The 61,745-nt window shown below is 43.1% G+C and overlaps 2 protein-coding genes across 2 annotated transcripts; both read left to right on the top strand.

Moving 5' to 3' along the window:
• Positions 1 to 6,342: 6,342 nt before the first annotated feature.
• Positions 6,343 to 11,591, top strand: TMEM171 (transmembrane protein 171; the record flags this gene model as incomplete). Its single annotated transcript, XM_082013537.1, has 3 exons — positions 6,343 to 6,973; positions 8,698 to 8,839; positions 11,375 to 11,591. 3 exons carry the CDS (start codon positions 6,343 to 6,345, stop codon positions 11,589 to 11,591), a joined length of 990 nt encoding a protein of 329 aa, XP_081869663.1.
• A 6,617-nt stretch (positions 11,592 to 18,208) lies between these two features.
• On the top strand, positions 18,209 to 19,915 carry TMEM174 (transmembrane protein 174; the record flags this gene model as incomplete). The annotated part of the gene is made up of 2 exons (XM_082013477.1): positions 18,209 to 18,840; positions 19,813 to 19,915. 2 exons carry the CDS (start codon positions 18,209 to 18,211, stop codon positions 19,913 to 19,915), a joined length of 735 nt encoding a protein of 244 aa, XP_081869603.1.
• Positions 19,916 to 61,745: the final 41,830 nt, after the last annotated feature.

The raw sequence follows: 61,745 nt of genomic DNA, 5'->3' as shown, positions 1-61,745 counted from the left end.
CCGTGCCGTGGCGCGCGGAGGCCGCCCCGCTGCGTGCCGCCATGGCGAGGCGCTTCCCCGGTCCGCCGGCGCCGGTACAAGCTCCCGCCGCCGGTTGGAGAGAGCGACCGGGCGGGCGCGAAGATGGCGGGCCGTCCCCGGCCGCTCCTCCTGGGTTAGGGGGGAAGTCGAAGAGTGCCGCTGTCAGGAGAGGGGAGCAGCGCCGGCGGGCAGGCTTGCTGTCGGGAGGCGGGCGCTGCTGGAGGGCGGCTCGTCCCCCGGCCGTCCCCGGTGAGGGGTCCGCGGCGGGCGGGTGGGCTTGTGTCGTGTCTGCCAGCGGCTGCCGCCGGCTCGGCCGCTGTCATTGCCGAGTTTTTCATTCTCAAGAGTGGACGCTAGGGCTGTGCCGCTGCGTGTCACTTATCCAGGGCATGATGTCCTGGGGTAAGATAAAGCCTCTTTGTCTCCTCCCTGGAGAGCCCACCGCTCCCCACAAAGCTCCCCTAGCTCCCCTGCAGTGACCTTTATGCCACCCCTGTGCAAGGATGTCTCTGATGGGGCCTCTACAAATCCTGCTGACATACAGTGCTCCAGTTGCTGCTGGTGGCGTGTGGCTGGGAGGGCACTGGAGAGGAGGCTCTTGCTGGGGTGATGGGCTGGCCCCATGAGGGCCAGGTGCTGCTCCTTCACAGGGAGGTGGTAGACAGGCTCCTCTGCCTAGCTCCAGCGCAATGCACAGGAGCTGTGCTTTTGGGGCATGGTCCATCCTGTTAAAGACCTTACAGTGGCTTAGAAGAGAGCATGCCTGATGGGCTGGTGCATGAGGGATATACCATGGGGTGCTGCTTTTCCCCAGATGGAGTAGAGCTTAATGGCATGTCCATGAGTTGGCTGTGGTTTAATGCCCCAGGCGAACCTCAAGAAACTGGGACAAGAAGGCTTTGGGCAGTTTTTGGAGTCCTGCATCTTCCTGATGGTCACAGTTGTATCCTCTCAAATGTCTGCAAGTCTCTTTGCCTGTGCCTTTTGAGGTACATCAGCCCCATGGGACAGACCTTCTTAGAACTTGCCAGAAATTGCTCTTATTTTGTGTTAGCTGTTTGAAGAAAGCCTGCTCTGGCTTTAACTGTGTCCGTCTACCTTCTCCTCCATCCTTCTGCAGGTACTCTGGAAAATAGGAGCTGCTTTGTCCCAGCTCTTGTGTGCCACCAGTGTGTCATGTAAAAAGCATCCCACATGCATGGGACCCTTCGGAGCCCATTGAATCTGCGTGCTCTCCTAGTTGCCTGCATGGCATCCAAGCAGTGGGTTACCAAACTGTGCTTTACAAGCTCCTCTGTGTGTCCAGAAACCTTTTTAGGGTCTTTACAGCCAACCGTGGCATCAGGACTCTTCCCTGCCAAAGTCAGTGGGTTACATTTGTGGACCAGCTTTTACTCTTAGCTGTTTTCTTTTTGTAGTCAACAGGGATAATAGTTGGCAGCTTGTTCACAGGGTGCAGTTCTGTCTGGCTCAGGTCAGAATGGCTGACTGCTGGTTTGTGGTGGGAAGGATCCCTGGTGCACATATGCCAGGAGACTGGCAGGAGTTATCCCATTTTCTGGAAATGCCTACCGCAGCTTCTTTCCAGCACTTCTCCAGACATTGACTCCTGCCCCACCTGCAATGGTTGTAAATAACAGCAAGCGTTACCCTTCTCATACTGTGAGCTGAAAAATAATTTTTGTCAACCCATATGGGCAAAGTTTCCTTCTGTGGCATCCACTCCCTGCTTAGGGGTCTTTTCACACAGCATCTAAATCTTGGAAATCTTTTATTTCTAATCTGATTTCTGATATAGGGTATTAGAGTTCTGTGCTCTGTGAGATGAGAGTGTTGTCAGGCACTAATTAGAGACTGCATACACAAGAGGTCAAATCGGATATATTTGGCATCTCAAAACTTGTTAGTGCTTGTAGTCTTAATGTTGCTTGAAGTGGAAAACTGGAAGTACATCCTGTCAGGCCTTTCCCTCTAGTTCTTCGTATAAGTGATTAAAAATACCATGGTGAGGAAAGAGTGTGGGGGTGAAAAGTGGGAAACTCCAACTGACTAGTTTAACCAGCTGTGCTCATAGACAGGTGCTTCTGCTGAATGTCAAGTTAAGAGTTCAATCCAGGGGGGAAACTGTGATATGAAAAAGAACAGAAAATGACATGGGTACAGAGGCAGACATGAATGGAGGAGGAAATTATATATAGGGAGTGAGAGGAAGTGGAAAGCCATTCCACTTCAATGTTTTGACCTGAACATTTGAACATAACTACGAGTAAATTAGATTTAACTTCCATGTCTTGACATGAAAGTTAAACTGAATGAAGTTGGGAGAACTTTTCCTTCCAGGTAGCTTTTCCTATCAGGGGTTATGGTTTCATTTGACACCTGTGAAGGAAAAAAAAAAGATTTTTTTAAAAATTCCTATAATGGCGGTGGCAACTTCCCAGTAACAGTTCAAAAATTGGAAGTATGGAAAACTCTGGAAAAGGATGGCTTGCAACTTCTAATGGGGTTTCCATTGTGGACTACAACTGACAGGGTATTGTAGTTTTTGAAATAACAGCACAGACTGGGCTTGATCCTTCTGCATTAAATGATTTGGGTGCTTTTGCAAGTGAAAGAGCAGGAACAGGGCCTATTCTGGGAAACATAAAACAGAGGGACAGCAGTGCTTTAATTCTTCCAATGCTTTTTTCTTTTAATCCTTAGTTCCTGGATTAATATGACTGCATGAGGCTATCAAATTTCATATGAATAAAAGGGACTAAATTTATATCCCTGGTGTTTGCAATACGAATACTGAAATATGAACTCTGAAGGTTCAAACTGAAAGCAACAAGTCCCAGTTTCATCATTAAAACCTGTATTTTAAAATCCTTGGAATTGTCCATAATGTGAAAGTTGTATTACAAATGTTACACAGAAAAACGACAAAAAAATCATGATGTTATTTCCTGTTCTGTATACCTGGCATGGGCCAGACATAGAAAAGGGTAAAGCACGATATCATTTAAGTTAAGCTCATAACCAGACTTCCTTTACAAGCTATTTTTCCAATTCCCTCTTCCTTCATACTTAACTGCCTCCACACTACTGGATTTTGTTCTAGCAGTTTCTGACCTGGTATTTCCATGCCTGCTTTCAGACTTGGGATCAATATGAAGGAAAAATTCCTTTATGTCAATATGCCTATGGAGATATCAACTAATGGAAGCATTTCAAGCACAGAGTCAATATAGGGCTCGTTCCTTTCTTAAAATACTTCTTGAAACACAAGAAATAAAGCATAATCTTGCATTGGGTTTTCTATTAAAATTCAGTGGTAGCATAAATGAAAATTAGTCCTCCCTTGGATTTTGCAGCATAAAATCTGTTGCTTTCATCTTCAAAGCCACAACAGACTGTTCTGAATGTTCTGTCTTTTGTGGCCTGAAACAATTAAGAAAATATGCACATGCTTCATTTCTAATGTGTGTTTTAACTTAATCTCGTAACAACAAGATTGGTGGAAGAGAAGCAGGCGCTGTGTTGGAGTAACGAGAACAAATCTCCAGATTTTTCTTTTTAAGAGCTAACCATTTGAATTTTTTTCTTTCACATTATTTCCTTTTGTCCTAATTTACTTGTACTTATGTCCATATTTTCTTCCCTAGAGGAAACTGTGAAGAAGGGATTCAGAGTTCTCTCTAATTATAGTGTATTGCTGTTACAATGGTTAATGTGCCTCAGCAGAAAAGTATCTCAAGACAGTTTTGTCTGAAACCAGGCTTTGCTGGTTTGGTTTTTCTTGTATTTCAGAGGCCCTTTACTCAGTTTTGTGCATTTGTTGGTAGGTCAGTAAACCTGAGCCACCTCTGATCAGTTATGAAAATGGGGTGAACTTCTAGGTGTGAAGGAGCATATGCAGTTACGAGAAACAATTTTATCAACTTAGGAGATCAGTGAAATCGAGGAAGAAGGAGTGACCAACCTAATCCATTTTCTCTGCTCAAATGTAGAGCCTTCAAACTGACTCCAGCTTATGCAGTATTGAAAGTGTGCTTGGTTAAAGGTCTTCAGTTTGAACTCTATCAGAATTTCCTTTTTTTTTTTCATGAGCTACTGTCCTATCTTTAGTGCTCTTTATAACCATTTTTTTTTAGAATGAAGCTGTGACTCTTCCACCAAGGGAGCCTCAGTTAGCAGTTTTTCAGACCAATCTTAGTAGAGGGATAGGCTGAATTCATAGCAGTGAAGAAACGCTTAGAGACATGGCTTATGAATTAACTGACCACAGTAATGGCATGCATTAAGGGAGGTCCCTCAGTTTTGCTATTTGAGATAGCCAGCTGGGAGACTTTGTTGCTTCCTTCTTGCTGTGAGGTGCAGCCTGTTTCCTTGCCTGTCGAGTCTCGTCCTTATCATGCCTTTTACCTGCATGCTGCTCTCTGCCTCCTTCTGTGCTGCTGGGAGTTTGGTTGGATGTTCAGCAGTAAAACATCTAATAACTTCATCATTCATGTATCTGCTCAGCTGATTCTTTAATTGCGTCCTACTCTTACAAGTGGCTAAGTGACTTGATAGATTGCGTTGCATTGCAGACAGATAAATTGCGTATTTGAGTGACTCGTGGGTTTTATGGTTGTGTTTTCTTTTCATCCCCGTGGGGCACTGCAGTTACTGGGGAGTGATGCGAAACTTGTTGTGGCTGACACATGTTCAACAGTTTGCTTCCAGAAATCACATAATACTTTGTTTTCCTTGTGGAGTAACTGTTGTTGAGGTGTATGTAAGGAGGAGTCAATCTAACTTGACTTTTAGCTTCCAGTCATATGAATTAGTAGCAGGGCAGTGGAAGCTGGTAGAGGAAAGGCAGAAGGTTAACTGACAAACAGCAGTAACTAAGCTGATTCCCTGCTTCCATCTGTGCAAACTCCTCCAGTCCCTATATATTCTTCCTGATATGTACAAGTCTTAGGTGAAGTTGTGTGTTACGGGAAACAGCTAGTGAGGGGAAGAGGGCAGTGTTTAAAACACTGCAATATGAGCATGCTTAAGTACCTCCTTAAGGTATAGCTTAAGGAAAGGATATAACTTTCTGATGATCCATCCAGACATTATTTTCCATAGTCTCAAATTTAACTTGGTTTCAGGTTGTCTTTTGATGGATGGTAGCCACTTGGACCAAGATCACTGTCGTTGCTAGTTACTGTGGTATGGAGTACAGGTGTCCATCTGAGCCCTGCTGGCCAGAGTGTTAAAGCAACACAAACTTCCTTGTGGGTAATGGGAGAAATATTTTTTTTTCTAGAGCTCACTGAATGGCACTCTGTCCTAACTTGCAGTCAGGCTTTCCCTGCCCAAGTTTGTCCACATCCAGCAGGTTTGTCATCCATACTACCATGTGGACTGTTATTGGCCTCAGTGCTGGTTTCTGTTTTCTTGTGGTTTACTTCTAAATCTAAACTCCTGTGGGCTCAGAAGCCTTCTGGGAGCCAACTATTTATTTTTAAAGTTTGGAGCCCAGACAGAGGATTCGGGAGTAGCGGAAGCTGAATGGAAGTGTGGGAGCGGTATGCTTACCAACTCTAACTATGGAGTCGGTGAGACTTGAAGTACTGTGTCTTTAGTATGGCTTTGTTCTTTTTTTGTCTTTTCAGAACAGAACCAAAAATCTTCTGTGTAGTTGCTCTTGTATCTGTATAGGACAGGAAGCTGATTTAAGGAGACAAATGGAAAGGTCTTTATTGCCTGTGTAAGGAGAAGCAATATTCATATACTCTGAAAAGGTATGTATTAGAAGATATACTTGGTAAAGAGTCCAATAGTTGGCAGTACTCATTTGCATTAAGGTTCTTTCTCTCAAGAGCCATGACTTCCTGCCATTCACTACAAAAATTTCCCTTAGCTTTCTGTTCTTAAGGGGAGACTAGCCTATCCTTGTTCCCAAGATTCAACCTTTGAATATGATGTTCTAGCTAATCATAAGACTGTGTATCTAAAGAAACAACTCATTTAGCTGTGCAAGAGCAATTACAGTTGTTTTCAGGCTAACTGTAAAGCAAGTTCTGTCTTTTCATTGGCATTCAGCGGCAGCAAACTTAGGCCCTTTAATCCATAATGGGGAGATACTACAAAGAAAATACACCAAGAGTATGCAATATAGGCTGAGTAGCAAATGCAGAAGTTATTATAATATAGCTAGTCCCACTGTTTGGGTTTTTTCTTCTTTTGATTTGTGTATTTTCATGTTCACAGGTCTGCTGTAGTTTTCTGCCACTTAATGCTAACAAGGAAAAAAAAAACACCAAAAAACCCAACTCATCTGCTTGGGGAGATTCTGTTGTAATGTATCCAGTGGCTGTCCCTGTACCAGGAGGTGAAGGAAGTAATGGACAACATGAGAAATTTATTTTTTTCCTTTTTGTTTTTGGAGCTGTGTTGCTCTGTGCTGGATTCCTGCTTTCAGTCTTTATTCTCCAGTCATGCCCATCTGGAACCTTCAGTGACTGTAACGAAGTCCTTAAGGCTGCTGGGCCCGTGCTGGCTGTAACTGGACTGGTTTGTGTTTTACTGGCACGATCAAGGGCCAGGCTGTATATAAGACAAAGACAATTGCAAAATGAGCAGGTGTACAGCCTTGTTTTTTGTCATGGGAGCTGTCAGTTTGCCCAGTTTCTCATATTTGGATTCTTGTTTTTAACTAGTGGAATGCTAATTAGCATCCTGGGCATTTGGGTTCCTGGCTGCAGCAATGGCTGGCACAGCATACAGCTCAATCACACTGGCAGTTCTGATGTGGACCTCCAGGGCTGTGGATTCCTGTCACTTCAAATCATGGGACCTCTGATTGTGCTCACTGGGTTGTGTTTCTTTGTGATAGCTCATGTTAAAAAGAAACAAAACTTAAATCTCAACCAAGAATCTTGTGAAAGTGAAGAACATCCTCAGAGCCCTGAATCTTTTCAGGTTACAGTAGGTGGGTAAATAATGTGTGAACTTTACATTTGAGAATTAGTAGGGTGGTTTTTTTCCACTAACTATTTACCTCTGAATATTACTCATTTGAGCTCTAAGCATGTCCATTCTGGCATGTCACACCAGCCAAAACAAATGTTGCTTTGTCTTGTATGTTTTCTGTATGGTCAGTTCAGTTACCTTTCCCTCAGACAACCTCTCCTTTAGCATAAAAAGAAAGGTATAACTGGGCAAAAGAAGCCACATAATCCAACACACATGAGTCCAATCCCACTTCCTTTCCCAAAGGGTATAGCTGACACTGCAAATCATAGGTCTAATGACTTCTGTGACTATATTTAAGACTTATTTTAGTCTTGACCTCAGACCCCTTAAACAGGAGAATCTGATTCATAGGCAGTGTATTGTTTTTTTAATCATGGCCACATCTTCCATCAGTCAGAGGTGTAACTGCAAGATACTTGTTACTAGTGCAGTATTTGAGTAAATGTGGTACGTTAGCAGGGAGTGCTCTGCTGCGTATAGCACTGCTTTTAATACCCCTTGAATACGTTCTATGCATAGATGATTCTGATAACTCTCTAGCTTTCAGAAAGGATTAATAAGTCAATCATAGTATTGCTTGACTGTCATCTGACTGAGTGGACTTGAAATTTATTATGCAAAACTTTTTTCCTTCTGCCTGTCAAACCAATCTACAGATCTGTAATCTGGTGATCCTCAGAAAATGTGAGGGTTTAACATCTGTCTTCCAGCCACCAGAATAAATCAAAGGATTGTAGAAAGGAATTCAGATTGTCTTTAAAGGCAAGAAAACAAAATTTATGGATTCCTTTTGTAATCCCATCAGGAGAAGTAAAACTGAAAGGCTGCAGGCTGAGATCTGGTTGGCATAGTGATGTTCTGGAACAGTGATGACTCGGCTAGAAAACACCCATCACCTCACTCAACATTTTTGGTGCTCCCTGACCTGTCCCTGCATACAAATTACAAAGGCAAAAAGGTGCCAGGCAGCTGTCAGTGTTCATATAAATCATGCAAGCTCAGTGACTGATACAAACTGTCTCTTTAAAACAAAATTTGAAACTCCTCAATTACTAAGTTGAAATTGGCAGAGATGCTGCACAGTACACTTGATAGTGAATTATGTATCAATAGCATTGTGGTACTAATGTTAATACTGTGCTTTCAGCTACAGGTAATTTAGTAGGGAAGCTGTCAAGGCACACAAAATCAGTCATCAGAACCATTAATGACTTGAATACTTTTGTTGTAACACTGCAGTAGATGTGGAGGAACCTAAACTGCTCTATTGTAGGTATATGAGGAAAACTGAATACTTGCTACCCTTAAAGTGAGCCAGCAGTAGCTGTGTGCTTTGCACTTCAGTTTCTGAAGACAGCCAACAGTGAAGAGGTTTGTGTCTCTTAGCTAGATAGAACACTCCCCCTCCCCAGCTCTATTTTCTAAATTAAATCTTCCATTTATGAATATGCTGCAGCTTTATTTTGGGATAATTTTGGTTTTGAATGTACCTCCAATGTACTTTAACGGCCCAGAATATAACAGTTCTGTATGTGGGATCATTGCACTTTATCTTAAAAGTTACAGAAGTGCGTATGGTGTGTGTATCACTCCAAAGACAGGTAATATCCCAGGATACAGTTAGAATAAACAGTGGTGTTCATTTTTTCACAGGTAGTAACTAGTGGTTTTTTTTCCTAGGTGATGCTGTAATGGTATTCCCACCTCCACCACCTCCTTATTTTGCTGACCCTGTGTCACCAGCTGTGACACATTGTCTTATGTCAAGTGGTTTGCCTACAAGTGAAAATCCTCCACCATACCACTCCATCTTCAGTGATGGGTAAGACTGTTTTCTTCTGTCTTTGGAGATCTGAGATGTTTCTCATGGTATCCAAGACCATGTTCTTAAATAATGACAGTGAATTAATTCTCAACTAGGCACTACAAAGTTGTCTAGTGCATCACTCAACTTACTTCAGATACCTTACTTGAAATGTCATTAAAATATCCTAGTATAAAAGCAGAATCACAAACCATGGAGTGTCCTCCATGAGGGTTGAATTTTTACCAGTTTATTATGACTTAAAAGAACTTAGAAAGTGAAAACAAAGCCTTAAATCAGTGGCCTTATATAAATACACTTAGATTAGATTTCTTCCACAGATTGTTCGAGAGAACATGCCCCTGACAGTAGTGCCCCAGTGGCATGATGTCCACACTTGCCAGATTTTAGGAGGTCCCTGTAGAACCAATGCATTAAGACCTTCATGACACCTATCCACAGGCCCTGTGGTTCATGTACATAGCACCTAGGGAAGGGAGACATTCAGTGTTTGGTTCCCACTGACTGAGGGCCAGCTTGAGGTTGATGACTTGTGCTGAGGGATGCAATGCCTAATAAACCCTAGCTACACACATAATTCATTCAGTCTGCAGTTTTTCCACTTAAATTGTTTCAGAGAGAGTACTTTTGCACAAAGCTGATGAGAATCTCTTGATTACTCAGTGTCCTAAACATCTGCCAATTCAGGATGATAAGCATAGATGTGGGGATGTGAGGATGTTGGGGTTGATCAAGCAAAAGTGCTTTCCAGAGAGCAATGGCTCTCATGACCAGGCACAAATAGTTGTGTGAAGAAACATTTTATTTTCTTCAATATAAAAGTCTTTGCCTGTTCTCAGATTGCAAGTGTGTAAAACGTGTGGATTATTGAATGGTGTGAAAGAATGCAAACAGCACATCCTGCACAGAAAAATTAAAAACAAAGCGGGGCGGGGGGGAATTGCAAAAAATTCTAGTTCCTTAGACTTCTTGTGGACTCTCCCTGCTGGTATATGTATGAGTTGACCTCTCTTTCCTTCACCCATCTACAAAATGCCCTGCAGCTGGATCAAGTGCTTCAACCCATGAATGTCCAGTTCTGGTGCTCCAAACTTTGTGATACCATCAACCTAATCATTGTTGATTGCCTGTCTGGACTTATATGTCTTGTGAACACATGTACACAAAGAGGCAGTTTGTAGCCCAGCTTGTTGGGGCTGTTTCTAGTGGAGTGGACAAAACACTTCAACCTTGAATGCAGGAACCCTGACCCCCTTTGGGTGCCCTAGCTGTTGCCCTTTCATGGAACGATCTTCCTCACAGAGACCATGTGAGTTGATACCACCTCTGGGTATTTCACTTGGTCATGCTGTCCCATGGCTCCACACTTGGTAGCAGCCACGGCATCTTGACTAGTGCAAATTGGTTCCCAAGCCCTTTCATGGAGGAGAAGCAGTGGCCTCGTTCCTCCTAACATAGTGCCATGGTTGAAGATCCCAAAGCTGGAAGGGAATACCTATTTCATATGTGCGTGGTTACTGCGCAAATATGATTTGCCTCTTCAGTCTATTCCCCCATCTTCTGTCAGCAAGTGCTGTGGTGAAGGCTGTGCTGGATAAGAAAGCTTGTAGGAAGCTGAGTCATGGTCTGATCACAGAAGTGATTGGGTTTTTCCTGCAGTCTGTTATATAGCGCTTCAGCATTTGTCTTGTAGTATGTTCTTTTCTCTCTCCTTTAAACACGTGCCCTCACACACCAGTAACAGCACTGAAGATGAGGTGACTATGCTCTGTGTTCCTGCTTTTCATGCAGTATTAGTGGGGGTACAGATGTATGCACAAAGGCAAGAGTCAGGTCTGGGAGCAAGTCAGGAGGAACAAGGAGTCCTTCCCTTTGCTTGAGAAGCAGCTGAAGCAATATGCTGAGGGGCAGCTCCAGGGAGAGATGAGCAGGGTACCAGAACCATGTGGGTGCAACCGGTGGGAATCCAGTTATGATGGTCGGAGGAGTGCAGTGAATACTTGGCTGCCCATCTTGACTGTCACTGGGATCTTAGCAGTCTGTTGCTCCAGCTCTGAGGAGGAGTGCTACTCCTTATGTCTGTCGTGGGTTGCTGGAAAGCTTAATAAAAGTTTCAAGTTGTCTTTCATCAAGATCTCAAATGGCTAAGGATTGTGATTTTTGTGATGCAGTTCTGTCTAGTAACTTTCATAAGGGAAGGGGACAAGAGTGTATGTGATAGACTACAAAAGGGAAGATGCATTAGGAGCTAAGGATCAGAAGAAGATTTAATATGGTTGTGAGATAACCCTGCCAGAAGCAGTTAATACCCATAAGCCAGGCTGTGACTGGTGGTGTGAAAGGTTAGAAGGCAGCTTGTTTGCCCTTCCCCTCTGAAGTAATAGAATTTTCATATGAGTCATAATGTAGCCCACAGTCCTTCAGGGATTTTTAGGGAGTGTGTGCTTACGTGTAATGTTTATGTAAGTCAAGTGGAATTTCACTCACTGTAGAGAAATGAGTTATGCTAATATGCAGTCTTCTGTTTTATAGAGCACAGCTTGCAGACGATGAAAGAACAGTTGCTGTTAGAGACTATGAAACTATATATACAATTTCTGGAAGCAGCTCACCTTCGGATATTTTACCGATGCTATACCTCCCCTCTGAATCACCTCCAAAATACGAAGAAAAAGCGTCAATGACAAATAATGAATATTCTCCATCTTCTTCATCTATTTCCTTAGCCACATCTGACACCAGCTCATAGAGGACTGTCAGCTAGACTTCATTTTAAAATCAAATTGTACACTCAGATTTACAATTTTTGCATTTATTTGCATTTTGTAATAAAAGCAACAATGTTGGCTGTGTCTAATTTTTCATGGAAAGCACAAGTGATTCATTTGGGTTTCAAGAAATACTAGATTATGCTGGGCTTCTGAGCAAGTAGTCTGAAGGTCTTCAGTTCTCGGCAAGAATGCTAAATCCTCATCTTGTTCTGTTACAGTTTCATCTCCTATTTTTAGTTGTTCTTTATATAATGGAGGCGCTAAGTAGAGACCAATTCTTTTGCTTATTCTAATTAAATCTGTTTGGAGCTTCAAAAAGGAAATAATTAGGAAGTGTTTTTATTTCTATTTTTATATTACTTTTGTGGAAAATACTTGTTTGCAAAATTACTGACTTTATATGTAGATGTATATGACATATATATACACACTCAGAGCATCACAAATAGGGATGTTTAAGATTGGGACCAAATATGTTATGGTGAACTTAAATGGTTACTTTTTGGTCTGCCTGGTAACAAACACTCCATAGCTTAATTTAGACCCTCTCTGGTCCTTATGTAATTATAATCCCTATGAAAATCAGTTTTAGCCAGCAGTTAAGAGCCCTAAGGCAACACTGAGGGTAGTTAATAGGCTAACAGTTTAACTGTGGTAATGCCTGATACCAGGGGGATTATACTGCTGTTCTGTATCATCATTCATGGTTTATGCAAGGAGTGCTTATTTTGTGAGAGTAAGCACCAGACAGCAGTGGTATCTTCCAGGTGCAGACGTTGCTTATGAGCAAATGCAACAGAGGGAGTTTCATGGAAATGCATGCAACAGGTGTTTTTAACTGACACAGCACTTGACAAACCCTTCAGAAATACAGCCCTCTTCGCTCCTCTGTCCCTGTGCAGCCCCTAAGTTCGCAGTAGCTGCCTGCCTTTAGCATGGGGTAGTGACAGGTTCTAGTTCTGTTTTGCGAACATTTGCGCCCATTCCCAAACTGAAGGATTTGCTTGCAGTAGATAAGGTTAATTGGCAAGAACTGAGTTGTTGCTGACCTTTGATGCTTTTCAACTTGCTCTGAACCTTGTTTGAGAAAAACAGACCTGATTCTGTGTCCAGAAACAGAAGGTGGCAGAGCTACTCTTTGGGCTTGGTTCAGCATGGTGAACTTATCAGCATTAAAACATCTTGCACGAGCGAGCTCTGTCTTGTTCAGCTGAGTCTGAACACCTGCATGCTCTGGGACCTCAGCTACACCTCAGCCTGTCTACTGCCATGTTCCCTGTGCAGCCGCACAAAAGCAAACCAGCCTGTGTGGGAGGTATATTTAGCCAGCAATAGAGCTGAGGGACTTATGCATGCAGAGTAATGAGCAAACACAGCACAGAGAGGGATTTGGTATGTGGGAGCTGATTAAACTGGCATGATTCAGCCATGGGAAATGTCTATGAAGAAAGGGTATCCTCAAAAGCCAGCAGGCATTTTGTCCTCTTCTTCTCTCAAGTGTTTTATACACAGTGAGTTTTTCAAGGATGCTATTCCTCGAATGCCTGCTGTAATCCAAGCTATCATTCAAAGCTTTTATTTCTAACCTGATTTTTAACTGTGGTTCCCACTGCCCTGCATGATTTGTGCATAAAGAGCCTTGCACATGTCGAGGGAGCGTGTCTCTCTCCCTGGATTTGTCATGCAAAGTATAATATTTAAAAAGTATAAAAACAGTAAAATATAGCAAGTACAGAAGCTGGGGAATTTTACCTGAATTATCCTATACAGACAAAGACCCACACTGGCTTTGTTGTGTTGTTTTAATTACAAATTAATACTCATTTGCTGAAAAGGTGAAACATCAAAAAGCGTATAAACAGATCTTGAAATATGTCACCATCTTTTTTTTTTAAATACAGTCATGTCTGATTGCTAACTGTAAAGGTATTAACCTTTTGTGCTGCCTGCAATTTGCTCGATCAGTTTTTCACAAGATGTACCCAAGAGACCAGGCAAATCAAGTAGAACACGCTGACTCTGAGCTGAGTCCTCTGGAAGTAAAACATGATCTTCTTGTTTTTCTTCAGGGATATTCTGTTTTGATCTTCTACTGCAGAGTCTCCAGTATGGATCACTTTATTTCTAAAAAAAAATCTTCATGGAAAGCATCCTTTAGAAAGCTGCTGACCTGACTTTTCAGAGTCAGCACCTGAATTTCCTGGGAAGGGTAGGCATTACTTACCTCCGAAAAGAAGGATTGAAAACAGAATTTCTCTCTGTATCATTTTGAGAAAGATGCTTAGGAAATAGTTCAATGTAGTTCATGTAGTTCAATGTCATCTTCTATTTTTGACTTGGAGAATCATTCCTTGAAAACTCCATGGATGTGCTAAGTGCATCTCCATAACCTGCTCAGCCCTGAGAGCGCTAACATAGCTAGGGCAGCAGTATTTGCTTACTGTGTTGTCAAAATCTGTTTCAGCAAGGTCAGAAAATGTGAGTAAGAGGCTAGCAGATCTGCTTCCACCACTGAAGGCTACCACTGGGTGAACAGCATTAGTGGCAGGAATTTTTGATGTGGGGAGTAGGGGTGAAATGTCTGTATTGGAAAGGAAGCAACACCTTGTAAAACTATAAAAGTAGCTTAAAATAATGCAGAATAGCATTTTTATTGAGGAAATGAGATACTTTACTGTCACACTAATGGTGCTATAACCTCCTTTCTGCCCTATGGTTAGCTTAAGTGCTCGACATACAAACACTAGGGAGCAAATCGCATTGGTTACTCATTCACACTTACTTAAACAGGCAAAGTGGGAGGTTAAGGTTTGCTTATCCTCTGTAAGTAAAGTTAAGGTCTCTCTTCCTTGCTGCCTGCGGTGACATTGCTCTGCTTCTAACTGCAACACTACAATCCTTTGGATATGAGAAGGATTCACAAAAATATAAATGGATGCCTCTTTGCTAGGAGAAGTCTTTCCTCCTGCGTCACCAGCAGCTAAAAAAATGGAAAGCTAACTCATCTGAAAAACTCACGATTGCACAGATCTCTGCAATGATGCCGTGTTTTTAGGGTAGCAGCACTTGCTGGATTGCACCCACCTCATCCTTGTCCTTTGTGGTTGGTAACCTTCTATCCATCTATCCCTTTTCCATCCTACCTCTTCAGAGTCATGGCTCGTGGAGCATTTCTATGTCGATGCAGACATTTTTGCCAATACTTCCACATTTCTACAGCAAACGTGTCAGCCTTCACCTAGATTTGTACTCCTCCTGTCACACATGCATGTATCTGCATAATTAGTGATAGACATACCTTCAGTTTGGTGTGCCTGCTGACAAGACAACACTCCCTGTGAGCATATAAAACCACCTTGCAGGTAGACGCAGTTGTGGGCAGCTGGCTGAACCTGCTCCTCACAGCTTATTTACGCTTTGAGGCTGGCAGTGCAATAGTACAGGGCCCCAGGGTGCGAGGGCCACTCATGGTGGTTCTTCAGGTACTGCTCTTACACACATAATTCACGTCTTCCACTAAAGATGGCACGTACAGTCGCCTTTCCCTAGGGAAAAGTCTCTCTCAGTCAAGTCATTGGCTCCTTAGTCTCCCTACAATTGAATGTTTCGTTAGGGAGCAGTGCTTTGTACCTACTCTTTTTGAAGCCAATCAGTGTGCAATACCGTGCTATAATTTTCTTTCATATGACGTCTTGTGCATGTCCTGTGTCTAAGTCCCTGACTATACTACGGGTGTGTAAGAAAATAAAACCTCACTAAAATGGGCTGATAATATGAACAACTATGTAAAATTAATAGCAGAAGGAGAGGAGAAAAGGATTAAGTGAAGGCCTGTCAGTGTTTTCTAGGATGACTCTTGAAACAGGTTAGAGAACTGAGGAGGTGCAGTGCATTACAGAAAACTGGCTTCCAGCAGCAAGCTCTCCCGCGGAAGTCTGCATTGGTGGTAGAAAATTATGTAGAAGAACAGAAAGCAAAGCAGTGCTTGTGTTCAGAGGTAAGGTCCCTGAAACAGATGGGAAAAAAACTAGTGAGATCTGAGATCGGCATCCATTCTGAAAAGCTCATTCTGAACAATTCCTTAGGTTTCACAAAACTTTTTTTCATGGGCTTAGGAGTTATTCCAGGTAAGAGAGGATGCATTTAGTAAATCAGCATCTTTGAGTTCCCAGAACACACACTTACTTGGCAAAGGAAAGTACTGGCCTTAAAAAATCAATGTGATCTGGTAATCTCTAAAGACCTTGACAGCTGCCTGAATGCAGAGAAGTAATGAGAGAAATGTGGGGAGGCTTAGAAAAATTGTATCCTACAAAGAGGGGGCAGTTTACAGGGAAAGGTGTAATTTTAATTTAGGTCCTACTGCACCAAACAGAAAGTGTTTTCCATCCCATTTTCAATGTTCAAGTGACAAGTAGCCTTGGAAGAAACCACCTGTATTCTCCAGCTCTGCTGTGCACTTGCTCAACAACCACGAAGTCATGTCCTAGGCCAGAGGAAAAGAGCGTCAGCCATGGAATGATGCAACGCCCAACTTGGAAAACTCTGACCCCAGCCAGCATCTAAGGACCATTGTGTAGGACCGAGGAAGTGCTCCAGCACAATTGTGTTGCAAATAGTGGTTGCAGAGTTCTTGAATGAATGAGAGGAGGAAGGTGACACTACATCTGTATATACCATTAGTTAGCTATTATGATATAATGCTGCTTTTAAAAGGATGTTGGAAAGCCTGGAAGATTCAGCAAACAGCGACAAGAATGATTCATGGTATGGAAAAACCTGACTTGCAGAGAGCAGTAACAGAAGTTCCTTCTATTAAGTTTACCAAATATGAGGTTAAAGTTGACTTAGGTTTTGGCTATAATTACCAGTACAAGGACAGCTAATGTAGCATTTCAGGACTTTCTAATTTAGTTGTCATGATGCAAAATCACTCCATTGCAAGCCCTAACACTTTGCTTAAGTGGTGCAGAGTCCTGACTAGACTTGGTGCTGGGGGAAGGGCTGATCTTGAGTGTATTTGTCAGAGAATTTGTTGGCACCCTTGGTAATAGGAGAGTCATAATACTGACTTTGGAAACTTCCCAGATGTTTTTTAAAGGAGTCCAGCACTAATATTCCTCAAGGTCTATCTGGTAACAAATGAGAAAGACACATCTGCAATTGCATTCAGCATCAGTTCTGAAGGTGCTAAATTTGGTGAGCAGCCCCTGTCAAAAGTGAGCTGTTGTCACACTGTATGATACAAATGCACAGTAAAGGCACCTCTACTGATTTTGAAGAAGCAGTCTGAAAGGTGAGTTTTCTAGTTCTAGAACTATTTTTATCTTATAAATCTCAGGATAAGCTTGCTTCCCCAGAGCTGCTGGTAGCAGGAAATAGCATTATACATTCTATCACTTGAGGAGTAATCTCTGTCCTGTGTGTAGTCCCCTGCCATGCTAGTCAAAACAGATTGAATAGTTGGAGGTTTTTCCTCCTTAAGGAATTATACAAAGATGTTCTACCAGAACCCTCCGACAGCAATTACTTTAGTCTGAAACTGTTAGGAAACAGAAAATCTCAGCATTCAGTTAATCTGTCTGTTTAATATATGGGACAGATGTTCAACAGAACAATTCATTGTGATGTAATAAAAAAAAAAATACTCTAGGTACTTCTGAGTTACAACATAAGATCCCTCTCTTTGCCAGGTTTAGCATTAGAGGAAATGCTTTCTTATTCCTGCAGTGGTGTGCTATTCAGGATATGTGGGCTTTATTCAGTATAAACTTTGAGGAAGGAGTGGAGATCCCACAACAAAAAATGTCCACAATTAGGGGGAAATTACAGAGCAATTATGCTACCTTTGAACAGCTGGAAAGCTTTTGCTGGCTTGAAATAACTTCTGTCCCACAACCAGGAGCTCTCCCAGGCTGTTCAGCACTCACCACCCTGTTGCTGCTTACCCTCCCACCCACCCACTGCTCCCCCTTGGCAAAATATCAGAAAGCCTCCTTTGATATTTTTTAAGCCACGGATGCTCTAGACTGCAGAACAAGCTGCAACAGAAGTCCAGGCATGGCTATAAATGTCACGCTTCAGAGCATTGCAAAGCACTCCCAGCAATGGCCACACGTTTTCCTGCAGATCCGGATTGCTGGAGCGGTGGCCCAAGGCGAGCAAGATTTGCAGCACTGCTATTGACTGAACGTATGCTGTCCATATGTTTGATCCATCAGCTGGCGGGGGGCCTAGGAAAGGCTGCGGTGGCTGCAGCTTCCTTTCTCTGCCATCTGGCGTGGGCACGGCGAGGAAGTATCAGTGAGTGCCAAATTAAAGACGAGGATAAACAAAGAGATAAGCAGCCATGCAAGAGTGAAGCAATTTCGGAAGCGATGGTGGTAATTCAAGAAGTCTTTAGTGACCGCTTCAGGCTTCACTTCCCAGACCTTTATTCTTCTAAGCAAAGTTTATTCTTTCACATGATGGACTCTGTTAACCATACACGCACAAAGTTCTTGTATAACTAACCTGAACCTTTGACTTTAAATGCTCTGCCGAGTCCTCTACAAGCCCCCTTTCTCTTGAGGCAGCAGATACGTTATACTCAGTAATGGAGCAGAACAACAACAACGTAGAAGATTTCTCCTTGAATGTCTTTTCTGTCACTCCTTATCAGCCAAACAGATCTGACGTCCTGGTGTCAGATGGGGATAAAGCCGGCACCACTTTGCTCTTTTCAGGTGTGTTTTTGGGACTGGTGGGAATCACTTTCACCGTGATGGGATGGATAAAATACGACGGCGTCACTCACCTGGAATGGACTCAGTTACTGGGGCCTATTCTGCTGTCTGTCGGGGTGACTTTTATTCTGATTGCTGTTTGTAAATTTAACATGCTTACATGCAAGCCCTGTAAAGAGAGAGAGGAAAACACGTCAGACCTCGACCAGACTGCAAGTGGACAGTCCTTTGTCTTCACCGGCATTAACCAGCCTATAACTTTCCACGGTGCCACGGTGGTACAGTACATCCCTCCGCCGTACCCAGCCCAGGAGGGCATGGCTGTGAGTCCTGGCTACCTTCACCCGGTGCTCACCTGCTGCGGTGCTGTTTCCTCCAGCTCCTCACCCATTCCCACCCCGGGCTCTGCTCACTTCTGCCCTCCCTACCCCCTGGATAACCCGGCTTTTACCGGAGACGAGAACTACGCTGCTTATCCTGCAGAGAATGCCAGGAATCAGAGGTACATCTTCTGAAATGCCTTTGTGTGTTTGGAAAGAGGCTTCTGAGTATTTTAAGCGCTATGTATGGTTTCAAGGGAAACAAAAGCTAGTCCAGGGTGTTATCCTTCTTCAGACATTTTTTTTTTGCTTTGTTAGGAGGGTTTTCTGAGGAAAGACTATGGAGACCTACTTTTTCTGGAAAGCATTTTTATCCAAATTAAATTAACTTATGAATCCCTTTCAATTTTCAGTCTACTAAGTATCTTGTTAATTTTGAAGATATTAATATAAATGCTCTGCCCCTGGCGGGGTATGCTTATCTTACTACCCTTAGACCGTTGACCAGAAGGTTATTATATGTACAGCCAGAGGCTTCCATTCAAACATAATCACAACACACGAGTCAGTGCACAAACAGCATTTTTACAACAATGCAAGAATCAGCTTGGTACCAAATGCTCTCCCTCCTGATTACACCTGGTCACAACATGCTCCTCTCCCGCTGTAGCAGCCTTCCAGCCCTTACCCTTTCCCTAGTTTTGGGGCATAAACAAGATTGCTGATATTACAGAGCAGTATGAAACTGCTTTAATCACACACAAAATAATTTTATATAGTTCTTTCCTCTAAGGAAAAATATTCTAATGATAGGAATTACTCAGAATTATATCCTTCCTAGAACACAAGTCACTTTTAGTTAATTTATCGAAGTCTGTTTGAAAAATTGCTGACTGACGCGTCACCCTCAGCAACATGTGTGACAGGCATAGGCAGCATGAAAACAAAGGTCACCTCCTGCCACTTTTATACTTCATGAAAATAACACAGCAAATGGATGAATTGCAGTAAAACTTCATCTTGTAGCATTTTCTCAAGAGGTCAGGAAGTGCTTTGCCCAGATAGATAAGGCTCACAGGATGTAGCACTGAGATTACTTGCATGCTTTGTGTTTGCTAAATTCTTTTTGTGCCTGCTCCTCTTCCTATTTTCAGGTCAGAGGACAGCTGTGATGAGCCAGAAGAACTGCTGGGAGACTACGCCTGTGATAACTTGTCACCTCCACGTTATGAGGAAATATACCCACTGTCTTCATAAAATAATCATGGATGACAGACAACAATTCTAAGAGGCGCCAGCTTTTTAATTCTCAAGAATCTTTTCTTTAAACATTCGCATGATAAGCAAGTGTGAGCAAGATCTTGGTACTGATACACAGTTCAGTATCACTGAAGATATTTAACCAATCCCTTCTTTTTCTCCCTCAAAATTCATTAGCCTTTTGCTATGCAGTTTAATAACAAAGCTATTAATTATTTAATAGCAAAAATATTAATAGCAAAGCTATTAAACATAAGGATCTAAATCCATATTAGGGTTCCCCAACAAGAACTCTGATTTTCAGATTTGCTGAAACCAGTGTGAACTGTGAATGCACATGATGTTTGTGGAAGGTCATGATTGCTCCTGGACATTCAGCATGATTAGAAAACACTCGATTTATTCTTGGTATATTTTCCCTCTTGATTGCTTGGGACACTTCAAAAGTGCTCAAGTGTCTGATCAAAGAAAGTGCCTATAACGTCTTAATTCTGTCTGATTCCTTAGACTAGCTCACTCATTAGTAAGTCCAGTCTACAGATTAGACTTCCTCTGCTTGGTTCACCTGTACAACCCAGTTCTGTAGGCATTTTCGGAGCACCCTGTTTGAACCAGAGCATCCCAGAACGGAGAAAATACAAATAGTGACCTCTGCCCATTTTTACACAGACCTGTAAGAGACCCTGCGTGCATCAAATTTGGTTCCTTTCCCCACTTGAAGGAACGCAAAGCACTGTCTCCTGCCCGGAGTCCTGACAACTACTAGGTTAATGTCCCTAAAGCAAATGGCACTTTTCTGAAGACTTGACAGCGGTGTGTGGTCCTACCAGTCCTAAAGGCTTTAACAATCACAGCTTCTCCCTACTGCATTCTCTCTCTATGGGAGAGCTGTGGTGGAACAAGGTCCCTTCTTGTTTGAATGTGGGTCCTAGGCACACAACTCAGGCTGTAGGTTCCCCCAGAGCATCCAGGTAACTATGGGCTGCAGTGAACTTTCTTGCTCAAGTTCAACTTTCAAGATCAACATGGTTCCAGGCATTGTATCCATAAATGGGTTTACAGCTGTATCTAACAAAGAATGAGGTGCATAAGCCCTGAAATCTTGCAATCCAGAATGGAGTTCCCAAAAAGCTTTGCTCAGGAGTTGTCTAAACCCCAGAGCAATGAGAATGCCATGAGTCCTTTAATTTTTATTTTGCCCTTCCACATACGCTTCAAGGTCTGCCTTTGAGTGTGCCTAGAAGTGTCCTGACACAGCTGGACAAGTCAGTATCTCCCCAGGCAGGATCCCATCAGTTTTGCCTATCTCCCTCAAAGGTTATTCCCACCTGGAGCAGGCACCACGCAAAGCAATCTGGAGGACAATGGTCACCATCCAAAGTCACCCAGCGGTGTGCTGCTGATGTGCCTGCAGGTCAGTCTCCTGGCCTGGAATAGCATGGTTAAAAGCAGGTGTCCATTATGGAATGCATCAACTTTCTCTCACTTGCCAACACAGCTGTCTCAGCTCCTGCCAGTTGTCATCAATCTTATGATCTTATTCCTGAAAGCTGGAGAAGCCTGATGTTGAGCTCGGGCAGGCGGTATAGGATGTACCTGGCAGCTGGAAGTCACTGAGTGTCCACGCAGCCTCGCTAGCAATCAGGAGACGTAACTCTGGATGGAGAGTGGCATTCAGAACATTGTCCAGTTGCATGAAGCTGCAGGTGCACACTGGCCTCCTTGTCTCCTATACTCACAGGGTGCCAAGAAATAAAGCATTTTTGGAGGGGCACAAGGCAACTACTGTGCTCCACAGTGATGGACATGACACCATCAGAGGTCATATTTGGGACACAACATTTAAACCAACTCAAAGCTGGATTAGCAATTGTAGCAGCAGCTACTGGACAGTGACTGCAAACTATGTGTGAGGTTTTTCTCACTAGAGGAATACGGGGCACGCTGAATTTCAGCAGCGATGGCCTGATGTTAGCAAGGTAGACATAGGTAGTTGGAGAAAGGCAGGCAGTCTGTGTTCAGCATGATCTCTACAGGACTGAGACAGAGAACAGAAGGTCTAAAAATAAATGCAAGTTTCTCTTATGGAAATCTCTTGCTCCTCTTCCAGAATTTACACGGAGATGAACTCATTCTCCCTCCACAGCAGGAAACTGGAAGGTCCCAAATCCCCAGTTAGTTCCACATGGACAGATCCCTGCACTTAGCACATAGTTCTGCTGACTCCAGCAAGCACTGCAGGAGCACAGAGGTCAGGCTTGATGGATCCAATTGCAGGACCAGGGTCAAAATTTCTACCCGATCACCCTCCCCCACAACAGGAAAATTCCTTCAGTCAGAAACCACAGACTTTTGCTGCTGCTGGTCTTTTTTTTTTTTCCCCCCCAAATACATGGCATAAGCATGCTTCATGGGTTAATCATAGCTTTATTTTTATGACATCAAACCATACTGTTAGAGTAAATATGAGAAATCCAGAAGGTTGCACTGTGGACTCCATATTCGTTTTAAAGTTTACTTATGTAGACACTACGTTCATTGAAAGAGCCCTGGGTTTCTTTTTTAGAGAGAAGGCTGAATAAATAAATTTAAATAACCATGTATTAAAATGATCTTGACCCATCAGATGAATTCTGCCTGAATTCTGTAGGACTCTTTTCACGCTGCACAGATATTTGAGAAGATCCAGTCTAATGACATTTCTTTGCTCTACTGATTGATGATTATTGTTTTTAAGAATAGAGCACTAGTCTATGAAGGCTCTTCTTCCTCCTCTTCCTTCCACCTTCTACTTTCATTCTTTTTTCTATTTTAACAAATTTTTATCTTTAGGGGTTTTTTGCTTTTGTTACTCTGTCCTCAGTGATGTAACTGTCACATGAATTCACCTCTCAGCATTATGATCTCTTCCTGCCCTATGATGAGTGAAAGAAGAAACCTATTTGCCCAGACATTCAACCAAGGTGAACTGACACAGGTTTGCTAGATTATACTAATTTAACTCCTCAAAGCACCTGGAAGATTGTATTTGAGATTTTGCTCAATCTACTTTTCATTTTAACTAGTGCTCTTTAAGCAAAATTACCTTCTTCCATGTTGCCTGCAATGCTACTGCAGACCAGCAGAACGATGCTTTATTATAGTTAGATGCATCTCCAATTCTAGCCATAGCTACAGGATGTTGTATGTGAGTATTCAACTATGTAACACGGAATGGGTTATTGGGATTTTTGCTAATATGACTTCATTTGTAAGATTTTGACCATAAACTGGTCAACATATGAAATCAGTAGAGACAAGTTATTGATATGAAGCCAAGCTCAATCTGTTAATTGCAGTAAAATTTCTGCACAGAGCTGCTGTAAGATCGAGGAGCTATTTCAAAACACTAAATGCCACATGCCAAATGCAACTGCAGGGCACAAATTTCACCTCAGGTAAAATCCAAATCTGAAGTCTGCTTTTTAACATCAGTGCTGCTGTACCTGTGAGGAAGTACAGGAAGACACAAGTCAAGGTTTGCTTTGCTTTGGTCTTGTAGCACTTACTCACAAAAGCCTAACTTCACCAGAGGTACCTGTTTCTGCCACTGATTTCATAGATTTCATAGAATCATGAAGGTTGGAAAAGACCTTTAAGATCATCAAGTCCAACTGTCAACCCGACACCACCATGCCCACTAAACCATGTCCCGAAGTGCCACGTCTACATGTTTTTTGAACACCTCTGGTGATGGTGACTCCACCACTTCCCTGGGCAGCCTGTTCCAGTGTTTGACGACTATTTCAGTAAAGAAATTTTTCCTAATATCCAATCTAAACCTCCCCTGACACAGCTAATATTTCATTATATATAACATCTGTCTAGAAGCCCTTTTGCACCTCAGTCCTTCCTTTATGACCAAAGACATTAACATCTTCATATGAGGATGCTCCTGTGTAAGTACCTGCGTACACCTACCCAAGCAGAAAGCCCATAAGGATGCTCCTGTGTAAGTACCTGCGTACACCTACCCAAGCAGAAAGCCCATAAGGATGCTCCTGTGTAAGTACCTGCGTACACCTACCCAAGCAGAAAGCCCATACAAGCGCATGTTCTAAAGTAGTAGTGCTGAAATCCTTCAAAGAGTTATTTTTAAATTGAATAGGGATTTAGGAAATTGGGGTCTCGGGGAAAAAATAAACCTTTAAGTAGGGCTCGTTCCTTTCCAGAGAGCCCTAGTTACGCACACGGCAGGCCTTCGGCGCGGGGTCCCCGCGAGAGGCTCGGGGATGCTGCGCAGCGCCCTCAATCCCGCGCGGAGCCCGAGCCTCCCGCTCCCACGGGCCGCGCCGCCCTCCGCTGCCCCGGCGGGCCGCGGCCGAGCAGGCTCACCCCGGAGGCCGCCGCCGCCCGCCCGGGCGCCTCCCCGGCCCGTGCCCCCCGCCCTGCTGGCGCACCCCCGCCCCGCCGCCGCCAGGGGGCGCCGCAGTGTCCCGGCGCAGCTGGCGGGGATGGCGGGGGCGGGGCCGGGGCCCGGGGGGTGGGGCCGGGGCTGCGGGACCGGGCCGGGGCCAAGGCGCACGGCTGCATCCCCCGGACCACGCAGCTGCAGTGTCGGCGGCACGTCGCGGCGTGGCAGCCCTCAGGCGCCGCCGGAGCCCCCGTTGTTGTATGCCACCTGGCTTTTGAGCCAGGGGAGCTGAGGCTTTTCTCCCTTACTACCAATACTAAGGATGCTATTAAAAAGTACCCTGAGCTCCCACACAACTGACAGTTGGCTTGTTTAAGGAAAAAAAATACCTGTGGTGAAAGACCCAGTTGAAATCTCTGAAGAACTGTGTATCCCCACACTCACAGGAGGAGTAGACATCTGGAAGGACTTCAGTGTGGGGAGAGATGCTGTACAGTGCACCCACATGCACCCTCCTCCTCCTCACCCCTGTGACCTAATGGGACAGACTTCTCTCTGCATGGAGGAGCAGGGAGGAGTCCAAGGGTCATTTGTGAAGAACTAGGGCATGCTGTTTGCATGCAGCACATAAGATAATCTGTGGCTGCTGCAAGTGCCATTATTGGCTTCACTTTAGCTGTCAGAGTGAATAGACATCAGCAGGACATGCTGAACGTCGCTGTTGTTGCTCCATCCCCAAGAGTGCACCAGCATGTCTGTCAGAGAAGCATACAGCCAGGTGGGATTGCACAAGTTGTGCCTGCGTCACCCGAGCAGCTCTGCACAGCAGGAGGGGGTCTGCAAAGTGAAACAGCAGGTGTTGAGAGACCAATATCCACATTCACTGCATGTTGGAGAGATTTATATCAGACTTAGTCCCGTGCACTGAATGCCAGTTAGCAGATGAAACACACAAGTTGTTCTCCTAGGGGGTATTTTCTGGTTCAGCTTCATCCAATAGACATTATTCAGCTCACACCTGTGATGTGATGCAAAGCCTTGCAGGACAAGTGGGAGCTGCAGGAGAGTCTCTTCAGAATTGCCTACACGCATGGAGCGACTTGCAGCAGCTGCAGGAGTTGCATGTGGTGGAGCAGACGCACATGGACCTACATGAGGGTCTTGCCTCAGCTTGCTGGCACCAGGGAGCTCATGGGACATCTTCTCCCAGTACTGATGGAGGTTACTTTGAGGGGTCTCAGGGCACAGTATCAACACTTCCAAAGTTACTCACAATCTAATTTTGAGATGTAGCAGGCTTGTCTGTTCTTGAACAACATTTGCAAAGTGCTAGAGAAGTTTTTCCATAGGGAACAGGCAAAAATGGCTCCCTAGCTCATGTGACCAGTCGGAAAATGCCCTCCTGAACCTCACCCCACATGTGATAACAGAACAGGGTCAAGGGGAAATCAGTAATGCCATGTTTGCTTATATCTGTGCCACGTGTGGCAACTCTAATGAGCAATTGATTGCAGCTACACACACTATTTAGCAAACACCATGGGACATGATGTAGCAGAGTAGCTGCTGTACAGCTTTTATAAAATCCTATTTTAATTTTAATTTTGATTTTTAGTTTTAAAAATCTCATCTTTAGATGAGATTGTTGCTCTCCTGTTTGGGTTACGTTGTGTCAAGTTTTTTTAAAAGATAGTGAATGCTTTTTATTTATTTTTGCAAGTCAATCATCAGTCCATACATAAGACTCTGTGCTTAAGGAAGAGGACATGCTATTTAACATCCCTAAGTTGATTGCCTGATATTTGTGTGTTTTGCAGAGCTGCAGCTTCCTCTTTACTTACAGTTCAGTGGCTATTACCAAGAGCTTAGCTTTAGGGTAAAGCTTGAGGCTTTGTCAGCCTGAAGACATACCTAAAGAAATATTGAACAATAATGTAGTCCAAGTCGGTGACTGCCAAAAAAGAAATAGGTACATTTTAAACTCCTAACCTTGAAACTGATGGTACCTTCCATGCTAACGGACACCGCTTGTGGTGCCCTTCTAGGTTTTATATTGCTCTGCAACCTAAACCCAGCCAGCAACAGGCCACGGCAGCGTTCAAGGCAGCATTGGCTTGTCACAGCCTCGTGTCCCCAGGCACCTGCCACACGTGGCTGTGGTCAGCTCACGCAGCACTGCCTCACACAGAGGCTTGGCAAAAGCTTGAGAAAGTCTGCGGTTTGCACCTCTTTCCTGTTTTTGTTTGTTGTCATTTGTTTTTCACCATTTAACATGCCACATTCCGTATTTATGTAGAGCAGCGCAGCAGTTACCACAGCACATGCATCGTGATAACTGTTTCATTATCTTTTTCAAAAAACACATTCTTTGGACAATCAGTTGGCCTCGCTCTGCTTCTGACATCTTAAGGGAGGGAGGAAAATAAATGAGTAAGACTTCAGCAGAAATTAATCTCTTCTGAACTGTAGAGGTGCAATAGGACTTTTGCCACAAAACAACAGTTCCCTGCAAAATCTTCCATGGAAAGGGACAGCAAAAGACAAACAAATGATTGTAAATAGTGAAGTCACATAGCTCAAATTTGTTCACATGTAATCCATCAACACTGTGGTTTTACTAAACCTGATAAAACATTAAAGGAAAAAAAAATATTATTTTTACCTCAAATAAGGCTTACATATGCCACTTCCCCAGATTTTGCCCTCAAAATCAGAGGTCCTTGAGCGTTTTGTGATGTGCCAACCCTCTGCATTATTATAGAGTCTTCTATGTCTTTTTGGACTTCTGCAGACGCACAGATGCTTCCTCTTCCTGCCCTCCAAGCTGGCTGGACAGGGACTGACCAAGACACCTTTAGACAGCACTGTGCCACCACAGGGGCAGAGAGCATCTTGGCATCAGCGTTGTTTTTTGACTAGATGCTTTCTTTCACAGACAGAATGAGCACAGTTACATCTGTAAAAGCTGTGCAAATATGCATGTGCTTCATCTTTACAAATCTATCACATCAGATGTGGACTTTATTCCTGTATTTTAAGATCCTGAATGTGGCCCTTTTTTGTATCTAGCAAATCTTGAGAGGCACAGAATGCTTGATAGGATTAATAAAGGCAGTGAAATGTTTAATGGTTCTTGTGTGTTTGTGGGTTTTTTTCAGCCTGTTGAAAGCTGGATATGCTGAGAAAGAACAGGAAGGAGCATAGAGAAGAAGCTGCAGTACAAATCCCATCTGTAAATCCTTCCCTTAACTGTAGTTACATCAAAGTCTACCAAGCTCCAAGAAAGCCACAGGGCAAAGGCACAAACGTCCAGAAAAGTGGGAAGATAGAAAAATGGGGAATTGTGGGAATGCCAGCAGAGGACAGCTTCTGTTCTTATATTCCTATCATGTGAAGGAAAGGCAGGGAAAAAAAGAGCAAGCATAACAAATCAGTGATGAGGAAGGAAAAAAATGGAGAGCTCTTCAGCCCACCAAACGACGCAAGTGAACACTCTCCTAAGCAATGTTTCAGTTATAAATAATTTCTTTAACAACTCTTCCAAGTAAACACATTTGAGATTTCCTCCTAGAACTGCATTTCTGAACAAATTCCATTATATTCAAAAAAGCTGCTAGATAGATGCGTGAAGCAGAAGACTACACAAAGATAGATACACATGAACTATCTTTGTTCATGTGTATCTATCATGAACAAACACATACACTCAAAGAGTAGAATCACTTGCTTAAAATCACCTACTGTAGGGCTGTGGCAATGAAAACTGGTCTGATGCAGCAATTGATGAGAGACTGCAGCACTGGGAGCATCAAAGTGGAAAAGATTTGCACAGCTCCTGCTGTGGTAGGCCACTGCACAAGTCTTTTCATAAATTGTTCAAGCTCCATCTTAGAATTAGATAGGAATTGGCCTTGCTTTTAATGAAAGGTAGGAGGAAGTCAAGAAGAGAGTAAGACCCAAGATGGCAGAAAAGGGAGAACCAGTTAAGGGCCAGGGGGAAAAAAATTAACTCCTTTTATACATTATGCTACCTGCTTTAAATGCCTCTACCTTCTCAGCCCACACTCTATGTGTTGCACTTAATATTGATGGCTAATCAAAATCAAGCAACAAATGTGTTAATCTTTAATGTTTACTTAGCCATACAGACCAGGAGGTGGTGACCCACAGGGTAGCTTTACTAAGATGTTTTAGTTTTATGTTACATGTTCAAGTATTTTATGTTACCTTTCTGTTATTTTCACAAAAAACAAGCTCTCCTGCATCTGTTTAGTAAAAAAATAATCCAAATGAGCTGCAAAACTATGCCCCTTCCAAATGAATAATGAAACCTTAATGTGAATAAATAAGCCTTCATAATCAAAGCTGGGCCTGTGATCTAACTGGATAATAATTCATTTGTAATATCATCAGCTCAGAATGAGTATCAGCCTGAGTATTGTTGGTGCAGGTGTAATTTAATGAATTCAGACTCATTTTATCTGGCACTTGGTTTCTTATATTGGTGTTGGATGCATTAAGTCCTTCAATTTTTCATTACAAGCAACACCATTAAACCACTACAGAGCAATATAAGTCAGAGATTTTTCTTGGACCCCATAAAACAACTAACAAAAATGCTATGGTTGCCAGATTCATCATGTGCTTTTATACGTCCAGCAAACAGAGCTGCCTATAACTGGCTTCGTTTGGCTATTATTTTTTGCTATTGTTTCAACAGTGTATGAAAATCAATGCTCAAATGTAAGAGAAACAGTCTAGTCTGAAGAACTCACTGTCAAAGTCGTAGACATGATGACAGGGTCCTGAATGTAGAACAGGGTATCTGCTTGTATGCTTCTGTACTACACTGGGAGATAGATGTATTTTAGTCAAGTTACATGCACAGTACGAGCAATGAGGACAGAAAACAGTATGTGACTGCAGAGTTGAGTCACTTGCCCGATTAGAACATCTTGGCGTGCATGAGTGCATGTAGTCCATATGCACATGTGGGCATGCCTAAAATACATGCATCTTGATTTAACCTGTTAACATATATCTGTATTAAGCCACTGAAGGCTGAAAAAGAAGAATGGAAATAATAGGGAAAAGGTATTCATAGGTATTTTTCAGAAGTTGATGTTATTGTTTGTTGTTTATCAGAACATAGATTGTTTTCATTGTTCAGTTTAATAGGAGTTACAATACATTGCATAATAATAAAAATATTTCAGAATTTGTATCTCACAGGTAAATTTTCCATCTTCCCTTTACTAAAGAGCCATCTAATCATAACTTGATGCCGCCCAACAGCAGAATTTTATGTCACCCAGGTCTCTTGCCTCTCACGAACATGACTTACTTTGCCTGACCTGCCACGGAGGACTGAGAGAAATCCATCTGTTTCAAAAGTGGAAAATTACACACTGCGTTTCATGCTTCATACATGAATATGTTTTTCAGTCCTCTGTGAAAACTTCCAAGATGCTCATTACCTGCAATATTGGAATAAATTCAGCCATGGTTCCCTAGGTGCAACCATTTAAAATAATGTCACTTCACCCCAATTATGCCAGACTGATCCAATACATCTGAAAAATTATTATCTTCATACCAGGTATTTGCCACCATTTACCAAGCAGCTATAAGAGCCAAAGAATGAGATTAACTCTTCAAACCAGTTTTAATAAAACAGCTGCCAGAAAATGCGCAAAACAGAAATCTTTGTTGCTTTTATAAACAATTTGTGATTAACATATGAATAATCTGAGTTTTCACCAACACAACTGTTTTCCCCAGGAAATCACAATTAAAAGCTGAAGTGAATTTTCCTTTAGAAAGTGCACTTTGTTTATAGAAATAGTCTTAGCAGCTAATGTCTGGCAAAGCTTCAAACTCGGAATTACATTGGTAATTTTAACTTTATCATCTTAAATAGATCCAGTTTGGATGTATGAGTACAAGCAAAGTAGGACAGCTCTCAAAGAACTGCCTTTAAGCAGGCTTTATTCTATCCCATGAAGCTTTGTAATTCCTTCTGTTATTATTAATAGCTGTTAAGTGCTGACAGCATGCTTGGCACTGAATGAAACGCAGGAGCAGGCATGGTTCTTGTTAAGGGCGGCCCTCGGGAGGCCATTTACTGTGTGTAACAACAACAACAACTTTATTGGAGTAGTAACCCACTAACATAGCTGCAGCTCGGGTGTCAGGAGATGTCGCTGTTTAGACGAAATAGTGATGTGCACATGCATGCAGATATGACTCTTCTACGCATTAATTTTGTCACAGCTAGCAAGGCTATCAGCTGAGCAGACAAGACTTTCTCAGGTAGCCAAAGAAAAGCTGTGGCCCAGAGTGCCATTTTTGCAGGGTTTTCTCTCTCAGCAGCAGGAGTACAGACCACCGGGACAGGCCAAGCACTTAGGAGCATCGCAGGTGCTGGACACACTGGGATGGAAGGAGGACCTCAAAGGGCAAAACTCTGCTGCTAGAGGTTATGGCAGGTTGAGACACAGGATTGAAGGAAATGGCAGAAAAGGACAGGCAAGGTTTTCAAGCAAAGGGACCTTGAAGCTGTCTTACATGGATAGCTTCCTTTTGAGCCAGGAGATACAGAAGTGTAGAAAAAAAGATTTAAAGGGACTGAGAGGATGGTGTGGCAGTCAGCTGCAGATCCTGAATGCAAGAAACCTGGATGGAGCTGAGCTGGTGGTCCAGAGTGGGAGACTGCAGGGGAAGCTGGCATGACCACTGGACACCATGTGCTTACAGTCACAGGTGGCATACAGAGATGATGCCCAATTCCTGACCTTCAAGGTCGTATCAGATGTCTTTGGCCAGTTTTAGCCCTGCCAAGGTCAGAGCTCTGCTGCTTCACCATCTGTGGAGGGCAGAAGAGAGAAAGGAGAGGCAGTGGCACCACAACTCTGTTTACAAGTTCATGCTTTAACACGTATGTGAGTCAGGAGCTTCGCAGGGGACATTTACCACCCAGCTCCTGATCAGGTGGCTGTGCAGTGCCCAAAGCAGAGGAAAAGGTGACTGGCTGCCCCACTCATTAAGACCGGCGCTCACATCCACAAATGGGTCTTACCCGACACATAAATGCCGCAAAGGCAGGGGTGGCCATCATCTGCTGTCTTCTCCTTTGGACCTGCCCCAATACTTCATCCCTGCAGCTCTTGATATTGCAGATGAAGTTGTGTTTGCTTCTGCTTCTCAAGGGCTCTACTCCAGCCACAGCCACAACCAACCTTACATTAAGCAAGTCTTGCTGGGGGCTTCTGACTTGTAAGCACGAGGGCTAAAGCTCAACAGAAGTAGATGCTGCACCCTGTGGGAGGTAAGTTACCCCTGGGTGTACAGATGCTGACCGGTGACAATGGCAGGAGAAAGTAGGTCCAAACAGGTCAAATAGTTCTCTTGAAACTGTTTATTTTAGTTTCATTGTAATTGCCTGGCTGGCTTGTTTCCTGCAAAACACAAAACCATTCCTCCCCCTTCAACATCACCTACTCTTGAGCATATTTTAACAAACCTTCTCCTCTCTTCGCTGTCTCCTTTCTAACGCTAATTTTACCTTTACCTAAAAGCAATCAGATTGTCAGAAAATGCTTAATAACACCCTGAAAAACCACATAGCTTTAAGGTATTACAGCTGGATACTGCAAAAATTATTAATCCAGAAGTCATTAGTCACCCATGGCCATTAGGCTATAAAATATATGAATGAAACGGATTTTTTAACTTCCTAGGGAATAGCCTTGCTTTCCATACTCCTATAGGCAGTGTTCCCAATGTTGTTAATCTCTGCTTTCTGGAAACCTATTGATTCTGTCTGGCGTGTTAACCCTCGAGTTTGCAAAGGCTGTTCTCTGCCCAGTGTCTAGAAGACTTACACCTATTGGATCATGATGTACTTTTAAAAGGAGCATTGGAGGGGCTAGCTGGGGGGGGAGGTCTTCAGGAGCTGCATGGTGACTGTGCAGAGTGAGCTAATTTACTCACTCATTCCTCTGCTGGGACCGTGCTCTCATACCTCACACAAGAGCAAAGCTTTGACGGCGTTATTTGCAGACAGGCACCATGGGTAGATGTTTTTTAATGCACCAAAGGGATCTGAGATCATAGGCACCCTGCCTGGCTTGCTGGGATCTACTGCACTGCTGTGGCTGCAACACAAGAAGCAGAAGTGCCAGCAAAGCTAGAGCTGTTGCCTCAGGTACTGGCAATCACATAGCGGGGCCAGCATGGAGGGTTGAACAAACTGTTTGAAAAGCTGAGTAAATACTCAAACAGTTCATCCATGATGCTACAGCTGGACTACTAAGAGTGTCAAAGTTGATTTTCAGCTGTGCTGCATCATGTTGCAGTGGCTATGGAGCAGACGTCCTCCTCCCTCTTTGCAACACTGTGGTACTGATATAATCTTAGTCTAAGGGAAGAGAAAAGATGCAACATGCCAGCCAATACAGAAGTGGCTCTTTTTCTTGAAGATTTTGATTGTGACACCAGAAATAATATATCTGTTACAAGACAGTGAGTAGGAAGCACTTCACTGAAATGACTGTTGTCTACATTAGAAACAGTATTTATATATCCTTGGTTTCTCCTTTCTTTCAAAGAAAAATCTAAATTAAAAGACTTGGGGATAGAGAAGTTGTCTCTGAGCCTCACACACACTGTTTACTACCACTTGCTGCATTTCACATCGTTGTTGTCTTGTAAGCCCAAGGCCATTCCCAATCTCCCTCCTCAACAAGGCATCGACTTGATGTTACCTCCTGTCACTGCTCCTTGTTTCCTTCTGCATTTCAGCACAGAGTATGCTTGATTTAATGTTTTTTTAAACACTAACTCCTGGGTCATCACACTGGGAAGAACAGCCTTGTGCCTCTACCATAGAAGTAGTCTCTTTATTTTGCTGTTGTGTTAGTAAATTAACCAGCATTTAACTTCTCCGGTATCATTGCAGATAAGATGGTCATAAAGGCATTTCCAAGCAGGCTTTGAGAAGAATTAAACGTAGAGTTGCAAAGCATCCTAATTAAGGCACAAAATAGGCCTGGCAATCCTCACTGTACTTAATATGTCATCTTCTTCCTACCTCTTAAACGCAATAATCTGCAAACCACCACTATACTGGAGTGTTATATCTGCTATAACTTATGTCAGCTTGGATCACACCCCCCCCCCTTTTTCTTAAACAATGTTTGGCAGCCAACTGAGTGTGGAAACTAGGCTGTTTTACATTAGTCAGCAGTACATTTAAATCATTCTTACCAAATGATTTATAGTGTATTGCAAATTCTTATATGGCATTTTAAGTTAATGATTAGGCAAAGTAATATATCACTAAAATGATTGGGTACATATGTATTTTGCTTCAATGATTCTAAATTTCTCTGGTTTGGAAGTCTCTTCTACTCTTATTTTCCCCAGTTGAAGAAAAAAACAATATTTTAAAGAGAAAAGGGTAGAAGACCCCAACATTTCTGCCTGTCTTCTTGTACTACTGCCTAAGTCAAGAGGACTGTCCTGCCTGCAGATGAGTAAGATCATGAGGAGACACTGATAAGTTGGTTGGTGCTCTCCAGACAAATATTGGCAGGTGTCAGTATTGCACAGCATTTCCACACCTTTCTGTGTCCCAGGCACAGGAGGAAAAGCTGGAGGGAAAAGGATTAAGACTTTGTATCAAATAAAATAGTGACTGAACCATCTGGAAAGACAAAATTTTATGGCAGAATATGTAAAGTGGAGTATCTCACAGGAAAAAAAACATAAAACTGTACTCATTCTCCATGCACAGACATTTCTGCAGACTTCTGAAAATTGTAGGTGTCCTATGACAGTGGAAAAAAGGGATCTGCTGACTCTGTCTAGCAAGTGGACTTTGAAACCCAAGTGAAAGAAAGGTAGAGCACACTAATAAAACATGGACTGTTGCACCAGATGCTCACAGGTAACTGGAATCCTTAAAAAGAAACAGTGACATAAAATAAATTATTTGTTTATCTTATTGCTGTAGGCCAGGATCCTGCAAGCGCTGAAAGATAACAAACAACTTTGCATTTACAACATAAATGAAATAAGGAAGACAATTATCTCTGCTTCAGAGGCAATAAAAACAAGGGAAACCATTCATCAGTGCAACGTTATCTGTATGTGACTGCATGCAGATCAGGACTTGTGGCCCTAACCATGCAGCCTGTTGCATGCAAACAGCTGCACAGTTGGTTTCACTGGGGCTGCACGTGACTGCAACAATCCATTCAAGTGAGCCTCATGCTTGGCGTAGCAAAAATAGGCAAGATACGCATTGTGTACTGATTTTGGTATCAATCATGTCTTTCATCTGCAATTTCAGATGGCTGACAAACAACAGACAGGATTACTGCAGCACTTATTTCATTTATTAATGTCCTTAGGTCTTACTCAAAGCATATAGTGAGTTTAAAAAAAAAGTGCCAGAAATGAAGGAGTGATCTGATATTTGTTATTAACTTCTGCTTGGAATTCCTCTGATCCTCCTCTGATCTCCAGCACATTCTGTAACAGATCAGACTGTGTATACTCCTCATAGAAGTCTACCCCAGATCACACCACAGGGGGTACTCAATTTCCACCTTCGCTAAAAGACTCTTCACTAAAAGTTTTTAGTGAAAGGCACCTCTCTCTCCCTGCACTAAAACCAGAGAAGTTATGTCTTCTTCCTCAGCCAATGCCAACACTCAAGAGGTGACATGAAGAGAGAGGCATTTGCTGGGCCAAGATTTCAGATCATCAGACAAGGTCAATGTTTTGTGTTGGCCATAGGACAAAACTGAGAAACACTGCCAATCATAAATCATAGGCATAGTATTGTCGGATGGAGAAGTAGATTGAAATGGATGGTGTTCAGGAGGAGCATCCAAAAAGAGGGTTCAGGAGAAATCAAATTCTGCAGTGAACAAGGCAGGGATAACTATAGCAATGTGAGCCTACTTGGAAAAAAATCACAAATTCTCACCCCATAAATTCATGAGACTGTGATACAATAAGGAACGAAAGCTGTCACAAACTAAGGGCGACACCGGTCAGTCTGGACTGAAATCCAGAATTCAGCCTAAAGTGCCCAGGTTTCCTATATAGTGCATAGACACCTAAGAAGAAGGCCCAAGTAGTTATGAGATTGAGCACAGAGCAGTACAGAATCGACTAGTGAAGAATGCTAGCTAGGGACAGGGGAGCACCTGAAATCCCATGTGATCTTCTGCAGTTTAAGCACTTGGTGGACATCTCTGTAGGAAGCTGTCTTCACCTACGTAAGTAATATGTTCCAGTACCTGCTTTGGATCATACGGTCCAGACAGAGCATGGGGTTTATCTCAGGTGAAGGAAATGTTACTATCAGCCATATAGATTAAAAAAATCCAACTGGATTACAACATTTTCTCTGCAAGTTGGAAGGATGGCTTCATTTCCTCTCTTAGCCTGATGGCTAGTGGTTCATACTTGCATCTGTCCTATCCATAAAAGCATAGACGTTCCTCATTCCTCTCTAGTTGTATGGAGTGAAGAATTTAAGCTAACACAGTGAAGGAACATGGCTCTAGCTTCACAACCAGCATCACTTGGAAGGCATAGGAGTTTGGGGGCTTTGAGTGCTCTTCTGAGGAATTAAAAATAAAAGCATGAGATTAAAAGTATTAGAAGACCAGGAAGCAGGTACCAGAATCATAACTGAATGCCTGAAAAACAAGGATCTAGAGCTGTGCTCCATCACACTGAGTTTTGGATAAATTCCACAGTGCAGGTCATCTTAAGGAGAGTGGTGGCTTAGTCTCATGACAAATGGGAAACATAAATTTAACCTAAGATTTTTCAGCCCCTGAGGCTGAGGAGGACAGTGAACCCAGGTCTCCCACTTCTGTCTCAGTGTTATATATACAATGGACTCCATCATTTAGTCCTGTCTTTGAGGTTGGCATCTGGCACCATATTTCATCCAAAATAAATTAGGTCCAAAGTCAGATCTTCCTGGTGTCTTCTAGGTGAGCTTAAAAAGTCACCTGCTCAGACAGGTCACATAGGGAAGGGCTGGTTAGGGAGAAAACTGGCAAAAATTTAAATTAATATTTCAGGCTGAAACTGGAATCTCAGGATCCACTGTACTCATCAGCCCTTGGGGAGGGAAGGGGGAAGAGACAGACTAGGTAGTAACCTTTAGCAAAATTGTACAATGGTGCCCATAAAGACTGCAAGGCCTCCTACATGGCCAGCGAAATCAGTATTGACTGGGACACCCAGGTTTCTGGTCTTTTAACAGACTTTAACAAGACTGATGGTCTTAGGGTTCAGAGTAAAATTATTCAGGGTAGGGACCATAAATGTGAACATCTGTAGAGTTACGCAGCAGCCTAACTGAGATTTTGTGGGACCCAGTGGGCATCCAGTTCTTTCTCAGCCCTCTCTAAATACCTGTTTATTTCATTGTATCCTACCCTAAGAGATTGCATAAATTGTCCAGTATTACACAACAGGATAGTGATGACAAGACAGCTCTAATCACTAGACTGCGTTGCTTCCGCTTTCAAAAAAGTGAAGTCTAGTACGTAAGAGTTTTGTATGTATTACTCTGTGAGCTAGAAGAAAATCTTTCCTAAACAGTCTCCTTATAAAGGCCCAAGACACAACCCTCATGGAATTTATTTTTTCTTCCAGCTAAGACAGCAGGATTGAGCCTTAAAGTATCTTTGTTAAACTAGTTAATAGATTATTGTCCAAAGTAAACATATTTCAGTAAGTGCAAGACTGTTTTTTTCCTCCCTCTTTCCGTCTTTTGTTCAACTTCAACTCAGCTATTTATGATTCATTTCATGAGACACTAGGTTTTCTCTGAAGGCACTAAAAAGGGCCAGAGCTATCAAACAGTTTTAGTGACTAGTGCCAACAAGGAACTGTTTTCCTCCATGCTATAAAACAGGCACTGTCAATAGACTACAACCGGCAATAAACTATTAAAAAAGGAATTTATGATGGCTACTTATTATCCTCCTGAAATAATGTTGTTACAAGGCTGCCCTTTCCAGTCCTCCGCACGGATCACATGGCATATGTCTAACAAAGGGAAAGGCCCAGATCCGCAGGGACCAGTGGCAAACAGCCCAGGAATTGCCCCACATTACGTGGGCACACACAACACTGAGGTTTGAAAGCAGCAGAGCAATTGTCCTACACTGGACTTAGGCTTGTTATACACGAGCACTTGATTTAAGGTGGGATCTTAATTAAATTATGTATAGAACATGTTGAATCGTTTTAATAGCTAAATATCAAATTATGTAGGAATGCCTATTATTGTTTGGTAAGGAATTGGTGAACCACAAGGATAAAATAAGAAATGGCATAAACCTCAAATGGAATCAGATCTGCCTCCTTTTTTAGATTTAAAAAAAAAAGGCCCAGTTCTAGTTCTCATCCCTTGCTCTCCAACCCCATAACAGGCTTTCTTCTTTGCTGGAGTGTCTGCCTCTGTTACGTTGACATTTGCCTGTGATACAGATCTGTGATACAGATCTGTGATTGCTATAAATTGTGGTATACCACTGGCATCAATAGAGCTATCCTATCTTACTCCCATTAATAAACTGTTGCCTTCAATAAATATTTTAGAAAGAAGGAGGAAACGATACAGCTCAAACTTCAGCATCGTTTGGACCGTCTTCTTTTGATCTGGACCTTCCTCCAGCATGCCTCTTGAATTCTCAGTATGTCAGACTGGAGACATGCAGGCTGTGGTCAAGGCTGAATGCACCGCCCTGGGGGGATGTCTCCTAATAACAAGCGTCTTTCAGGAACGATGGAGAAGGTCCTAAAGGTGTGTACGGAAAAGAGGAGGATAGTCTGAAGACCTTAAAGAAAAAGGAACTTTTGGGTCTAGAGAAGGGAAAGCTAGGCTGGGCTGAGAAAAAGAGTGAAAAATGAGGTGTGGAGAAGTGGGATGGAAGAGGATAGTCACTGAGATTCGGATTAAAAAAAAAACAACCACACAATTGCAGCGTCAAGATTCTGAATGTCCTGATCCCTCGCGTTAGGGTTATCAAGCGGGATTCTCCTCTCCCCCACGTATTTTTTAATAGCAGATATTAGCCCAAGAACACAACACTTATTCTCAGCAAGGGACTATTCCGGAGTTTTTAAATCCAGTTTCGTTAATTTTATGAACTCCAAACAAAGAGTATGCACCACAGAAAATCGGGAATTGGCATGCATAGAGACCTCAAACGAAAATGAAACATTTTACTATGGAGAAATTATTATTAATACCTTTTCTATGCTTTAACAGCACTGGTGAGCGTGAGTTAAAATGCTACTGAGATTATAACGTTGGGTTTACAATGTGTTCGGTTATTATTCCTCAGCAAAGGAGACAGCCCTGCCTGTAATTGTCTCTTGCTGGCTTCTTGACTTAACAACTCAGCTGTGTCAAGACCGCATCTCTACAGCGACAGGAGCAACAATTAAAATACCAAGACCATATGAGAAGCCATATATCCCGCAAAACCACTGAAATTAGAAGTTGCTCACTTCCACCTCCGAGTGCCTGTTTATATTATTGCTTCTTAGTAAGTTTAATAATAATAATAATAATAATAATAATAATAATAATAATAATAATAATAATAATAATAATGCCACCTTTTATTTCCACAGCACCTTCCGCTCCTGCGACACTCCCACGGCCCGCGAACAACCACCCAGCGGGCCGGGGTGTGGGGGGGACCCCAGCCTGTGGCCGGCCGCGCAGCAAAACCTCCCCTTCCCTGGGACCTCCTGCAGTGAAATACGCTCGTTAATCATTATTTGACTCTTCTTGCCAGCATACGAACGGTCTAAAGTGAAACCATCACCTTGCAATTTAGCCCAGAGAGAACCGCAGCAAAAAAAAAAAAAAAAATTAAATCTTTAAAACCTGTGGCATGGCAGTATTTTTTAAGGAAGGGGCTTTGGCGGCAAGTAAAAAGAGAAAAGTGTTTAAGTGTGCACGAACAGAGAGAAGCACTTAATTAAAAGCAGGAAAGAGGACGAAAGACGCGTTCGTTCCTGCTTTTCGGTAACATATGCCTATCCTATAATCGCCTGTAAATAGCCGCTGCAAAAGCAACTCAGATTAGTGGCTTTCTTGGATGAGGGATGGAAACTCTGACGACTTTAGCTGTCGAAAGCTTACATGAACTTGTACTGTACCACAGGGAAAAAAAAAAAAAGAAATTTAAAAAAAAAAAAAGAAAAAAACCCCAAACCTATAGAAATGCTGGCTTGCAGGGGTATTTTTCCAATTATCACCTTGGCAAGATACAGTTTCGTACTTCCAAAGCCGAGCTCTCCCTCTCCAGCACGGCTTTTGCACTCTCCCAAATGTCCTCCGCTTCCCTCCCTTCCTCTCCCTCCCGAGCTTTCCATGGGTTTGTAGAAATCACCCACAAAAATGCCCCTGGGTGTCGCTTCGCGCTGCTCGGAGCCGGCGGGCGAGCGGGGCTGTGCCAGAGGCTCGGGCTCCCACCGCACCGCCGCAGCCCCTCCGGGGTTCAGGCAGCCGAAGCCGTTCTCCTGGGCCACCCCATGTCTTCCACACAGGCTTGAAACCATTTTTTTTTACTATTATTATTTTCCCCCGGTGAGTGGTAGCCCTCTGCCAAGCGCCTCAGTAAAGGCTCCGCGCATTTTAGGACAGGGCTAGCAGAGCGGTCCGGAAGAAAGAAGAGGGTCGGAGGAGGACAAAAAGCAGGGGTGTGCCCACGGGGGGCCCTGCGGTTCCACCCACAAGCCCGCTGCCCCCAGAGAGGGCACTGCCGAAGTCCCGCAGCGGTGAGGTCCCCTTAAAGCACCGGCCGCCCAAGAGCCCGGGGTCGAGCTGGCTGCGGGGGGCGAGAGGGGAGCTCCGGGCTGGGGCCTCCCTCCCCCGGCAGCCGCCGGCACCCGTGCACCCGCGGGAGTCCCCGGTAACGGCGGGGTTGAGGGTGCGAGCGGGGGGAGCTCTGTGCACCCCTCCAGAGGGTGGGAGGCGGCGGAGGTAACCCCATAGGCTAGCGTTTTGATTTCTCAGCCGTTTTGTTAATAACACTTTGGTTACAACACACTCGTCCTTCCCGGCGTCGTTGCGCCCGGGCTGTGATTTTATGAGGGGACCGAGCCGGAAGGTGGAGACTTATACCGAATAGTGGATATCGCCCACCGCGTCGTCTTAAAACAGACCAGGTTACGCGTCTAGATCGACAGCTTATTTCGGGCACAAACATCAGCATGCCAATCTGGCACCGGTTCCACCCCCTCCCCCGACCTGCATCCGTGCGATTGCGAGACAACCAGGGATGCTCGGGAAAAGATTTGTTGCTGGAAATTCAGCTCCCTCACTTTCCCCTTGGCCTCCTGTGCCCACCCGATAGTGAGGGGTGCAAAACCGCCGTGTCCGCTGCCCCCGCCGCCCTCCTGCATTGCTGCTGTTCCCAAGCCCGTCGCCGGCGGCAGCCCCCCGGGGCCGGGACGCGGGGTCCTCGGCGTGGGCTCCTTCCGCTCCTGGAAAGACACCGGCGGGGCACTTGTGCCCTACGTGCGGCACCGGGCAGCCCTGAGTGCGGGGAAGCACGCAGACTTCCTCGTCCTCCGCACCACCCAACGGCGAAAATCTGGGTTTGAATACGTGTGTGTTTTCGCAAGACAGCGTTTTCCATTACCTGTTGACTAGGATCAGGTACACAGAAGAAGCTTTCGATATAATGCTGGTTTTGCTCACTGTAAATCCCACATGTTGCAGTCAAATTCTTACCAGCTGGGAGGGCCAGAGCAGTAAAACCCAGCAATTCTGTTTCATCATAAATCAAGTTTATGAACTGTAGTACAAGGTATGTAACTCTGGAAGCTGCACTCTTTAGTGGTAAATGGCTGTTGAAATGTTCAACTGCGGCATTGTCAAATTCCCTTTTCCACCTAAAACTTGACACAAGCTAATTCTTACAGCGATCGGCGTCTCTTGCTTAGTTTGGAAGAAAAACCGCCTGGCATAAATTTTATTAGACAACCAGAAACGTAAGCCTCGAAGTGTAACGCTTAGGAAAAAAAAACCCGGGCGCTGATGCCGTATCCAGCCCCACGGTTCTGATCCGCGTATTTGTCATCAGATGTGTTACAGGCGCCTGGCCGCGGCAGGCTGTCACGCAGTCGTGGTCAAAGAATAAAAAGAAATGTAAAAGTACCCCTTCAAATTTCGTTTTATAGGACTCTCCCCCGCCGCCCCCCCCCCCCGCAATCTGTACAACAAGATCGGAAGATAATTATGCCTGCACAAGACAAATCCTGTCCCAGCGTACGTGGTATTTCCTCGTCGCTTTTAATTTCTTACTGATTTATTCAGGAGCCTTTTAGGAAAAGGGGAGCTGAAGGAACAAGCCCGTGGCGTCCTCTCGTTCGTGCTCGGATGCTACTTTGCAGTAGAGTGAGATGACTCTTGCGCCTCTCATTCAGACTTCAGATTACCGTCTACACCGGAGTGAAACGTTTCTTCTTTGGGGTTTGATCCTATACTAGGTAGGAAGGTTCTCCAGGAGTATCTGGTAAAAGGTAGTTTAGTGAATTATTCGGTCTTTTTTTTTCCATAACTATATACTTATGATTTCTAGGAGATTTTCAGAACGAACTACGGCGTTTAGCAAGTCACAGGCGATTATTACCACTATAATCACAACCACGAGTATTGCGACGACTACCAATAAAACGTATCGATCCAGCAGCAGAGAGCACTGCAGTGCGGCAACAGACTAAAAGATTTGGGTAGACTCCTGCGAGTGCCGGGAGGAAGGGTAAGGTCTCTATCAGGGCTCTGCAGCTTGTCAAAACTTGTCTAATCAAAGGAAGTGAAAGTAGGGAGGAAAAGGATTGGGATTTCGCTGTGTAACTTTGGAGCTGGGGGACGGGTTAGGGATCGAGTCGAATTGGAGTTTGCTGATGCCAGTGTGCTCTGGTGAGGCTGCGGCGGGCAGCTGGGCTAGGAAATACCGCCGATACATTGTCAATTTTTCTTCCATAAAAATCACCCGAAAGTTCCTCGTGAGAAACAGCTGTCAAGATTTTGCCCCTGGGGGAAAGATAAAAAACCCACACGCCACACACCCACACACCGCATTTAAATGACAACCTGTTATACGCTGGCGACCCCCGAGACTCTCAAAGATGTGTCTCCTGCGTTTGAACCAATTTAGAGATGCTTTAATTATTGCTCCGTTTAATAATTGTTCCATTTTCCCGTCCTGTAGCAACAGATGTAGCCATAGAAAAAAAACTTCATAGACATCCGCAAGCGCCTTGAGAAAGTACAGCGACGTGCTGCTGCATCTCTCCCCATGGGACCGGGCTCGCATTTTGTGTTGTAGTGTACTTATTTCAACGTTTCTGCATTCAAACTTCCGCTCGTTATTTTTGTGCAGTTGGGGAAAAGAGCAACCGCACAACAACAACATATAATAGCCCACCGAGGATACTCTCGCTGGCATTGCCCATGTGCCCATACACCGCCTTTCTTTGCGGAGTTTGTTACTTGCAACCTTAATTTTTGCATGGGGTTACGGCGTTGCCGGCGTGGACCGCGTAGGCATACGCAGGGACGGGGGCAGGTCGCCCAGCCTGGTGCTGTGCCTGCCGCGGCTCGGGGGGAACGGGCGCGCGGATGTGGGCAGCTCCTTGAGCTCTGTTTTGAAGCTACGGAAACGGACTGTAATTTATTTTTTTTTAATATATCCTTAACACTTTTATATATGTTTAAATAATTATTTTTTCTTCTGTGTGAAGTATAGATAGTCCGCCTCTGCGGACAGATTTAGATTAGCTGCTAAGAATGCTTAAAGTCCAGGATAAATGGCAGGAAAACTGCTATCGTTTTTAAGGTCGTCATAATACTGTAAAGTAAGATTGGGAGATTTAAACCCTCCCGTCCACTCTGTTCCTCGGTGTATTCTGAAGTCAGCCAGCTTCTGGGTGTTTGGGATTTTAGACAGACGTACAAAAAATTAACTTTTAACTTTTTTATTTCTTTTTTTTTTTTTACCGAAGTGATCTCTAGCAGTGGAGTCGTCTCTGCAGGAATTAGCTATGTTACCGTTTTCCGTGCTCGCTTTATCCGTCACCCTTCAGACCAGCCTTGTATGATAATCCGCATTATAGCTGAGGCTGCATTAGTACCGCATCACCTAGCCTACAGCAGTTCCAAAAATGCGTCTCGATTTGCGTTCGCAAGCGCCGCTGCCACGGCAGTGATGCTGCTGCTAAAGGTCTCGTTTACGAAACACGCTGGCTGAGCCTCATTCTTCTTGGAGGAACGTATAGCTGCGTTTTCATCCCCGCTTTCAAAGGATAGATCATAACCTTGCTTTACCTCCCAAATGGAAAAGTGAAGCATGTGCCTGCTCCCGGTTTTTTAATGTCCAGCGCCTTAACGCTCTCATACTGGCCATTAACAAGCAAATGTAATCTCTCGTTAAAAAGTTTAGCTCGTCCGATTACGCAGCGGAGCGCTGGCTGAGCCGACCCCGATGTGAGGCAGAAGCAGGAGGAGGCAGGACCAGGCGAGAGGCAGAAGGCGGCCGGGAAGAGCTTTATTAGATAAACGTATTAATCTGGATCCCAGCTGTATTTGCAGTGTTTTCCAAGATTCTTTTCAAAAATCTTTCTTGTCGGATGTGGGTTTCCCTAATTAATCACTCATGCCGTTGTATACATTACAACTCAAGAGTGTAATTTTAGCCCGTTGTTTTGAAGCGCGTTACGGTTCCCATCTGATTTGCATTTGTCGATCAAGCGTACAAGCAGCCTAACACTTGTAGGTAGGAGTCCCGGTGCCCGGCCCCCCGCGGCACCGGGCATCCGGCACCCCCGGCCCGGCTGCGCGCCCCCCACCGCCCCTCCCGCCCGCCCCTCGGCCGAGCGGTGCCAGGCGCCGCTCCTGACCCGGGCAGGCTCCGGCCGCCCGCCGTCGCTCCCCGCGGCCCCGGGGCCGGCCCCCCTCCGGAGCAGAGCCCATCGCCCTCGCCCGCCCGCCCGCGGTGCCGGGTGTCCCGGCGGACTGGCAGCGCGGCGGTGCTGCGGCCGGCAACTCTTAGAGCCGCACCTTCTTCCCTAGCCTCCTCCTTTACAGGGCCACCACCCCCCGCCGCGGGGACTGCATGTCTCCCGGGGACCGCCCGGGTGCCGGGGTGCTGGCGCCGCCGAGCCCCGCGGCCGTTACGGCCGTTGGGGACAACGGCAGCGCCTGCGGGCGGAGTCGGCCCGAGGGCGCGGCCACCGGCGTCTCGGGGCGGCGCGGCCATCTCGGGGCGGCGCGGCCATCTCGGGGCGGCGCGGCCATCTCGGGGCGGTGCGGCGGCTCCGCCCGCGGAGGGGCGGGGCCGAGGCGGGGCCACCCCGGCCGCTGCCGGCCCCGTCCCGCCCACGCCCGCCCCGCTGCGCCGCGGATGCCCGGGGACGTCTCGCTTCATCTGTCACCAGCTCTGCTCGCCTGCCCAGCTGTCAAAACAGGGGGTGTCTTTTTCATTCCAGCTCACAAAGTACCAAAGGGGAAAGGGGCTTTAATGCCTGTGTTTGGACACAAGCAATTATCCCTAATTATTGTTTTTCTTTTGAGCCTGCCCGTCCTGCTGGAGAGCCAGCAGATGAGCATGCCCTAATCCTCCCCAGTCGGTTGATCTCAGTGGGTTTTGCGGGACAAACCGGGCGAGAAGGCTTCGTAGCTTTCATCTCGATGTGAGTTTTGAACTGATTGAAACTCGTTGCGATGGGAGAATTAACCTCGGAGCCCAGGCTTTCAATGGCCCCTGATAAGAGATTATACGTGTTGATGGCAAGCTTTTCTTGGCAAAATGTTTTCAAAGGACTCGGAGCTGTTAAATCAAAGCCCTATTGAATTGGTGGTAGGCCCCTTTAGAGCTCTCCCTCCTTCTTCTTTCCCTGGTACTGTCTGTTGGTAATTACTGGCAGGGATGGGAGAAGGAAAACAGAAAATCCTCTCAGACGTACACACCCGTTGCGCACAGGGGTGATGAGCAACATCAGCCAGAGAACTACGGGAAAGTCAGAGGAAAATTTTCTAAATCCCATGGTGGACCACTCCACAAACACTCGGGCCAGTGCAAGACAAATCCTGCTCTGCTGCAGCCTTCTGTCACATGCCTGCTTCTTGCTTTTGTGGGGTTGCAATAGCAATCCAAGGACTCATGCTTCAATGTTATTTTCCCAGTAATTCACCCTCTTACATATATAAAAAAGAATTAAGAGAAAGGAAATTCACAGAAAAACTAGAGACTATGTGGATCTTTCAGGCAGGAGTGTGTCCATGTGTAAGAAAAGCTTGGTGATATTTAAGAACAGCAGAAACCATGATGAGATGTCTTTAAACAGGAGCCACTTACTCTTCCAGTTTGCTTATTCTCCACCTGTCCAAAGTGTGTATCCTGGACTCCGGAATTACACATTTTGGTAAAGAGTCACCATAATTACAAAACGTGGGTCACATTTAGTTGAGTACTTTCTCTTCCACTGTCTCAGAATGGGGACTTTGAAAAAGCCTGTGTGCAAAAGTGAAAGCTGTCTTCTCCCACTGGTCTTATGACTTAGTGAATCTTTGTGCTCTGATCTACCTTGGACTTTATAAATGAATGTGCGTTTATTCCAAGACAGCTCTGGGATAGTGGATGTGGTTCTGATTTTAACTGTGGAAGGCTAAGGCCTAACAGAAGAAAATCTTCCAGGAAGTAGAGGAGGAGATAAGCGCTTTCCATCAGACAGGCAACCCACTTCAGGATAAATGCTGACAAAAGCGTGACACCCACTGCAGAAGGTTGTTGAGCTGGAAAAAGAAGAACACCTAGCTCTGCATTGGTATCTGCTCTCAGACAAGGAGAGATGATTGGATGGGCCAAACCTTAGTTACATAGGTATTACGCAGGACTTACTTAGGGACATTTTTATTAAAGTGACATGCCAGTTGGATATTGAGAGACATAAAACTTTGATATCCAAGTCTGAAAACATACAAATAAAAGAATTTTATGAGAGCTGCCAACAGTAAAAGATTACCCTCTACAACACGGTAACCTGCAGTGGTCATGAAGAGGCAGTAGATGCAGCAGCAATATGGTGACAGGCAAACAGCTTGATGGCAAAACAGCTGGAAACTGCCTTACAGGGAAGAGATCAATGTGGTCAGCAGCTGGAGTGCTGTAAACGTAGACAACGACCTACGGAGACATTACAGCTAGCTGCCTCAGTCGATGCTCCAGCTGTAGGAGGAGGCCTGGGTTCAGGGTTATTGGAAGTGTGCACTGCGTGCTGGTAGTGACACTACCCAGACTGTCAGTTTTTAAAATTGATATTTTATTACATTTGCCTTTTTTCTTCAATAATGTTCTATTTATTTGCAGTCCTTTGTTCAAAATCTTTGCCTGTGAGGGAACACTGTTGGTTTTAGAGTATCCTGCTGGTTACTGATATACCTTGGGCTCCCAGCTCCTGATCCAAGCTTGAGCCAATATAACTTACTGAAACCTCCACAACATTGCACTCAGTCCTTTTTAATGCCTATAAGTGTTTGCCAGAACACAAACATGTAATTTTTTTTTTCATTTAACAGCGTGATCTACAATGACTAAAATATTATGATTAAACTGCTATTGCTTGTGCAATTGCACAGGCAGTATAAGTGCCAGAACACTAACCTTTATTTTTTAAGTAACATTAAATTGCCACAAAAATCCAAGTTGCTTGGGATCCATTCAGCTTGTAATGTACCATAGAAGTTTCTTGCCAGCAGATTGTTTAGTGGGAGGCTTGATAGTAATTGGAAAATACGCTTTTGAGTTCAAAATTGGTAGGGGTTTTTTTGTTTGCTTTTGTCAAACAGAATCTCAGCAACAACTGGAATTACAAAATGCATGTTTTGGCTCATTCAACTCTTACTGTTGACTGGGCCTGTGAGTATTGTGGAGATTCTGGGAAGAATAATAATAGCTTTACTTGTTCTGACTGTTTTGATTGCTAGAGTGTTCTGCAAGGGATCCTAGAGAGTTCACAGGCTGTGCACGCTGCACAGGATCTCTTCTTCTTTGGTGAAGTGCCTGAATTGTCACTAAACTGTTGCAAAGCTTGTCAGGAAGAATGTACTTGCAGAGTGTATACTCTCCACAGAAACAAACAGCTGCAATGTGGATTTCATAGCTTATATAGGATGAAAGGAACCTGTAATAGTTAGAGTAGATAGAATAGAGTGGCTTCATATATATTTGGCAACTCTGAAGAGGTATCTGGGGACAAGGCTGTTTCATCGCTACTTCAGAAATGCCTCCAAGTCCCAAACAGTTAGAAAGTTTGCCACATAAAATAGTGTGTGGCCAATCTGTAAAATTAAAGGGCTGGTTTCGGCCCCAAAGACCTTAACATTTATATACTCAGTAAGAAGCAGCACTTGGACTGAACAAGCAGATGGTGGAAATGTGGTAGAACAGCAACACCTTTATCAGTCCCATCAGCAGCTGCAGCACACCAGCTCTCAGCCATGGTCACAGACTGACATCCCAGGCAGATGTAGTCTTTTTTACCAAAGGAGAGAGACCCACAGTATCTAATACAATGATGGAACTTCTGAGGTTCTTGGGATCCAGAAGGTATTTTGGCTCAGTAGCTTCCATGGTTCTTGACATATGGAAGAATTTTGGCTCTAGCAGCCTCTGACCAAAATTCATGGCATAAAAATAAATAACTTTCCCATTTATACATCCCCATCACATTCATAGCAGGACTTCCAGCGTCTTAGCTCTCACTCTCCAGACTCAGCAAAGGAGTCCTTGTTCCCTAGAGCAAGGCGGCCATATTAATATTTCCTATTCATCTATTTCCCAGATAAACTCCACACATCACAGGATCACTGTTGGTCACATAGACTGACTACCCAACCCAGAAAGAGTTCCAACATGTTTCTGTCCAGCCCTTACATAACAGAAACCAACATTGCTATATTTTCTCTCTTCATACAGATTTGCCATCTAATCACATACAAATAGCTATATAGTCCAGTCCCCTCCACTGCATTATTCTTTGCCATAGGTCAACAAATGCTTCATTCTTCAAAGCAATAACTAGACCATGTAGAATTAGACTTCAGTTGTTGCTCAGCAGGAACAAAGGGGAGCTCTTATGTGAAAGTACTCTATGGGCCAAATCCCACAGTCCTTATTTTTATACACGCTACTTACTTGCGAATATTTCTGTTGCTCCCTGTAATTGTTTTCAACATTTATTACCATCAAGGGATGAAAAATAGTGGGAATAGTTACCATACATGCTGTGTCAAGTACTTAATATATGGTGTTGCAGAGACTGAGCAATGTTTGTATCCAGAACTTAGTTTCCAAGCATTAAATCTTTTTTAGCTATAAGTGAATACTGTTTTTCAACTCACATTTGTTTTTTAAGAAGAAGGTTATTTTTTTTAAGTAAAAGACAAATATTTTGAGTGTTATTACTTGTTTGACAGAAGTTTTCCTAGGTAAGATAATTATGTTTCTGTATACCTTGATATAATATGTCAGGATTGGAAAAAAAATTGGCTCAAGGAAATCTGCAAACACTTAAGAGAGGACTTTTATAGCAGACCATTTTTTATGGTTTATGAGAGCCAAAAGTGAAAATGTTTCAGCCTGCAGCAGGTGCCACAAGCCACAGAGAAGAAATCATAAAGAGTGATTACATGCAAATACTGTGAGGGAAAGAAACTCTAGCCAGTAGATTTTGGTGACGGTAAAAAATACAGGCAAAGGCAAGTTAAGAAGCACTACAACGGGCTCAGACATGACTCAGTGGCTAAAAGACACTTTGCTGACATGATGTTGGGTACTTACTTAGCTCATCCTGGCACACTGGCCATGGGTTATCTTTGTAAGATGCAGAGTAACATGTACAAAATCAGGTATTCTTCACAGAGACAGAAGCTTAGATTAACTCACTTTTAGTATTCTGCTTTCTATAGTCGTGTCAGAAGGAAATCTTAGTACAGAATCTTCTGCTTGATGTCCTTTACATATTGCTCAATTAAATCCACTATATTCTTTATATTATTATTTTTACCTTTTGTTTCACTCATTATTCCACTGTTGCTCTGTGTGATATAGTACTGTTTTTTAAATAGCTCTAAATATACAGTTCTTAAAAAACAAGTCTCTTCCCCTTGCACAGAATACACTCATCTCCCAGCACAAATCTGGATCTTCCCCAAAGCCTGCCTTTTACCCCAAATGCAATACCATAGCTTGCCTATGCAGATCCCCCAGACACTGCTGTACTCATGGCCTTCCTTTCTGCTCCAAACTTACTGTCTCTGCTGGCTATACGCAGATGGTCATAGATGCAATTAGGGACACACGTTTAAAGGATTTATTTGAAGGAATCTTACTTGTTGGCTGATGTTTTGAATAGTTTGTTACCATGAGGGCCTTAGCTTTCTTAGAGCTTCATTTTAACCTGTTCAGTGATTAACAGGGCTAAGCAGCCTTTTGCTTTTTAAAAGTTGGGAGGATGACAAGCACTTTCAGTTTAAAATCACCAGGACTGTAGGAAACATTTTTTCCTTTGTTTTTTTTTAGTTTTTGGGGAGGGTTTTTTGTTGTTTTTTTTTTAATGGATGTAATATTCATTGAATTGTCTGAACTCTGACATTTTATTTCTGTCCTAACTTTTTGTTTTGGTAGTAAGCCTTGCTATTCTCTCCCCCCTCATCCTCAACACACACCTGTGCAAATTTCCCTGGGCAAATGTGAGAGCAGAATGGGATGCAAGGGGCATGCAAGCATCAAGGACTTGAGAAAGGAGCTACAGCAAGCGCCGAGTGGTTAGCTGAATGACATCAAGTGGAGCTGGACTTTGCAAGCTTATGCAGCTGGTTGGGTTAGGCAAAGAAATATATTTGTGCATGCAATTATGCTAGTACAGCTTTGAAATCAAGATGGTGTCTGCACCAGGGCTTCCATACCCACAGATAAGAGAACTTAGAAACGCGGGAGAAGGTCATAGACATCAAATTCTCTCCTGTTACTACATTGCCTGAAAAACCACTGAGAGAGCCCTTGGAAATCAATGACTTTCTAGCAGAGTAACCAATCTGTGATTTGCAAACTATACAGTTTGTAAGCAGCAAGACTTCAGCCTCTGCCTGTGGCAAATCTTGGAGACAAGTGGAAAAGACAACCCACCTAAATAGAAGACATATGCTGTAGAATGTGCTAGGGGAAAAAATACCTTATTGTCCCTTTGCAGGCTCCTAGCTGGAGCCATGACACATGACATGTTTTTCTTAGTTGAGTTTGGGTAAATCTTTTCAATGAATTGTATATTTGAGATACTTTCACTTGAAACACTGAAGGTCTAACTCAAGAACAAGGCCATAATTAAACAGAAACACTTGTGTGCCTGAATTTTAACTAAGATGCATATCTGTCATTTATGTGTGTCGTGTTTCATTTACCTCAAGATGAGAGAACACTTTCCCTGTTTCTAACAATCCATGGTCCAGAAAGAAATGCCCAAGTGCATGGCTAACAACAGTTTCAAGACTGCAAAACCAGTGCCAACTGACCTACAGGACAGGGAAAGCAAAATTTCTCCTGGTAAATAATAAGAAGTAAGTCACACAATTACATTACTTCTACTAATTTTTTTCAGTCTTGACTTCAGTTTCCAACAAGAGTTTTCATGAAAGAATGAAAAAGGAACCCTGATATATAGCTAACTGCATGAATAGTCTCAAGTAATGACTCTTATAGTGAATTTTGCCCTTTTATCTCAATTCTATTTGATTTACTTTAGCAGATGTCAGCGTTTTAAATGCAGTTGGTGCGTATCTTCTGACATAATTGTTGAACTTGAAGTCATTTATGATCAGCTGCAGTGATGATGTGCTGTAGATTAGAACCTAGAAAGCAGAATATTACAAGCATGCTCAGTTTACAGATGTTGTTGTGTTAGTTTTTGGTGTCCTAGGGAAAAGTATTCAAAGAAATTGAAACCAGCTGTTTCTCCTGTTCGTGCACCGGATGCTTATCTTCTTGCTCTATATATCAAAATATCAGTGTCAAAATTTACCATTACTGTATGAACTGGAGCCATTTTGATCTAAAGATAAGATAAGATGATTCAGTCAGTATTATGTAGCAGCTTCCATTAGTATATTTAAAAAGAAAAATTAAAATAATATTTTTATTATTTTTATGTAAAAATATGACAAGCATGAAGTAAAGGAAAATAAAGCAAGTGATAGGACAGTCACAAAATAATTCTGAATCAGTAAATTATTTTGAAATTAAATAGCAAATGTATTTTAGAAATAATTTTAGTTTAAGTATTTTTACATTTCTGATTCGGAGGGAATTCAAAATACCTATTTTTTCTAATTCTGTGGAAATAAAATTCAAAGTCTCACTACAATCTGTAAAGTGAAACTTCTGAGTGCTAGCTGGCTTTAAATGTTGCATGGACCCTGTGAAGCCTTTAAGATGAGTACTGAAAAGTAAGATGTAAGATAGAGAAAATGTAAGGAACCTTCAAAATGCATCTCTGAAATGACAAGGGATCCTCTAGAAATGGTAGTATAACTAAAACAAAGGGAGGAGGGGAAAGAACACAGAGAATAGAGAGGGAGAAGGTGACAGCTAAACATCTATACACAGGAGATGGTGTACAACATTTATTTGAGAATTAAAGGAAGATTTCATACACCTGTATGTCTTTGGAAGAACATGCGAGGTGGCTCACAACAATTAGTGATCTTTGTGATTCTTTTCCAGGAATGATCACAAAATTACTGCTCACAAGTGTGCTTGTTTGACAAACTGCATAAAACTGTTTATCAGACACTCATTTCCCAGATGCCCTCAATGCTGCATCCAGGCAGCAAAAGCGATTGCCAACCTCCTTTGGGTGAAAAAAAGGCTCATTAGAAGCATTGCTCTCCTACCCATCTGCTGAAACTGTTATCTGAGGCAGCTAATTATGTTTCACTCTTTCATTCCCAGAATCAAATATATCTCGCAGTCTCTGTATCATTGATTACATTAACTGGAAATATTTGCGGGAATCATGGACAGTGAACTTCACCCTGAAGACAGGCATAGTAGTCTTTCCACTTTTTTTTTTTTTACTTTGTAAAACTGTTTAGAAGAGGGACACCAAATAGGGATAGCAAATCTGTTACAGATAAAAGTAAGTCTAAGTGTACCTTACAATAAATCCCACCTTCTTGGTAAAATTGTACTTATCTTTCATTTTCATACCTTGCCACTGGTATGGTGTCCGAATATACCAACTGCAATGTGAGCAGTTTTTGACCCTTTAGTAGATATTGCCGTGTTTCTTGAGATAGCACAGAAAGATGCTGATCACACCGTGTATTGGAACAGGCAAATATTTCTTTGGAGCCTCTCAACTTTAAATGGATTTAGTGTGGAGCAGTGCCTGCCTGGGAAGAAATTGCAGGGAAGAGTTCCTGGGTTGCACTAAGCTGATAATGAGGGATTCAGCAAGCAGCACTCCTCTATAGGTATTGAAAGTAAACCAATACTCTAGAACTGTACTGGGAGGTCATCTGGTACAAAGGTACCTGGATACCCATGTCCCACCAAAAGTGAGTTGCCTAAAAAACATGTGGAAGATGGGCTTATGCTGTTGAAAGACACTATCTCTGGCTAAAGCACAGCAGTAAGACTATGACCGTTCATGCACATGGCCTATTCTGGTCTCCTTCTCTTGTTTCACATGGTTAGAGTGCACATACCCTTTCTGCCAAAAACTTTTTTAAACTGCTGACTCACTTTGTTTCACCAGTAACATACTGGCTGTTGACCTTAGTAGTTTAATATAGTCAATGTCTTATTATTTGTTCTTGAAAGGTGATTCCAAAAAGGCAAACTATTTTTGCATGTATTGTGGTCAGAAAGTCTGACCTTGGCCTAAATTTAGGAATATTTAGGACTTGTCTGGACTTTGTCCTAACCCCTTCCATGTCCTGCATAATCATAAAATCAGTTATCCATCATACTGCTTGCATGACAGACAGTTATGAATGCTGCTCATGAGCTGGTTATATGTTCTATTGGATCATCAATATAGGCTTATTTAATTTTTTTTTCTTCTTGTTTAGCACTGTATTGCTGCATCAGACAACAGCAACAGGGAGCTCACTGCTCTACATGAGAAAAGTGTTCCAGAAATGTGGTAATTTCCCTAGAGTGTGCCACTGGTAGTAACCTGGTGATAGGAAGAGTGTGCTGGGCAAGCGTTGTTGCAGAATATATATAGTGGCCACAAGTGAGCAGACAAGAGTAGTGCTAAAGCTGTACCACTGACAATGAGATGTTGGATGCAACTTGAACCACTAACAGGCACTTCTACTGTTATTGTACATATTAACCTTCATGACCAAAACAAGCTTTATCAGCAAGAAACTAGCTGGCTGGCATAGCTGACTCTACAATGGGAATAATTAGCCTTAGTTATTAAAACATTGCTTGCATATTTTCCAAAATGCAATGTTGAGACAACAAATCCTAAACACAGCTTCATCCAGCAGAAATTAGTACTAACATAGTATATTTTCCTCAGTGGAAGCTGCCCATACAAAGTCCAGTTTGTATATTCAGAAAATGACATTATTTCTGAGAAATACATTTGTCAGCTCTTTTCATATCATTTACTACTATCCTTGTCCAAAGGAATGTAAGTGGTGGGATGCAGCATGGATTTTCTGATCTTTTGTTCTTTGGGCTCCTTTTCAGTAGGAACAATTTCAGCCTCATGGAAAACGTGCATTTGGAGATGATACGAAACCAGAAATTCTCTGAAGTCGTTGTTTGAAAAGGGCTTAAACCAGAGCAGTATGTTCAGATAAACCTCATCCCTTTCTCTGCAAGATGTTCTTCGATTGGATTCTTAAATCTATTTACTTTCTTTTTTTGTCACTGCTGTAGTTTTACTGATATCTGTTTTTATAAAAACTTACTGTTTTACATTATCTGATGGAAATTTATGCAAATTAACAGACCAGAACAAGAGATTGAAGCTAATTTTCTTTAGGAAGAAAATTTTATATATCTTTATGTAAAATCTACTATTTAATGTTAAATTAAAATTAAATAATATATGTGATGTTCTTGAAATTCTTCAAGAGAAAACTTGAGAAGATCTGGGGGAATGTTCATAAGTGCTACTTCTGCATTGTGTCAGAAGTGCCTGAAGCAATTCAGTTGTCATGTATAAGCACCAGGACCTTTATGGTGTTGGAAGGTTGCTTATTGTGAGATGGGTGGCCAGAACTTTGCTTATGATGGCCCCACTTCACTTGGGGATGACTCCAGGTTAAGAACATAGGAGAACTATGTTTTCTTTGAAATTCGTGTGTAGTGTCCCACTGGATTTTCAGGCATCTCTTCTGCCATCCTATGATCTGAAATGCTTAGTTGCATACAAGACCTGTTCACAACAAGCTAATAGAAATTTGTTGAATCCAATGGGAACAGCACTGCTAAGTAGGTCTAAAGTTAAGAGAAGGGAGAAGTGCAACTCATGCACCATGCAGTGCATCAGCGATGTAGTTAATCACACAAGCATATTTTCTTTGCTTATCTGCTGGTAGATGTGTGTGTTATCAGCCGTGAAATTGGTTACAGTTCTGGAAACAATCCCTTTCAGAATGGGCTTTGTATTCTTGTTCTTTCCACGGAATTTTGAAAATACCACTTACCTGACTGTTGGCAGAGTACTTGCCATGTTTTGCTGGCATACCAGTAAAAATACATATAAAAACTCTTTCAGAGTTTTAGGTCAAATTTTGCTCTTCACTATGCTAATACAGAGAAAAGCTACTGCATTTCCACTTGTGTAACCAAAAGCAGAGTTTTGCCTCAAGGAACATGAGTGTAAATGGCAAGGTATTAAAAACACAGATGTAGAGAGAGAGGTCCATATGTGGAAATGGTTTATATTAAGCAGCAGTTGCTGAAGCAAAGGAGAGTTTTGCCCATTCAAGGCCCATTTGACCTGATACTTTTCTTTGTGAGCAGTAGTTTTAGAGAAATCGTTAATGAAAACAATTTGTTCTGCCTAGATCACTTCCCCTCGACTTGCACGCTTTCGGTTTTTTTATGGTCTGATGCTGAACCAAGCCTCAAATCCTCATTCTCCATATACTCAACCAGGGTTGACAGTGCAGCCCTGATTTTTTGTTGTCGTCAAAGAATTATTTCCAATCAATCAGAAATGTTGTCAGTTGTGATAACTGGCTGCATAGAATACCTAAAACTTTTCATTTCCCTGAGCGTTAAAGGCCTGCTAAATTCTCTGCACAAAATATCAGTGTGTCATTCTAACACTTGAAGAAATTTCTGAAGAGAAAGGCTTGATGAAAAATAAATTCAGGTCTGCTCATATTGAATGGAGATGATAGAAAATACTAAGCAAACTGATTTCAGTTTTCCATTGTCTCCTGAGCAACCTTGGCACCTGGCTTCAGCGACTCTAGTAATAGGTTAATAATAGGTGAGTAACACTGCAATGAGTGTAACATTCTAATAATAGATGAATAATATTCTTTTTTTTTTGTCACCTTTCTGAGATGTAGATCTTGGACACTGTGGTGAGAACTTCCTCTCCCTTCATGAAAATATTCCTCAGGATCAGGATCGACTGTGGAAAAACGTGACAGTCATGGAGTTAATGTCTGGATCCCAACAAGCAATCACAGTAATTCTAAATCTGGCAAATTTTGAATGTTTTATTTTTCAGGCTGAAGTTGTTCTCAAATAATTTAAACAGTAAGAAAATAATAGTTACTTTTAAGATATCTTGTGCTGTTTCACCAGTCACAGCACTCTGTGCTGTTTCCAATGACTCAGACACACTTAAATTTCTGAATAGTTAGAAGCCACTGCCTGATTTGTGTGTCTACAGAGTGAATCACTGCTAATGTGTTTTGCTTTGAAAGATGAAATCGTGCTTGTGGAGTAGGTGGATCCCCTGTTATTGTTTACCACCAGACTGAGTTTGGGTGGCCTCTAGGGTGTGTGTGTGTGCGAGTGGACACGTGAAATCTGCAGAGCTCTCAGGATGCTCCAGGGACCTCCATCGTGGTTTGCTGCTAGTACTCTCTGCCCTCGGAAACAATTACATGTTTGTTTGAAAATCATGCATACAGTAGGGAATATTATATTATTCATACTAATACAACATAAACCCGGGGGGGTTTTGTTGGTAAAGATGGAGAGGAGGCAGGTCCAGAAACCAAAATTAATGCTTCTCTTCTTACTTATCTTTGGGTCTTGTTGCCCATGCCTGATTTTATCCAAGCCTGGAAAAGGCACGAAGCATTCCCAATTCCTGCTGTATATCCTCACAATTTCCTGGTGGACAGCATAAACACAGTCTAAGTGCAGGCTCCTACCAAACACTGTGGCCTGTGTGGCAAGTGACTCTCTGCTCCCCCAGGTCATGGCAATGTCACGATAACAAGTGGGACACATGGAGGTAACTGGCCAGGCAGACACTTCTGAGGCTCATCCACAGTGCAGGAGAGCTTGTGCTAGACTCAGTGCACACATGAGGTTTTCCCTGGGCAAACGAGTTGAATGGCCCCTAACTGGATCAAAAGCTGCAGCAGGCAAGTAGCGTAGATGGATGGTCAACTGAGCTTCAAGGTCACTTGGCATTGCAGGGTAGATGTTATCACCTCAAGATTAACATTTGCTTAAAAATAGCACTGGTTTGAGCAAATGAAAACTCCCGTAGTAACCTACTGCCCTCAGAGAAGGCACAGTTACTTTTCTTGCCAGTTTGCACTATTTTTCTGTTTTCTTTCTCTATCTTTTTTAATAATCTGAGCAAACAGCCAGAAACATCTCACTCGTAAGCAAGGAAGAAACAGTAGTCTTGTGAGTCCCAGATATCGGCATTGGTGTAGGCTCTGTCTGTGCACAATTATTTATCATTATAAATGGCAATGTCTACTAGCATATGCAGAATTGCTCATAACGTAGTAGATTCAATAAAGCTGCTGTTATTTCTTGCAAATGTATTTTTGAGTGTCTCTTAGCGTGGCGCCAGAAGTGAAATAAATTTCACTGCTTAACTTCTTTGCTGTGGTGGACTGAATGACTTCAGGCATGGCTGTAAGCAATACTTCATTCTCTGGTGCAATCTGTATACATGGATTGTTTGTGAAAAATGGACTTTTTCCAGGGAAACATGGAAAATGATGCAAAATGGATAAAGGAAGGACAGCTACCAGGATGCCACACTGAATATAGAACATATGGCAAAGGATGCTTTTTGACATCTGTCTTTAGAGCCAAACTAAAGAAAGATCTAACAAATCTTAAATAGTTTGGAAAAGTAACAGCTACCTAAGAGAAATATAATGTTTCTAATTACATCCACTGGCAACAAAACTGAAATAAGAACAAAGAGTGATGTTTCTGTGAAAGTTTGGCAGATGTACAGATGAACTACTCAGAAAGTGGGAAGTGCTAAGAACCAGTAACAATGCAGCTACCAAGCTTATATTGGAACTGGCCTCAGTTGGATCATTGGTATTGATCAGCAAACAGGCAAAAAAGCCTAGGACAAAACCAGCTGAAATAACAGATGATTCATACAAGGTCAAATAAAGACACAAACACAGACTGAAACAAACTAAAGTAGGTTTTGAGCACAGAAGGATAAGCAATGTCGATGTTATAGGTAAGCATTTGACAGTCACTTTTTGCATGATCTTGCCTCCAGAAAAGAAATCACCATGCAAAAATATACATGTAATGCTAGAACCATTTCCCTCTAAGTGGATGGTGAGAGTAACATCTCCTCTGGTGGGTTTGCCTTCACTAACACCTGTTAGGTGAACCCTGCAAAACAAAGATTCAATATTATATATGAGCATAGTTTCAGGCACAACCAAGGCAAGTAGCTCAGACTGTAGTGCAGCAAGCTTTAAGAGTAATGGCAGGATGAATTTGAGAAAGAAATCTTCCTTGTGAGCTGGCAAGATGTTCTAGGCCAAAATTATTCAATGGTACTTGAGGGCAGGTGTTCTGGGGTAATACCCACTGACAAAAAGTGTCCTACGAGCCAAAAGTAGGTCCCACAGAGAACACCTTCAGAGCACAGCTGGGAAGCACAGAGAGCCCCTTCCCTGCTTTTTGAAGACAGGGAACAGAGTGAATGGAGTAAAAAGCTGTGAACGATGTAACACAATGATAATGTCATGCCATGCACAATTCCAGCTTAGTACAGTCCATTGTAAGAAGAGATACTTCATTTATATATAGGGATGCTTTTAGAGGTAATACATACCTGGTCGAAGAACAGCATTTTGAAATCAGCTCTGAGTTGAAACCAATACAACTGCCACCAACAAGTGGCAATTCCCTTCAAGAGGAAACTTAAAAAAACAAATTGAGAACCATGTGGAGATGGGGAATGTTAAATAAAGTCATACAACTAACAGAATGGATGAGCAATATGGTAGCTATTAAAAACCAGACAAACCATACATGTGTATTGTTAAAACCTAAAATAAAATTGCATGATGTGGATGAAAGAGAATTGCCCTGTAATTACATTGATAATTGAATGTGTTCAGCTTCATATAGGAAAAGAGATGTATACTAGTTCTATAAATCAAGTACATATACTCCTGCATTCGTGTAGTTCATTTCATGTTAACTGTTTATTAGCACAAAAATTGTGTAACAGTGTTCATAAATTTGTAGGTTAAGCGAAGTTGCAAACTGTTACCTGAGCACATCTGCTGTGCAGCTTATGTTATATAACTCTGAAGCAAAACGTATGTATTGTGCCTTTCTACTGCTTGTACAAGTTTTGAAGAAAAAAAATATACAAAAGGAGGAAAGAAAGTTGCCATAATGTCTCCTTCTATGTCCGTGGCTGAGGGAGTGCTCATTGTCATGTGGGATCCCAAGCACAAGGATCAGGGTCAGGGACACAGATCTGATCCTTGCTTTTTCACATGTCATGAGTGAAGAGAAATAACCAAAGGCAAGGCAAAGCGGTTCTTTCATGGTTCCTGAAAGTGAAGCCTGTTGCCCCACCATGGTGAATCAGAGACCCACAATGAAAGCCTAGACTCAGCATCTGGAAAGAGTGAGGCATCACAGGAAGCTGAGCCACAATGACACACACACTGAGGAGGTCCTTACAGAGAGGTCGCCAGCATCAAGTGTGGAGCAAAGCTGTGTCTAAGCTGCTGTTCCTCGCTGGAGCACGGCACTTTCATTACTTGGGATCCAGAGTCTTTGGCTGCCAAACTGAGCCAGGCTCCTTCTCTTTAAAACACAACCACCAAAGCTACTGCCTGCTGTTTTTGGTAGCCTTCAAGTTTGTTCATTTGAGCAGAGAATGAGATACTCATGTGGAGCCTGTGAAGAGAGAGGCCCTTCTTTAGACTCTCGTTCAGAGAAGTGTCAGAAAGCAGCTTTAACCTCTGCTGCAGAAGTATACAACCTGCGTAGCCACTGTGTAGGTGTGTAGCCAGAACTATGAGATCCTGTGCACACTGGCAACTGGACATGGACATTTTAGGATAGATAACTTGGTATTCAACTACTCAAAGCTTGGATAAACTTTGCAGCTATTGGAGTGTGGGGTTTTTAGATTATTTTCTTGGATTTGAGTACTTCCTAAGTGTCATGTTGTATGTCAAAATAACCTTTGTACCCTTTCCCATTAGCCCCTCCAGATACATGTGCACTGTCTTTTGTAGGTCAGAGAAGGCAACAACCCAAAACCCAGTGTGTTTTCTGACCCAGGTTCTACACCCATATTGCCACTGGTAAGACTCAAGCATTTCCCCTGCTTCTCACCCTGTGATATGTCTACATTTGGATGACATTACTGTACAGGGACTTTCCTGCCAAAATATTCTCCCTAGCGTGCTTCCCTAGGAAACTTTACTGTGAGGGGGAACCCCTGCCCCATCTGCTGTGAGATGACAATGACATTCTAATACCGCATTTAAAGACATGATGCAGGCTACAGAGCCAGGCTACAGACTCATGAAACTTTATTACTTGTTTAATTTGAAAACAACCTAGGAAAAAATTTAGTTCTACTCACTTGTGGCTTCCCCATCTGGAGGGCATTGAGCTAGTCTCACTGAGAGAGCTGTCACAAGCATATTGGGTCTATCAGAACCCTCTTAATGTCAGTGGGCTGCGCACGCTATCACTCATTGATTCTACTGGTGTTTTTAGTACAAGCACCAAGGAGAGAATATGCCCTTCCACTAACTGACATTGCCAATACAAATTAGAATTTCCCAGTGTTTGGAATTTATAAACTGATTAAAACCAAAGCCAAATCATGTACTGCTCAGTTACCTTTGCAGGCTAACAATATTTCATAGTTCTAGGTGTAAGCCCTAGAAAAAGTGGCAGCTATTGTGTTGTGTATTTCAAACACAGTTAAAAAAACAAAAGACTGAAGTAAGTGAGCAAGGAGGAAGGAGTGATTTTAGATGGCTAATGGAGAGAGCACTGCAAGGAGAGCATGTGCCACTTAGCAAGGCCTGGGGCTCTCCTGGCCCCAGAGGAGGCTCTGCTGTCGCTTAGTGCTGAGCATCAGGGCACTCCCATCGCTGCATGACTGGCTGCATGATGGTGCAAGGTGCATCAGGGAAACCTCAGTGGGGCTCGTCTCAGCTGACTTTGGGTAGCTCCCAGACATACATCTGCATCCAAGCTGGACGTTTAGGTTCCTTTACAGTTAACTAAAATTTCTGGAGAAGAAGTTATCTCACTGATTTTTTATTAGTGAGATGAATTGCATTCAGAAAATGTCCTTGATCTTTTTTTCTCACTACTGTAAAAGAAATCTAGATTAATTGCTTGCTGTACAAGCTGGTTTTATGCAACAAAGTCGTCTCACCCTTGAGACACGAGTTTTCATGGTAGGAGCAGTTGTACCAAGGGGAGGAGAATTTGGGGTTTACCAGAATTATCTGCATGCATGCACTCCACCCAAGTGCTTGTTAGCACTAACTTGCAAAGTAACAGGCCATTCTCAAAACTTCTCTCACCCTGATTTGGAGTGGGGATTGAACTCAGCTCTCCCACATCCCAGGAGAGTAGATCCACTGCCAATCTGTTGGATAATTGCACTCCCTCTCTCACATAGAAGATGTTCTGTTTTGTATAAATAATTAACTCGTCATTGCAGCAATGGTTTGGACCTGACTTGTCCACATCCCAGATGAGCATGCTAGCTAGCAGGCTGGAGAATCACTCCCTTACATTTCCCATTCCCCTGTCTGGCCCAAAGAACACTTAATTATTTATACAAAGGGATTTATATAGCTTAAAGAGAAGAAAGGCTCGT

This window comes from Phaethon aethereus (genome assembly GCF_964289735.1).
Source record: "Phaethon aethereus genome assembly, chromosome: Z".
In the NCBI taxonomy this organism is placed as follows: Eukaryota; Metazoa; Chordata; class Aves; order Phaethontiformes; family Phaethontidae; genus Phaethon; species Phaethon aethereus.
The sequence above is the reverse complement of the archived record's forward strand: the minus strand, read 5'-3'. Positions and strand labels throughout refer to the sequence as shown.